The following is a 72089-nucleotide window of genomic DNA, read 5'->3' as shown; positions in this document are numbered from 1 at the left end:
GAACTCCATACTTTTAGTGTGTTCGAAATGCACCATTCAAAGGCACATCACAAAATTTCAACAATTTCTGACTTAATTTGGTATATTTCGTGCATTTACTTTTTTTTTGAGCTGGTTGACCCTGAAATTGAAAAGCACTACAAATGAACTCTGAAAATGTTGAAAGTTGGCATGCTATCATCATTTCACCCACATAGCATGTGTTAAAAAGTTGAGAGGGCTACGACAAAAACTGGATGCACTTCGTGTACAAAACGGACAATCTCTCTCGAAGTATCAGCGTTTCGAACGAGAACTCATCTCTTACAAAGGGATTTCATTTTTTTGAACTTATTTGAACTCCATACTTTTTGTGTGTTCAAAATGCACCATTCAAAGGCACATCACAAAATTTCAACAATTTCTGACTTAATTTGGTATATTTCGTGCATTTACTTTTTTTTTGAGCTAGTTGACCCTGAAATTGAAAAGCACTACAAATGAACTCTGAAAATGTTGAAAGTTGGCATGCTATCATCATTTCACCCACATAGCATGTGTTAAAAAGTTGAGAGGGCTACGACAAAAACTGGATGCACTTCGTGTACAAAACGGACAATCTCTCTCGAAGTATCAGCGTTTCGAACGAGAACTCATCTCTTACAAAGGGATTTCATTTTTTTGAACTTATTTGAACTCCATACTTTTTGTGTGTTCAAAATGCACCATTCAAAGGCACATCACAAAATTTCAACAATTTCTGACTTAATTTGGTATATTTCGTGCATTTACTTATTTTTTTGAGCTCCTTGACCCTGAAATTGAAAAGCACTACAAATGAACTCTGAAAATGTTGAAAGTTGGCATGCTATCATCATTTCACCCACATAGCATGTGTTAAAAAGTTGAGAGGGCTACGACAAAAACTGGATGCACTTCGTGTACAAAACGGACAATCTCTCTCGAAGTATCAGCGTTTCGAACGAGAACTCATCTCTTACAAAGGGATTTCATTTTTTGAACTTATTTGAACTCCATACTTTTTGTGTGTTCAAAATGCACCATTCAAAGGCACATCACAAAATTTCAACAATTTTTGACTTAATTTGGTATATTTCGTGCATTTACTTTTTTTTGTGAGCTAGTTGACCCTGAAATTGAAAAGCACTACAAATGAACTCTGAAAATGTTGAAAGTTCGCATGCTATCATCATTTCACCCACATAGCATGTGTTAAAATTTTGAGAGGGCTACGACAAAAACTGGATGCACTTCGTGTACAAAACGGACAATCTCTCTCGAAGTATCAACGTTTCGAACGAGAACTCATCTCTTACAAAGGGATTTCATTTTTTTGAACTTATTTGAACTCCATACTTTTTGTGTGTTCAAAATGCACCATTCAAAGGCACATCACAAAATTTCAACAATTTCTGACTTAATTTGGTATATTTCGTGCATTTACTTTTTTTTTTGAGCTAGATGACCCTGAAATTGAAAAGCACTACAAATGAACTCTGAAAATGTTGAAAGTTGGCATGCTATCATCATTTCACCCACATAGCATGTGTTGAAAAGTTGAGAGGGCTACGACAAAAACTGGATGCACTTGGTGTACAAAACGGACAATCTCTCTCGAAGTATCAGCGTTTCGAACGAGAACTCATCTCTTACAAAGGGATTTCATTTTTTTGAACTTATTTGAACTCCATACTTTTAGTGTGTTCGAAATGCACCATTCAAAGGCACATCACAAAATTTCAACAATTTCTGACTTAATTTGGTATATTTCGTGCATTTACTTTTTTTTTTGTGCTCCTTGACCCTGAAATTGAAAAGCACTACAAATGAACTCTGAAAATGTTGAAAGTTGGCATGCTATCATCATTTCACCCACATAGCATGTGTTAAAAAGTTGAGAGGGCTACGACAAAAACTGGATGCACTTCGTGTACAAAACGGACAATCTCTCTCGAAGTATCAGCGTTTCGAACGAGAACTCATCTCTTACAAAGGGATTTCATTTTTTTGAACTTATTTGAACTCCATACTTTTTGTGTGTTCAAAATGCACCATTCAAAGGCACATCACAAAATTTCAACAATTTCTTGACTTAATTTGGTATATTTCGTGCATTTACTTTTTTTTTGAGCTGGTTGACCCTGAAATTGAAAAGCACTACAAATGAACTCTGAAAATGTTGAAAGTTGGCATGCTATCATCATTTCACCCACATAGCATTTGTTAAAAAGTTGAGAGGGCTACGACAAAAACTGGATGCACTTCGTGTACAAAACGGACAATCTCTCTCGAAGTATCAGCGTTTCGAACGAGAACTCATCTCTTACAAAGGGATTTCATTTTTTTGAACTTATTTGAACTCCATACTTTTTGTGTGTTCAAAATGCACCATTCAAAGGCACATCACAAAATTTCAACAATTTTTGACTTAATTTGGTATATTTCGTGCATTTACTTTTTTTTGAGCTGGTTGACCCTGAAATTGAAAACCACTACAAATGAACTCTGAAAATGTTGAAAGTTGGCATGCTATCATCATTTCACCCACATAGCATGTGTTAAAAAGTTGAGAGGGCTACGACAAAAACTGGATGCACTTCGTGTACAAAACGGACAATCTCTCTCGAACTATCAGCGTTTCGAACGAGAACTCATGTCTTACAAAGGGAGTTCATTTTTTTGAACTTATTTGAACTCCATACTTTTTGTGTGTTCAAAATGCACCATTCAAAGGCACATCACAAAATTTCAACAATTTCTGACTTAATTTGGTATATTTCGTGCATTTACTTTTTTTTTGAGCTAGTTGACCCTGAAATTGAAAAGCACTACAAATGAACTCTGAAAATGTTGAAAGTTGGCATGCTATCATAATTTCACCTACATAGCATGTGTTAAAAAGTTGAGAGGGCTACGACAAAAACTAGATGCACTTCGTGTACAAAACGGACAATCTCTCTCGAACAATCAGCGTTTCGAACGAGAACTCATCTCTTACAAAGGGATTTCATTTTTTTGAACTTATTTGAACTCCATACTTTTAGTGTGTTCGAAATGCACCATTCAAAGGCACATCACAAAATTTCAACAATTTCTGACTTAATTTGGTATATTTCGTGCATTTACTTTCTTTTTGAGCTCCTTGACCCTGAAATTGAAAAGCACTACAAATGAACTCTGAAAATGTTGAAAGTTGGCATGCTATCATCATTTCACCCACATAGCATGTGTTAAAAAGTTGAGAGGGCTACAACAAAAACTGGATGCACTTCGTGTACAAAACGGACAATCTCTCTCGAAGTATCAGCGTTTCGAACGAGAACTCATCTCTTACAAAGGGATTTCATTTTTTGAACTTATTTGAACTCCATACTTTTTGTGTGTTCAAAATGCACCATTCAAAGGCACATCACAAAATTTCAACAATTTTTGACTTAATTTGGTATATTTCGTGCATTTACTTATTTTTGAGCTGGTTGACCCTGAAATTGAAAACCACTACAAATGAACTCTGAAAATGTTGAAAGTTGGCATGCTATCATCATTTCACCCACATAGCATGTGTTGAAAAGTTGAGAGGGCTACGACAAAAACTGGATGCACTTGGTGTACAAAACGGACAATCTCTCTCGAAGTATCAGCGTTTCGAACGAGAACTCATCTCTTACAAAGGGATTTCATTTTTTTGAACTTATTTGAACTCCATACTTTTAGTGTGTTCGAAATGCACCATTCAAAGGCACATCACAAAATTTCAACAATTTCTGACTTAATTTGGTATATTTCGTGCATTTACTTATTTTTTGAGCTAGTTGACCCTGAAATTGAAAAGCACTACAAATGAACTCTGAAAATGTTGAAACTTGGCATGCTATCATCATTTCACCCACATAGCATGTGTTAAAAAGTTGAGAGGGCTACGACAAAAACTGGATGCACTTCGTGTACAAAACGGACAATCTCTCTCGAAGTATCAGCGTTTCGAACGAGAACTCATCTCTTACAAAGGGATTTCATTTTTTTGAACTTATTTGAACTCCATACTTTTAGTGTGTTCGAAATGCACTATTCAAAGGCACATCACAAAATTTCAACAATTTCTTACTTAATTTGGTATATTTCGTGCGTTTACTTATTTTTTTGAGCTAGTTGACCCTGAAATTGAAAAGCACTACAAATGAACTCTGAAAATGTTGAAAGTTGGCATGCTATCATCAATTGACCCACATAGCAATTGTTAAAAAGTTGAGAGGGCTACGACAAAAAATGGATGCTCTTCGTGTACAAAACGGACAATCTCTCTCGAAGTATCAGCGTTTCGATCGAGAACTCATCTCTTACAAAGGGATTTCATTTTTTTGAACTTATTTGAACTCCATACTTTTTGTGTGTTCAAAATGCACCATTCAAAGGCACATCACAAAATTTCAACAATTTCTGACTTAATTGGGTATATTTCGTGCATTTACTTTTTTTTTGAGCTAGTTGACCCTGAAATTGAAAAGCACTACAAATGAACTCTGAAAATGTTGAAAGTTGGCATGCTATCATAATTTCACCTACATAGCATGTGTTAAAAAGTTGAGAGGGCTACGACAAAAACTAGATGCACTTCGTGTACAAAACGGACAATCTCTCTCGAACAATGAGTGTTTCGAACGAGAACTCATCTCTTACAAAGGGATTTCATTTTTTTGAACTTTTTTGAACTCCATACTTTTAGTGTGTTCGAAATGCACCATTCAAAGGCACATCACAAAATTTCAACCATTTCTGACTTAATTTGGTATATTTCATGCATTTACTTTCTTTTTGTGCTCCTTGACCCTGAAATTGAAAAGCACTACAAATGAACTCTGAAAATGTTGAAAGTTGGCATGCTATCATCATTTCACCCACATAGCATGTGTTAAAAAGTTGAGAGGGCTACAACAAAAACTGGATGCACTTCGTGTACAAAACGGACAATCTCTCTCGAAGTATCAGCGTTTCGAACGAGAACTCATCTCTTACAAAGGGATTTCATTTTTTGAACTTATTTGAACTCCATACTTTTTGTGTGTTCAAAATGCACCATTCAAAGGCACATCACAAAATTTCAACAATTTTTGACTTAATTTGGTATATTTCGTGCATTTACTTATTTTTGAGCTGGTTGACCCTGAAATTGAAAACCACTACAAATGAACTCTGAAAATGTTGAAAGTTGGCATGCTATCATCATTTCACCCACATAGCATGTGTTGAAAAGTTGAGATGGCTACGACAAAAACTGGATGCACTTGGTGTACAAAACGGACAATCTCTCTCGAAGTATCAGCGTTTCGAACGAGAACTCATCTCTTACAAAGGGATTTCATTTTTTTGAACTTATTTGAACTCCATACTTTTAGTGTGTTCGAAATGCACCTTTCAAAGGCACATCACGAAATTTCAACAATTTCTGACTTAATTTGGTATATTTCGTGCATTTACTTATTTTTTGAGCTAGTTGACCCTGAAATTGAAAAGCACTACAAATGAACTCTGAAAATGTTGAAACTTGGCATGCTATCATCATTTCACCCACATAGCATGTGTTAAAAAGTTGAGAGGGCTACGACAAAAACTGGATGCACTTCGTGTACAAAACGGACAATCTCTCTCGAAGTATCAGCGTTTCGAACGAGAACTCATCTCTTACAAAGGGATTTCATTTTTTTGAACTTATTTGAACTCCATACTTTTAGTGTGTTCGAAATGCACTATTCAAAGGCACATCACAAAATTTCAACAATTTCTTACTTAATTTGGTATATTTCGTGCGTTTACTTATTTTTTTGAGCTAGTTGACCCTGAAATTGAAAAGCACTACAAATGAACTATGAAAATGTTGAAAGTTGGCATGCTATCATCATTTGACCCACATAGCAATTGTTAAAAAGTTGAGAGGGCTACGACAAAAAATGGATGCTCTTCCTGTACAAAACGGACAATCTCTCTCGAAGTATCAGCGTTTCGATCGAGAACTCATCTCTTACAAAGGGATTTCATTTTTTTGAACTTATTTGAACTCCATACTTTTTGTGTGTTCAAAATGCACCATTCAAAGGCACATCACAAAATTTCAACAATTTCTGACTTAATTTGGTATATTTCGTGCATTTACTTTTTTTTTGAGCTGGTTGACCCTGAAATTGAAAAGCACTACAAATGAACTCTGAAAATGTTGAAAGTTGGCATGCTATCATCATTTCACCCACATAGCATGTGTTAAAAAGTTGAGAGGGCTACGACAAAAACTGGATGCACTTCGTGTACAAAACGGACAATCTCTCTCGAAGTATCAGCGTTTCGAACGAGAACTCATCTCTTACAAAGGGATTTCATTTTTTTGAACTTATTTGAACTCCATACTTTTAGTGTGTTCGAAATGCACCTTTCAAAGGCACATCACAAAATTTCAACAATTTCTGACTTAATTTGGTATATTTCGTGCATTTACTTATTTTTTTGAGCTAGTTGACCCTGAAATTGAAAAGCACTACAAATGAACTCTGAAAATGTTGAAAGTTGGCATGCTATCATCATTTGACCCACATAGCATTTGTTAAAAAGTTGAGAGGGCTACGACAAAAACTGGATGCTCTTCGTGTACAAAACGGACAATCTCTCTCGAAGTATTAGCGTTTCAAACGACAACTCATCTCTTACAAAGGGATTTCATTTTTTTGAACTTATTTGAACTCCATACTTTTTGTGTGTTCAAAATGCACCATTCAAAGGCACATCACAAAATTTCAACAATTTCTGACATAATTTGGTATATTTCGTGCATTTACTTTTTTTTTGAGCTAGCTGACCCTGAAATTGAAAAGCACTACAAATGAACTCTGATAATGTTGAAAGTTGGCATGCTATCATCATTTGACCCACATAGCATGTGTTGAAAAGTTGAGAGGGCTACGACAAAAACTAGATGCACTTCGTGTACAAAACGGACAATCTCTCTCGAAGTATCAGCGTTTCGAACGAGAACTCATCTCTTACAAAGGGATTTCATTTTTTTCAACTTATTTGAACTCCATACTTTTTGTGTGTTCAAAATGCACCATTCAAAGGCACATCACAAAATTTCAACAATTTCTGACTTAATTTGGTATATTTCGTGCATTTACTTTTTTTTTGATCTAGTTGACCATGAAATTGAAAAGCACTACAAATGAACTCTGAAAATGTTGAAAGTTGGCATGCTATCATCATTTCACCCACATAGCATGTGTTAAAAAGTTGAGAGGGCTGCGACAAAAACTGGATGCACTTCGTGTACAAAACGGACAATCTCTCTCGAAGTATGAGCGTTTCGAACGAGAACTCATCTCTTACAAAGGTTTATTAAAATTCTTTTTGCATATTTGAGAATTTGACAAAACTATGAAAGTGAAAAGTGTTTGAAATTTGGTACATTCCATACATGCATTACATAAAAGTTTTAATACATTATTACATTATTGCACCAATATTCCTATCTATTATTTCTGTTTTCTTCTAGGTCGTAGCCATGGAGAATCTTCATCATTCAGTAGGATGCTTGGGTCAGTTTTCACTTTGAAGGGCGGAATTTCATGAAACTTATTATAATCTTCTGACATGTCTGTCTTGTCATCTACTCCCACGATGTTTCTTTTCCCTGAAAGAACTATGTGGCGTTTTGGCTCATCGGACAATATCTTCTTTTGCTGATTTCTTTTTCTCGTTTTTGTAGACATGTCGTTCACATAGAAAACCTGAGCGACATCATTGGCTAGGACAAATGGTTCGTCCAGGTACGCAAGATTGTTGAGATCCACTGTTGTCATGCCGTACATTTGGTCTACAACTACCCCGCCTCCTGTCAGCTTCACCCATTTGCACCGAAACAAAGGGATCTTAAAAGTAGGTCCATAGTCAAGTTCCCATATCTCCTCTATGTACCCGTAATATGTGTCCATATAGTGCCCATTCTCGTCTGTTGCATCAAAGCGGACACCACTATTTTGGTTGGTGCTCTTTTTATCTTGGGCAACCGTGTAAAATGTATTCCCATTTATCTCATACCCTTGGAAAGTACATATAGTCGAAGATGGTGGCCTGGCCAAACAGTAAAGCTGATCTCCAACGGTGTCATCATTCATGAGATGTGTCTGCAACCAACTGCCGAAAGTCTTCTCGTGTTCCTCTTTAATCCAAGAGTCAACCTTCCCCGGGTTTTCGGAGCGTAGAATATTCTTGTGTCTCACGATATACGGAGCTACCATGGTGGAATTGTGTAGAACTGTGTAGTGTGCTTGAGAGAAAGAATGCCCGTCCATCCATACTTTTGCTTTCCTTCCTAGTGTGCCTTTTCCTGTCAGCCTACCCTCATACCGAGATTCAAGAACACCAATCGGCTTAAGGTCAGGAAGAAAGTCCACACAAAACTCAATGACCTCCTCTGTTCCATAGCCCTTGGAGATGCTTCCTTCTGGCCTAGCACGGTTACGAACATATTTCTTTAAGACTCCGATGAACTTCTCGAAGGGGAACATATTGTGTAGAAACACAGGACCAAGAATTCTAATCTCTTCGACTAGGTGAACTAGGAGGTGTGTCATTATATTGAAGGAGGATGGCGGGAACAACAACTCAAAGCTGACCAGACATTGGACCACATCAATCTGTAACCCTGATAGACTTTCTCGATTGATTACCTTTTGAGAAATTGCATTGAGGAATGCACATACCTTCACAATTGCCAGGCAAACATTTTCCGGTAGAATTCCCCTCAATGCGACCGGAAGCAATTGCGTCATAAGCACGTGGCAGTCATGAGACTTTAGGTTTTGGAATTTTTTGTCTTTCATATTTATGATTCCCTTTATATTCGACGAGAAGCCAGTCGGGACCTTGATAGTGAAAAGGACTTCAAAGAAGATTTCCTTCTCTTCCTTAGTAAGAGCTTAGTTGGCACGCCCTTGAAACTGCCCTGGATGCATGCCATCTCTTCCTTTATGACGTTCCTGGTCCTCCCGTGCTTCCGGTGTATCTTTTGACTTCCCATACAAGCCCAGGAAGCCTAGAATATTCACGCAGAGATTCTTCTTCAGGTGCATCACGTCGATTGCCGAGCGGACCTCATGGACTTCCTAGTAGGGTAGCTCCCAAAATATAGATTTCTTCTTCCACATGGGTACGTGCTTATCAGGGCCGTTAGGAACAGGTTGGCTGCCAGGACCCTTTCCAAAGATTACTTTTAAATCTTTGACCATATCAAATACTTCAACACCAGTACGGATGACAGGCTTCCCCCGGGGTTCTGCCTTGCCATTGAAATGCTTGCCTTTTTTCTTTAAGGGATGCTTGGGCTGAAGAAAATGACGATTGTACGGTTACACATTCTTCTTACATTTGTCCAGATATATACTTTCTGTCTGATCCAAAAAGTGCGTGCATGCATTGTATCCCTTGTTTGACTGTCCTGAAATGTTACTCAGAGCAGGCCAATCATTGATGGTTAGCAAAAGCAACGCTTGAAGGTCAAATTCCTCTTGTTTGTGCTCGTCCCACACACGTACACCTGGTTCAGCCCACAGCTGTAAAAGTTCATCAACTAATGGCCTTAGGTACACATCAATATCGTTGCCGGGTTGCTTTGGACCTTGGATAAGCACTGGCATCATAATGAACTTCCGCTTCATGCACAACCAAGGAGGAAGGTTCTAGATACATAGAGTAACGAGCCAGGTGCTGTGACTGCAACTCTGCTCCCCAAAATGATTCATGCCATCTGTACTCAGACCTAACCATAAGTTCCTTCCGCCAGCTGCAAATCTCGGGAACTCTCTCTCGACTTTTCTCCACTGCCGACCATCAGCGGTGTGCCCCAACTTATCGTCTTTCATATGATCTTCCATGTGCCATCGCAACAACTTCGCATGATCTTTATTTCTGAACAGACGTTTCAACCGCGGTATTATAGGAGCATACCACATCACCTTGGCAGGAACCCTCTTCCTGGGTGGCTCGCCCTCAATATCACCAGGGTCATCTTTTCTCATCTTATACCGCAATGCAGTGCATACCGGGCCTTTATCCATAATCTCGTACTTCTCACCGCGGTAGAGGATGCAGTCATTAGGGCATGCATGTATCTTCTACACGTCTAATCCTAGAGGGCAGACAAGCTTCTTTGCTTCGTACGTGCTGGCGGGCAATTCGTTCTTTCATGGAAGCATCTTCTTCATCAGTACCAGCAAATTTTCGAATGACGAGTCAGTCACACCGGTCTCTGCCTTCCACTTCAGCAATTCCAGTGTGCTACCCAGCTTCTTCTGGCCATCTTCACAAGTTGGGTACAACAATTTGTTGTGGTCTTGTAACATCTGCTCGAACTGCAACCTCTCCTTTTCTGTGTCGCAACCTCGCCGTGCATCAGAAATGACCCGGCCAAGATCATCAGCGGGCTCATCTAGTTCCCGTTCTTCATCCTAGTCTTCTTCTTCATTGTCTTCCATTGCGGTATCAGCATACTCAGGGAACATAGATCGGTAGTTGTCATCATCGTTCTCTTCTTCTTCATCGTCGTCTTCCATCATAACCCCTCTTTCTCCGTGCTTGGTCCAAACATTATAGCCCGACATAAAACCGGACCGAAGCAGGTGGCTCTGAATGACTCTTGAGGAAGTGTAATCCTTCTCATTCCGACATTCCACACACGGACAAAACATAAAGCCACCACCATGCTTGTTCGCATCGGCTGCATCTCGAAAAGAATGCACGCCTTCTTTGTAAGCGGTTGTGCGTCGATCACCGTACATCCATGGATGGCTCATCTGCGTTATACGACAGTATATCAAATACAATCACGATCCTAAAAATAAGTACCGCACGGTCTAAACGAGGAAATATAGTTGCTAACCTTTTACAATAAGTAGAAATAAAGAGGAAGTGGTTTAAGCGTGGCTCAGGCATCTCATATCGTAGTTGTGTTCGGTGAACTGAAGAGGCATCGCTCTAACACACATTTCAACAAACACCTCTAGTGCATGAAAAAAGAATGGAGAGCTAGCACACACCCACACTCTTCCATCCAAGAAAAATGCAAGGAAGAGGGGAGAGGGGGGCTGTGCTATATATAGGCAGAGGACTTTAATCCCGGTTTGAGACACAAACCGGGACTAAAAGTGGTGCACATGCGGGCTGCACACCGCGTAGCCCTTTAGTCCCAGTTTGGGACACAAACCGGAACTAAAGGCTCCTTACGGGCCGGGACCAAAGCCTCGTGGGAGGCAATGCGATTTGGGGCGACGTGGCCGGGCCTTTAGTCCCGGCACAGAGGCATGCCGGGACTAAAGGTCAAGGCCAAATGCCCGTTTTCCACTGGTGACGATGTACCCAGATTTGGGGCTATCCGTGGAGATACAACCCTAATCCTGCCAGAATTTATAATGCACCAATGAGGGTACAATGAGCTCCTGGATTTGTTCTACGGAGGAGGAGGAAGGAGCAGCTCGCTCGCGTCTACCTCTCCTATATGAGTGTGTGTGTGTGACGGGTTGGCCGACCCTCTGCATGCACGGGGGTCGGGGGTTTTATAGACGAACCCACGGACCTACAATTAGCATAAAAGTACATGAGTGGGACCCGACTGGCAGCCTCGCCGGTTGGCGAGGGGGTCCACAGTGGTCGTGTCTTGTCGCTGGAGGGGCCCGCCGTTTGCGAGGTCCCATCTGGCGATGGGGCCCGCCGGCTAGCCAATGAGGCTGTCGTGTAGAGCCGACGTGAGACTGAAAGTGCGTTATATCGACTAGAGGGGGTGAATAGGAGATTTTTAGAATTTCATCACTGAGGAAATTCCTCACTGATGACTAACTTACAGCAGAAACAGTAAAGGATCAGAAGTGCAAAGTTTCACAACAACAGTTTTTCAGAGTGAGGAATGTGAAAACAGATTGCACAGTGAGCAGGCACGTAGAAAACAGATGAGGATTAACTAGCGTGAAAAATTTGGGGTTGAGGGATTTCAGAGAAAGTATTCAGCAAATTCTTCATACATTAGCAGTGAAAGTCATCAACACATAATCTGAGGAAAGTAAGGAGTTGAGGAATTAGAACCCGTTTCACACCGAAGACAGTAGTTGATGACCCAGTTCCGACTGTTGTGACAGTCGTACATCTGGTTTGGAGCAGCTTGTTATTGAAACCCAAGGACACACAGTCCCCGGACACACAGTCCCGGGACACACAGTCCCTACCGTGTTCTCCTTGGGCTAAGAACACACAGTCCTCGCCCAACACTCGTGGTAAGTCTTCAGGGTAGACTTCCAAACCCTCACAAACTTGGTCACCCGGCGATCCACAATTGACTGCTGGAAAGCTCTAGACCATGACGCCTAACCGACTGGTGGATGCACAGTCCTCAAAGGTAAAAGGCTTCAGTCCCACACAGGAACAACTTCTTCAGTGATTCTCAATCACTAGGTTTTGTTTGTGGTTTCGGTGTTTGGGGTATTTCCTCACTGATGAATTACTCTCGAAGACTCTGAGGAATTGGGTTGCTCTTATGACAAGTGTCAGTTTCTAACGGAGCAGCCAACCTGCTAATGGTTGTGGGGGCGGCTATTTATAGCCTGGGAGCATCCCGACATGATTTGACACTAATGCCCTTAAATAATAGGACCGTTGGTGTGGATAAGACCAATGTCTTGGCGTGGCTATCGAAACGGTCGGAACCCTCAACTATGAGAGTCCTCATGTCACTCGTATTCCTTACTTGAGGCTTTTGGTAGGATTAGGCTTGGGTTGAGCAACATGAGGAAATTTCGACCCCCTTTAACAATACGGTGTTCCTATTACTCAAATGCGAAGAAAATAAACCAGAAAGAGTAAATCTTCATGCTTCAAAGTCTTCAAAGTGATTTTCTTCAGGACACACCGAGTTCCTCAATTTCAGTATCTTCATGAGGAATATCAATTTCATCGCAGATTCCTCGCGATTCATTTCTTCAGCTTCAGACCAATTTTTTCAACCGAAGATATATATTTTTAGGGGTCGATATTCATCAAATTTCTCAAACTCCTTAATGACTTATAGATCCTGTGTACACTCATAAACACATTAGATACTTAACCTATAAGTCTTCAAACCACCAAAATCACTAAGGGGCACTAGATGCACTTACAATCTCCCCCTTTTTGGTGGTTGATGACAATTAGGTTAAGTCTTCAACAGGGATCAAAAATATGAAGTGTAAATACTCATTTGAGGAATTTGAAATCAAGATTCAGAGAGACTCCCCCTGAAGATGTGCATATCTTGAGGATTTTGCTTTTCACAGCAAATGCACATTGATGATTTATATCATGGAGATCTCCCCTTGAGTCTTGTAAATCATGCATACATGTAACATATCGTATGAAGAAAATGAAAATGCATGATGACAAATGGTATCTGACGAATTCTAGCATGCATGCATTAAAACTTGAGGAATAAGCATGCCAAGAAAAATGTTCAAAAGCGGCACAGTACCATCGGGCTTAAGTTACAACTCATTACATAAAAACTTCAGAAGAGCCAAGAGTTTTTAACTTAAATATAGTTCATAAGCCCCAAAAATATCCCGTTTCAAGACTAACTCTCAAGTTTCTCCCCCTTTGTCATCAAGTGACAAAAAGGGACAAACTGAGGACTAACGCCCGTGAAGACTTCACTTCTTGGCGCTGAGGAAGAGCCGTGACGCTTCTTGGGAGTAGTCTTCTTCCTTGGACCGATAGCAGTGTCGAGCTGTTCTTCATCAGTTTCAGCAGTGCGGAATGAAGAAAATGAGCTGTCTTCAAGGTCTGGAACTGGAATGGGCCTGAACTTCTTCTTGGGAGGCCACGACCAGTCAAAGTCTCGCTCAAAGTCCATTTCTTCAAGCTCTGTCTGAGTCTTCAGATGTGCAAGTGTAGCCCAGGTGCGGTCAAAAACCTCATGCAGATAGTGATGGTTGAGCTTCACAGAGTTCTGTGTTTTAGTGAGGGTTTTCACAATGGCGCCAAAATGGCGTTTGACCCACTTGTGATTGCGATCCACCTTCTGGTGAAGACTCAGGAGGATCTCTCTTGTATTCATCACTCGAGGAGGAACGGGGCTTGCGGGACGAGTCTCAGTATCATCCCTTGAAAAATAAGATTCTGGCTCTCTGAACTGGCCATCAAGGTGCCTACTGCCTTCTTCAATCACTGATTTGCCTTTTCCTTCAATGGGCTCGAAAGTCTTCTTGTTGACCCGGATAGGAGGCATATAACCAACATGGTTTTGGCACTCAACATGAATGTTGATGCTTGTCCTTGTCCTGATGAATCTCATGATCCATGGGGCATATATCTTGTGATCAAATGGACACATAGCTTTGTTGGCCAAAGTCCTCAAGAAGAAATCATGGATGTTGATAGGAATACCATGGATGATGTTGAAGAGGATATTCTTCATGAGGCCTACGACATCTTCTTCATCATCATGGCCTTTGATCGGCGCGAGCACATTGCAGAGGATTCTGTAGACACACCTTGGTGTATATTTGAGCTCGTGGACGAGGAATGTTTTTCGTGGTGATTTTGCTTCAGCCAAAGGCTTCATGAGGACTTCCATCATCCCATTGGGCAGCTCATGTTCACCATAAAGCTTCACAGCCTCCTCCGAGGGAATTGGTACAGGCAATTCACGGAGGAGCTCAGTAGCAGGAGCCTTGTAGTGAGTGTTTTGTGTCATCCAGTCAAACACCCAAGTGTTAATGTCTTCAAGGTTGCCAGAGATGTGAAGAGTGGCATAGAACTGAAGAATGAGCTCACCGTTCCAGTCAGAGATGTCGGAGCACATTGGCAGCAAACCAGCGTCATGAAGTACATTGAGGACTGGCTCTAGACACGGTATAGCTTCAAGTTCAACGTGAGGAATATGCCTGTGCTGGAATATCTTGTTTCTTCCACACAGCATAGAGGCATAGTAATTCAGCTGTGTCCTAGTCCAAAACTTTAGATGCCTCATTTGAGGCTTGTCATAGGGGTTCTCTCCAATGAAGTACATGCGTTCTTCAACGAAATTCTCCTTTTGAAAGTGCGGTCACTTGTAGAATGGCTGACGCTGAACTGGCTGAAGATTTTGCTGAGGAATAGGAGGGAGACAACAATTGCAGTCTCGGGGTTGAGCATGACGAAAGCATTGTCTTGATCAGGTGCATTTTCCTCAGCATTTTCCTCAGGGTGAGGAATTTCATCAGCTGGGGCTTCAGGCCGAGGAGATGGCTCTAGCTGGGCGTCAGGCTGAGGGGCTTGCTCTGGCTGTGCATCAGGCTAAGGAATAGGTTCATCTTGCTCGGGTGGAGGAGTTGGATCAGCCTGTTCCTCATCTTGAAGATTTTGCTCAGAGCTTTGAATTTCATCAGCTTGAGGATTTTCAGTTTCTTCTTCCTCAACTGGCTTGCTGGCAGAGGCATTTTCATCAGCTGGTGCACCTGATCCTTAAGCAGTGTCTTTTTGAGGAATGAAGGGTTGAGGACTGTCGTCAATATAAATTTCTTCGTCAGTGTGTTCCTCAGAGGCGACATCCTTCATTTCCTCATCTGCCCCTTTCGCTTGATCATCAAGGATGACCATTTCATAAGACGGAGCGACATTTAGGGGCACAGGGTCCAGAGGAGCAGTCTTTTCAAGCGCTTTGAGGCGCTTCGCCTCTGTTTCTTCTTCTCCTCAGGAGGCCTTTCTATTTTTGGCTTCCTTCTCAGCAGCCCTGGTTTTCTTCACGTCTGATGCAGACGGAGTCATCTTCTTCACCTTTGAAGCTTTTGGTGAAGGGGTTCTCTCGACAGATTCTTCAGCTGGCTTTGAGGAACCAGCTGGAGCGGAGTCATCAGCTTGCTTTGATGAAGGAGCTGGGTCAGGGGCAGTCTCATCAGCTGCAACAGGTTTATCTTCTGGAGCTTCCATGATGATTTCTTCAATAGCCGGTACATCTACACAACTTTCTTGGTGTATTTCCTCAGCTTGAGGAGTTTCCTCAGTTTGAGGAGATTCATCTGCTGGCTCTTCAATCAAGGGATGGGGAGTTGGTGCTGGAGGTGCAGCCTTCTTGTTGTAGTCATCAACAACTTTAGTGGCCAGCTTCATGAAATTGCTCTTTAGACTCTTACGATCTGACAGCTTGGAGTACTTATCAGTCAAGTTCTTCAGCTAAGCCTGTGTTGACACCAGTGCATCAGGCGTCAAGCTAAGGAGATTCTGCTTGAGGAATTTCTCCTTTTTAAGCTTTGCAACCTTGGCCTGCTTGGCCTGCTGTTCTTTCCACTTGGCTTCATTGATGAAAGTGGCCACCATGTGGCTGATGCCAGGGGGAAGTTTCAAATCATCAAGCGGAGTGTTTGGGTCCTCATACCAGATGTTGATGTAGTCTAGGAGGACCTTGGGGTCCATGGATAGAGGAATGGCGCTGCCTGATGCTTGAGCTACTCTTTCCTGCTTGTTTCTGATTATGGCTTGCAGGGTTTGATCATCATATTCATCACTACCCTCTGATGTAGACGGTACGGTGATCATTTTGCTGGGGCTTGGCAGAGTTGCTCTTTCAGTAGACACCTGAGTCTTCACCGGAGGTGGTGAAGACTTTGTCTCCGAGCTGGTTGCAGCCGGGAGTGAGGAGCTGGAGGTGGCGGTCATTGGCTTCATGACTTGCTTCTGTACTGGTGTCTCTTGAGGCTTTGGTGGTGGTGCTAAGGATTTTGGAGCTGAGGGTTTTGGCACTGAGGGTTTTGTAACTGATGCCTAAGCAGACTTCTCTTGAGGCTTTGGAGCCCTTGGCTTTCACGGCACAGACTATGGTTGAGGAATTGTTGAACGAGAGGTCTGAGCGGCAGAGGAAGCAGTTGCAGCTGAGGATTCATTGAATTTCCTCACTTCAGCTTCTGATTGCTTCTTGAGCTTAGCCAGATGCTTTTCCTTCTCATCTGGATAGTCATCAAGGGTCTTGAGGCTTGAGGGATGCGCTACTTGATGAGCCTCAAGTGGGGCCCGTTTGCCAGGAGGCTTCAGAGCGAATTTCTTCGCATACTTGGCAGTTACAAACATGTATTCCTTCCATTCCTTAGCCCATCGGCGTTCTATCTTCTGCAGCCGAATCTTTCTCTTGGCCATTGTCTCATTTTCATCAGGTGTGCAATAGTCTAAGTAAATATCCTCAGGGATATCCACAGCTGTGTTCTGTTCAAGTTTCTTTCCTCCCTTCTGCTTTCTGTCATCCTCCATTTTCTTCAGCTGGGGATTTTGTTGATGAGATTGAACTCTTGAGGATTCTGATGAGACTTGAAGATTTTCTTCAAGAAACGCTGCAAATGAGTTAATGTGATGAGAACCGAGAGATTCATCAGCTGACATGTGTGTACGTGTGAACAGAGTATAGTTGCGGGGAATTTGGAGAGGTCATATGCGTTCTCAGATTTGAAGAAAATGAAAAAGTTTGACAGGTGAGGAATTTAACCAGTGGTTGAGGAATTTGCTTAAGCATACTGTTCTTGGGTTCCAGAGTTGTACAATTCCGAAAATTCACACAATTGAGGAATCTCGTGGAAATCTTAGATGCTTAGTGAAGTTCATCAATGGTGTGGTGATAGGCAGTGTTTGAGGAATCAAGTGCATATCGACTCTTGAGGAAAAACATATTTCACATAGGAGATGTAGAATAGTAGATCTAACTTGTAGTACAAATAGGATTTTATTTACCGTGGAAGGTGCGCACGAAGAACACAGAAAAGGTGTGTAGAGAAGCTCTTCGGTCGAGTGTCCAATGCGCCGTAACCCGACGACAGAGGACGTCTACGATGGCGGCGGACGAAGATGGTCCGACTCCGGCGTGGTTCCGGCGACGGAGAAGTCGAGGCAGTGAAGCTCTTCCTCACCGGCGATGAGACTTCTAGCAGTGGCGCTAGGGTTGGGTGCTTTTTGCTGTAGCAAGAGAGCGATGGGGCGAAGAAGAGTTTGCCGAGGGGGACAAGGACATATTTTTTGCCAGACAGTTACTGTTGGCGCAAAGATTTCGGACCAAACACTCCCTGCCTCTACGTCTCTGCAGGACACGTGTAGTCCGCGAGCAAGGCGGTGGAGATAGTGGAGATCGTGGTTATCGGAACGTGGGAAGTGGGGTTCGGTTACTGTGCATTAAAGAAACAATTTTTTGAGATTTTAAGATTTTCGTTACAAAATCATCAGCTGACAAGAACGCAGTGAGAATTTTGATCAAAGTTTCAAGTAGAACGCATATGAAGAATCGAATAGGCTGGATGAGAATAGCATAGAGGGAAAGTAGTGTCCGATCAGATTCACTTAGAAGAAATATCAACTTGAAGAAATAGCTATAAGTGAATGATGTTGAGGACTTGAAATCATAGTCTATCTAGTCAAACGAAAGTCATCAAGTGTTTTTGAAGATTTTGTGATAAATCGTCACAATGAAGAACAACTGTTTTGAGAAAAAACACATTTTGAGGAACTGGAAGATTTGAAGAAAATCAACTTGAGGAATTTCATATTGGGCGGTGGCGTGACCCACCATAGAAGAATGTTGATTACAGACGCCGCGTACAATTGTCGTAGGGCCCTGAGAATCAATTTCTTCGTTGATTTCTTCACATTCGGAGTGATATTCTTCATCAGTTGAAGAAAATCGATTCATCATATGTTGCACATCTAAGTCATCAATATTGCATAAGTGTTTGGATGTGTGCATATTTTTACAAAACATTTGAAGATTCTAAGATATTTAGCTCACACCGCAACTTGCAAAACCTTTTCTCATCCAAGGGCTTAGTGAAGATATCTGCCAGTTGATCATCAGTCTTCACATGGTCGATGAGGATATTGCCCTTGAGGACATGGTCCCGAAGAAAATGATGACGAATCTGGATGTGCTTGGTCTTTGAGTGCCGTACTGGGTTGTATGCAATCTTGATTGCACTCTCATTGTCGCAGTATAGAGGCACATTCTTCATGTTGATGCCGTAGTCCTTAAGGGTTTGCTTCATCCATAGTAATTGAGCACAACATGAACCAGCAGCAATGTACTCAGCTTCGGCAGTGGAGAGTGATACGCAGTTCTGCTTCTTTGAGGACCAGCAAACTAGTGATCTTCCGAGGAAATGGCATGTGCCAGAAGTTGACTTGCGATCCACACGGTCACCAGCATAGTCGGAATCAGAATACCCTACCAGATGAACATTTGAGCCCTTGGGATACCATAATCCTAGTGTTGGTGTGTCACTACACGAATCGGGCATTTTGCCGTCAGGACGCTACAGACGACAAAGAGAGAATTACAGACGGCAAAATTTTTGCTGGCATCCCATGACGGCAAACAATGTCGTCATCCCATGTTCCCGCAAAGGGTGTCTTTGCCGTCAGCGGCCGGGAGAGGAGACGGCAAAAATTTTGCTGTTAGTAAAATTATGTTGCCGTCTTCTGGTCTGGTACACGGCAAATATTTGGTAGGAAGACGGAACAGCCTAGCTAACGGACGACGTTAGTCATTTTGCCGTATGCTTGACGATATCACAGACGGCAAAATAGTCTATTGTTTGTCGTCTTCTTCATATGTACAAGACGGCAAACCACCTCAAAAAAATTCCGTCTGTCCATCGTGTACAAGACGGCAAAACCACATCATATATTTGTCGTCTATTGATGCTGTTCAAGATGGCAAATTAATAGACAATATAACAATATAAATAAACAATATAACAGCAGAAATAGACAATATAACATAAATAGACAATATAACAATATAGTCCATAACACATTCATATATATATATATACATAAAGCACACACCATACCACATCAATATAACAAGTGTCGACAAATAAGATCACAAAGGTTGGCCTCCACGTAAGGCAAAACACATCACTGAATCTAGAAACAACACCACCTAACCTACTACATGGACACTATAGTACATACCCCAAGTCCACAAGCGCACTACATACTGATTCGCGATGCCGTCGATGATGCAGCAACCACAAGAAAAACCAAAAAGGCAAGGGAGGCTGGTGGTCTAGGTTGTTGTCTGCGCGCCGCCTCTATTTGCCACATCTAAATGCCAACAAGTCTAGGTTGTGGTCATGTCATAAGCATCATTACCATTTCCTCCCACCCCCCTCCATCATCAGGCTTATTTACAGCAGCTGCTCGTCCTCCTACTCCATGTCTCCATCCGCATGGACAAGAGCAAGTTAGTTGAATGGCATGCACATGCTAAAACTGCAAGGTATATATATTTATCTACATAAACTGCATGTGAACGCATGTGTTGAATTGATAACTGAAATCCGTATTGTACTGATAGGTTTTTATGCACCAATATGTACATGTAAACACTTCACCTGATATTTCCTTCCAAACATTGTAAGGAAAAGATAGATAGTGGTACTACACATACTGAAGGTAAACCGTATTGACTTGAAAGCAATAAATTGACTGTATATGTTTGCCAACATAAAATTCTACTCCACTTTTCACGCACATTTACATGTTCCGAGATACGGAATGCAACTAGTTTGTAGAAGAAAGAGATTATTTGCTATGAAATGCACACCTTACAATTAAATAAAATCATTGTTGAGCAACACATAAAAATAGAATCTCCTGAGTTGTGACAATCCTAGATTGATATTATAGCTTTTCAACTCATGATAAATAAACATAGCAGATTACAACACTTGGAAAGCATAGAGATTTCTATTTATAAATTGATAGGAGTAGAGAAAAAAACACCTCTGAGTGGTACATTCATTTCTTGTATACTTTTATCTGATGGGTTGTGCAACAAGATGAACCATTTTCTTCGGTCTCCTACAAATAGAGTATGCAACACCTCCTACTAAATGTAATGTAAAAATGAGATGCAATTAAAGAGAAGATACACAAGTAACGTAAGGAATTTAAAAACAAAATTAGCACATGTGTGCGCCCATCAAAAGCACATTCAAATATGTACAGACTGGAATATATAACACAACTCATTCACATTGATTTGTACGGCTTCGGTACAACCGTGTCATTGAATATCAAGGAAATAGTAAAATATTGCATAAAGAGATGATGCACTACATATCATGTTTGTAAACAAGTTCACTCTTCCAGATGCTCAAGTCCTACGCATGAGATAACATGGCAAAGAAGCGACGGGAACATTCATTGCGGACCATGAGAAACAGCAGTATAAAAAAGAGTTCACTTTTTTTGCTTACAGTATAGGATAAATTTAATAGCTTGTTCAACGGCACCAACCTAAAAGTGCTACCAAATCTGTGATGAAATGAATAGTAAAAGGAACGCTTTCTTAGAAAGCAAGTCACCAATTTTTATCTGATGTAAAGATAAAAGCGGAACACTTTCTTAGAAAAATGAACAAACCCGAAAACAAGCTTTGCACAACCAACTCTTGGTGCCCCTGGAGCGTAACAAGTTCTATGGGCCTGTAATGACCATGATTTCCATCATGTTTTTTCTCTTCTGTAGATATGCTCTCCTTTAATAATATGGAAAGAACCAAGTCAGTTTCTCACTAATAATCACAAGCCAAATTGGCTGGGAAACTAATCCTTACTGCTACAGGATCAAAAATAGTACTCCCTTTGTAAAGAAATATAAGGACGTTTAGATCACTAGAGGGAGTAGTTTCTAACATAAATATTAGTGTCAACTGAACTCTCACAAGTAAGACACCTCCTTGGTAAGCTCGATTACCACAAATTTAATATTAATTCTGTATAGGATTACACTAAAGAAAAACATGAAATCATTTATAACTTGACTATTTGTGGGGCCTCATTGGGGTTTTATATTTTGAAGGGACAGACACACAAGATAGTAGTTCCATCGTGATGAGTACTTTTCTACTAAGAACCATCACCATTAATAGCATACCCAAGACTCGACCTGGAGCATTTGGTACATCTCACTCATATCTAGCAAAGACAGCAATAGGTATTATATAACAACCTACAAGCTCAACAATTAAGACATGTTTATATCTTGCAAAAGAAACATGTGATGTTTTATCAATCAAGATAAAATTAAGCGGTCCAAGTAAACATGCTCAAACAATAATTATCTGGAAAAAAATATTTGTCCCTGCTACATGTAAATCCAATACCCATTCAATACTTGGCATCACTAAACGAGAAATCTAAATGACAAAATTAGTAATCTCTGCTCCTACTTGAATGAGCTCAAAAAATATGACACCATGCACTCTTCATCATAAACACTAGAAATCACCATGGCCACCACATAATTTCTCTAGCAATAGGGCTCCATGGTCGTGGACACCCGCAGAGCACGAGCGTTAGCATGAGCGAAGCAGAGTAGAGGGGCAACTGGTTGCTTACCAGCTATGCCGGAGAGGATGAAGAACGACTGGATTCATCGGAGTGGAAGAAGAATCACAAGGTGGCTGTGTCCTGCACCGCCACCTGCGCACATCAGAAAGTGCATCAGGGAGCCAAGCCATGATCGTTTATGCATCAGGGCTACCAAATCGAACAAAACAGGGGAGGGGGAGCAAAACATTGACCTACTGGTAATATAACATATACACCCTCTTTACACTATTAAAAGACGTTTTGCGCATACCTAATAACATATCACACACTTGACTATTTAAGAAAAAAACATGAGCTGCACCTTCAGACCTCGTGCTACCACAAGTGTTGATTTTTGAATTTGTACCTAAGCACAAGTTCAGTTCATATACACAAATATATTATGTATGTTTGTGCATGACCATGCAGCACTGAAGTGAATAATGTGGACTATGACATATACCGATTGACATGGAACAATATACTATGCTGGTAGATTTTCAATCACGTGTCTAGAGGAGAATTCATAGTTGTGTAATTGCACATGGTCGGCAATGCTTTACCTCCACTAATAATGCATATTGCACACTTAACTATTTTTAGCTAAACATGAGGTGCACCTTCACACCTGGTACTACAAGTGTTAGAGTCTGAACTTCTTTTGTACCACAACATAGGATGAGCAGAGAGAGAGATGACAGACCCAAGTTGGTGCTGATTTGATGGACCTGGACGACGGTTGCACCATAGATTTGCTCTCTAAGAAAGCCTTCCTCTTTTCTCTGGTAAAACCCAAGTCACCATAGAAAAATGAACATGCCCAAATCTATCCAACATGCTGTAAAGCAATCTACTCTAAAATCAGAGAGCACGCAACATAAAAAATGATTAAACAAGAAACATTTAGATCTCCATAGGCATGCAGATCGCCCCACCTCCCTTGCCTGTTTCTTGTCTTTCTCGTCCTTTTACACCTTCTACTCCATCCTCATCCCCTTCTACTCATTTTGTCTGGTCACGGAATAGACCAACCTGATGCCCCTAAAAACAAACCATTCAGATCATAAATTGTACGATGGAAAAATGAAATTTTCATCCCAAATCAAGCGACGTAGAAGACCACCGGTGCCGGAGACGAGGCCGTGCCCCAAACCCTAACTGCGGGTGGATTGGGCATGAGCGTTGGAGGCATGGAAGGATGGATCTGCTCAGATGGATCAACACAGCACGACGAGGTGACCTCGGCGGCGTCCTGCGCACTGGCCATGGCCGCCGGAGCTCGCCAGAGGCACGCAGGTGGCGGAGACGAGGTCGCACCCCAAACCCTAACCACGGGGAGTGGATTGGGCACGAGCATTGTAGGAAGGGATGGACGGATATGGGCGGAGGGATCAACGCAGCATGTCTACGTGAGCTCGACAACGTCCCGTGCGCAGGCCATGGCTGCCGGAGCTCACCGATAGAGTCATCATCGGCGGCGGCTAACCCTAGGTCGCGGGAGGGGGTAGAGGAGATGTGGCTGCGGGGAGAGCGTCTTCGACGCAACCAGGTGGAAGTTTTCCTTTTGTTTATTTACTTCCTTTTTTATTCTCTCGGGAGAGTGTGGAGGTTTTCTTTAGTTGTTCACAGGGTCTTTGCCGTGAGCTGGGACGACGTGAGACGGCAAAGAAGATGTCTTTGCCGTGAGGTGCGTGGACGGAAACGGCAAAATTCTTGCCCCGTTTAGTTTCCGTCTATAGCCCATGTTTGCCGTCAACGGCTAGCAAAGCAGACGGCAAACCATTATTTTTGCCATCAGCGTACCTAAATCATCACGGCAAAGAAGTCTTTGCCGTCAAGCCTCTTTCGCCGTCTGTCTTTTGAAATCTTTGTTGAGAGTTTTGTTTTGCCGTCAGTTGGTAGACGGCAAAAAGACCTTTGCCGTCTGAACCGATAAAAGGCTGACGGCAAAGAGGATTCATGTCGGCAAAATAGCTGATTCCTATAGTGTGTGAGCTAAGTATCGAAGAATATACTTCACATCCTTTTGGTGTGATTCCTTCTATTTTGCTTGAAAGCGTGCACACATGCAAACGCTAAGCATTATATCTGGCCTAGATGCACATAGATACAATAAAGAGCCAATCATAGAGCGATATACCTGCTGATCGAAATCTTTACCATTTTCATCAGTGCCGAGGTGGCTGTTGGTAGGCATTGGAGTCTTGGCACCCTTGCATTCATGCATGTCGAATTTCCTCAGAACATCCTTGAGGTATTTCTCCCGTGATATGAAGATTCCATTGCGTTGTTGACGAATTTGAAGACCTAAGAAGAATTTCAGCTCCCCCATCATAGACATCTGATATTCTTCACTCATCATGTAAGCAAATTCATCACTGTATCGTTTGTCAGTACAGCCAAATATGATATCATCGACATACATTTGACATACAAATAGCTCATTATCATAGGATTTAGTGAAAAGAGTTGGATCGAGTGAACCAGGTTTGAAGCCTTTCTTCATGAGGAATTCCTTCAATGTATCATACCATGCCCGAGGGGCTTGCTTGAGACCATAGAGAGCCTTTTTGAGTGTGAAGACTTTGTCTGGATTCTTTGGATCCTCAAAACCTGGGGGCTAAGCAACATATAATTCTTCCTCAAGCTTACCATTGAGGAATGCACTTTTCACATCCATTTGATATAAGATGATGTTATGATGATTATCATAAGCAAGTAGTATTCGAATAGCTTCAAGTCTAGCAACAGGTGCAAAAGTTTCATCGAAATCTATTCCTTCAACCTGGGTGTAGCCTTGGGCTACAAGTCGTGCCTTGTTCCTCACCACTTGACCGTCCTCACCTTGCTTGTTTCGGAAAATCCACTTGGTGCCGATGATGTTGTGTTTGCGAGGATCTGGTCGTTTGACGAGCTCCCATACGTCATTCAGCTTGAATTGAAGAAGTTCGTCTTGCATAGCTTGGATCCACTCCGGTTCCAGAAAAGCCTCAGCAACTTTTGAGGGTTCTGTGATGGATAGAAAAGAAAAATGCCAACAAAAGTTAACTAAGTGTGAAGCTTTTGAGCGAGTGAGAGGACCTGGCGCGTTGATGTCGTTGAGGATTTTTTCTAGTTCTACTTCATTTGCAATCCTCGGATGAGCTGGTTGAGGATTGCGTCTGGGCTGAGGAAGTGGTTCTGGTGCAATTTCCTCAGGAGCATCTTCTTGATTTTCATCAGTGATGGCGATCGTTTCTTCACCAATTTCCTCAGTGGGGACAATGTCTTCAGTAGATTTGAGCTTTATTGCTTCCTCAGGAGACAGCTGATCTGTTTCAGAAGGCAATTGCTCTCTTTGTGAGCCATTAGTTTCATCGAACCGCACATCTACAGTCTCAACAACTTTGTTGTGATAGTTGTTGAAGACTCTGTAGGTGTGCGAGTCTTTTCCATAACTGAGCATAAAACCTTCATGTGCCTTAGGTGCAAATTTTGAGCTATGGTGAGGATCTCTAATCCAACATTTTGCACCGAAGACTTTGAAATAACTTACATTGGGTTTCTTGTTAGTGAGGAGTTCATATGAGGTTTTCTTGAGGAATTTGTGAAGATATACCCTGTTGATGATATGGCATGCAGTGTTGATTGCTTCAGGCCAAAAACGACGAGGAGTCTGATATTCTTCAAGCATAGTTCTTGCCATTTCACCCAGAGTCCTGTTCTTCCTTTCGACGACACCATTCTGGTGAGGAGTATAAGGAGCAGATAATTCGTGAGTAATACCAAGTTCATCAACATAATCGTCAAGACCAGTGTTTTTGAACTCGGTTCCATTATCACTCCTGATATGTTTGATCTTGATGCCAAAGTTCGTCGAGGCCCTTGAAGAAAATCGTTTGATGATTTCCCGCACTTCAGTTTTATACACTATGATATGCACCCATGTATATTTGGAATAATCCTCAACTATGACGAAGCCATATAAAGATGCTGCATTGGTTAGTGTGGCATAATGAGTAGGTCCAAATAGATCCATATGAAGCAATTCGAATGGACGTGTAGTGGTCATGATAGTCTTTGAGGGATGCTTGGATCTTGTCATTTTCCCAGATTCACAAGCACCGCAGAGATGATCCTTGAGGAATTTGACTGATTCGATGCCGATGACATGCTTCTTCTTTGCAAGCGTGTGCAAATTCCTCATGCCTGCATGACCTATTCTTCGGTGCCACAACCATCCTTCTGAGGTTTTTGCTAGCAAGCAAGTGGCTGGTTGAGGACCTGTAGAGAAATCAACAATGTACAAATCCCCTCTTCTTACACCTTCGAAGACTTAGGATATGTCAGATTCCATGATGACTACACATTTATATCTACCAAAGATAACAATCATATCAAGATCACAAAGCATTGAGACTGACATGAGGTTAAAACCAAGGGATTCAACAAGCATTATTTTGTCCATATGCCTATCCTTGGAAATAGCCACTTTCCCAAGTCCCAATACCTTGCTTTTACCTTTGTCAGCATATGTGATTTGCTTCAGAGGTGAGGGAGTTAGTGGCATATTCATCAGTAAGCTTTTATCACCAGTCATGTGATGTGTGCAGCCACTATCAAGAACCCACTCAGTATTCTTGGGTTTGTCATCCTGCAGATGAATTAGTACAACTTACCATCTCATATGCTTCAGATTTGAAGAATATGATATCAATTTCATAAGATAAGAATCACAACAGAATTATACGGACGTGTGAAATATTTCTATTTCATCAACATTAGCTTGCGTCCTATCAAGCATTTCCTCAGGTCTCCAGCAAATTCTTCAAATGATGATTTTCATGTGGAGACCTGACCTGCAGAAGTGATTAGTTCGATTTCGTCACCACCCACATCTGAAGGGGTGGCAAAGCATTCATCATCCTGCAAGCACCATATGAGAAAGGTGGCATTGAAGCTAATGCACTTGTCTTAACAGTAGGTGGGTTAAAGTACTCATATGAATATGCAGAGAACTGGTTTGAGGATTTATGAACATAATGATTTGAAGAGTAACGCTGCATGTTAGACGCATTAGCACGGGTACGTGCATAATTTTGACCGGTTGAGGATTTTGATCCTCTTGAAGACTTTGGTCCTCCTGAGAAATTTGATCTGGGGTTCAGATTCTTCAGTGGTGGTGTCATGAGGACATTCACCTGAAGATTTTCAAGACAACTTTTGGGAACTCAGATTTTCCTCAAGGGAGGGCCATTCCTACTATTAGTTCCAACATATCGAGCAAATACTTCACCAGATTGATTTTTGAACAGTTTATAGTTGGAGTCAAATGACTCATCTGAGGAATAGGATAATTCACATGAAAAGCCAGTTAGATTAGATGGATCAAAAGGAGGCCCAGTAGCAGCAAACCATGAGGTTTTGGGATACTGCTCAGGTTTCCAATAAGATCCATCTTCAGTGAGGATTTGGGTAAGGTTCATTTCATCATTCAACAGATCATCACTTTTATCTAGCAGTTTCTGAAGCTTTTCCACGACAGTTTGTTGTTTAGTGGCAATGATAGCAAGTTTACTGTAACTGGGTTTTTTACAATCATCAGGTTCATAGTCACTTGAATCAGAGGAGGAGGCATTATTTGGTACCTTTGAACCTTTTGCCATGAAGCAATAGGTTGGAGCGAAGTCATCAGCATAGTCATCAGTGTGGATGGAGCAATCATTTTCTTCAAGATTGAAGATTGACTTGCTGACGAAAGTGGTTGTCAGTGCAAGACTAGCCTGTCCGTGTTCTGAGTCTTCATCAAAACCCTCCTCTTCATCACATTCCTGTGATTCTGTCTCGGAGTCCATTTCCTAGCCAATAAGTGCCCGAGCCTTTCTGAAACTAGTCTTCTTGTGCGATGAGGGCTTTGAAGATGAGGATTTTGAAGATTTCTTCTTCTTCTTCGAGTCATCAGAACTGTCATCCTTCTATTTCTTCTTCTTTGATTCCTTTCCCCAACAGGGACAATCAGCAATGTAATGACCTGATTTCTTGCAGTTGTGGCAGGTTCTTTTCTTGTAGTCCTCAGATGAAGATTCTGATTTCCTCATGTCTCTTCTTGAAGATTTACCGAACTGGCCACGTCGTGTAAACCTCTGGAATTTCCTCACGATCACTGCAAGCTCCTGTCTAAATTCTTCAGGGTCACCAATGCTGTCATCTGAATCTTCTTCTTCAGATGAGGAAATTGCTCTAGCCTTCAGTGCACGTGGTCTAGAATAGCTTGGTCCATATAGATCTTTCTTCTCTTCTAGCTGGAATTCATGAGTATTTAGCCTTTCGAGTATATCAACTGGATCAAGCATCTTGTACTCTGGTCTTTCTTGAATCATCAAAACTAAAGTATCAAATGAAGAATCCAAAGATCTCAGTAGTTTCTTCACAACTTCGTGATGAGTAATTTCTCGAGCTTCTATTGCTTGCATTTCATTTGATATGTTAGTGAGGCAATCAAAGGTGTCTTGGTAGCTTTCATTGTCATGTCTCTTGAAGCGATTGAAGAGATTGCGAAGAATATCAACACGAGAGTCACGCTGGGTTGATACTCCTTCATTTACTTTGCACGGTCTCTCCCAGATCAGTGTTGCAGATCCCAAAGCACTTACTCTTCCAAACTGGCCTGGGCTCAGATGGCCATAGATGTTATTCTTCGCTTGAGAATCGAGTTGCTTGAATTTCTTCACATCAGCAGCAGAGACACTAGTAGAGATGATGGGGACGCCATGTTCCACAATATACAAGAGATCATTATCAATAGCTTGTAGATGCATTTGCATCTTGTTCTTCAGAAGGGAAAGTTCTTTCCTTCAAAGGTAGGACATGCTGCAGTCACCTTAAACATGCCTGCAGTCGACATAACTAAAACTCTAGGTGGTTAAACCAAAATCATACAGAACAAGGGAGTACCTTGCTCTGATACCAATTGAAGTGCGTTATATCGACTAGAGGGGGGTGAATAGGAGATTTTTAGAATTTCATCACCGAGGAAATTCCTTTTGAGGAAATTCCTCACCAATGACTAACTTGCAGCGGAAATAGTAAAGGATTAGAAGTGCAAAGTTTCACAACAGCAGTTTTTCAGAGTGAGGAATGTGAAAACAGATTGCATAGTGAGCAGGCAGGCAGAAAACAGATGAGGATTAACTAGCGTGAAGAATTTGGGGTTGAGGGAATTCAGAGAAAGTCTTGAGCAAATTCATCAAACAGTAGAAGTGAAAGTCATCAACACATAATCTGAGGAAAGTAAGGAGTTGAAGAATTAGAGCCCGTTTCACAGCGAAGGCAGTAGTTGATGACCCAGTTCCGACTGCTATGACAGTCGTACATCTGGTTTGGAGCGGCTTGGTATAGAAACCAAAGGACACACAGTCCGTACCGTGTTCTCCTTGGGCTAAGAACACACAGTCCTCGCCCAACACTCGTGGTAAGTCTTCAGGGCAGACTTCCAAACCCTCACAAACTTGGTCACCCGGCGATCCACAATTGACTGCTGGAAAGCTCTAGACCATGACGCCTAACCGTCTGGAGGATGCATAGTCCTCAAAGGTAAAAGGCTTCAGTCCCACATAGGAACAACTTCTTCAGTGATGCTCAATCACTAGGTTTGGTTTGTGGTTTCGGTGTTTGGGGTATTTCTTCACTGATGAATTACTCTCGAAGACTCTGAGGAATTGGGTTGCTCTTATGACAAGTGTTAGTTTCTAACGGAGCAGCCAACGAGCTAATGGTTGTTGGGGGCGGCTATTTGTAGCCTTGGATCATCCCAACATGATTTGACACTAATGCCCTTAAATAATATGACCGTTGGTGTGGATATGACCAATGACTTGGCGTGGCTATCGAAATGGCCGGAACACTCAACTGTGAGAGTCCTCATGTCACTCGTATTCCTCATTTGAGGCTTTTGGTAGGATTAGGCTTGGGTTGAGCATCATGAGGAAAGTCATTCCAGAGTGTAACTTCGACCCCCTTTGACAGTACGGTGTTCCTATTACTCAAATGCAAAGAAAATAAAACAGAAAGAGTAAATCTTCATGCTTCAAAGTCTTCAAAGTGATTTTCTTCAGGACACACCGAATTCCTCAATTTCAGTATCTTCATGAGGAATATCAATTTCATCGCAGATTCCTCGCGATTCATTTCTTCAGCTCCAGACCAATTTCTTCAACCGAAGATATATATTTTTAGGTGTCGATATTCATCAAATATCTCAAACTCCTCAATGACTTATAGATCCTGTGTACACTCATAAACACATTAGATACTTAACATATAAGTCTTCAAACCACCAAAATCACTAAGGGGCACTAGATACACTTACAGGGACACGTGTTGTACGTCCGGCATCGTCTTGAGAGATTCGTCTTGGGTTGCCAGTACAGTCGTCTCCACTATTCCCACGCCAAGTGTGGTAATGGAGTGGGTGTTCGACGGGTTGATACTGTGCATGGTTGACGGATCGGAGCCAGAGTAGGTCAGCGGCATGGCCGCTGACACTATACCTATCGTGCGCTCCAATCATGTACCTTAGCTAATGCGTATTCACCTTTATCCGTAGGGTATCGTCATGTCCTACGGTCTGATGTGACTTGAGCTCCCTAGCCGGCTAGCCGCCTCACTAGCCAGCCTGGGAACGGTCGTCTGGCCTCTAGCCAGCCGGCGCTCCTTAGATGGCCAGAGGGAGGTAGCCGTCTTGACCCTAGCCGGAAAGAGCATCCTAGCCGGCCAGGGAGATTCGCCGTCTCACCCCTAGCCGACAGTCGCTTCCTAGCCGACCAGGGGGATTGGGCCGCATAGAATGAGTTGTGCTTTTCCTTCAAGGTAGAGGGCAAAAGAGTAGGCTCGATGAGCCTACCCCGGGGTTATACCCCCGTCAGTAGTCCCCGAAGCAGGGGAGGCCCACCTCCTCAGAGCAGGAGGCATCGCCGGCTTGAGTTATTTGTTGTTTATCTTCTTGGGTTGTCTGCGGTAGGAGTCACTGGCTCGGAAGCTGGCTGGCTTCCGAAGAACGCCTCGGCTTCACCGCAATTTGCGCTTGCCGCGCCACGTGCAGGCCCATGCCTGACATAATGATGTTTCCTAAGCAAATGACGGGACTAGGCCTGAGCCCTGGGCCCCACCAAGACGCCCCCTCGGCCTCCGCGCGAAGGATCCTTTGCGGATTTACTTTGCGATGGTTAGGCTCCAAGGGGCGTTAATGTGCCCGTAATAATCGGGTGAGGTGGGCGTTGTGCGCACTGGATCCCCTCCCCACGATCCATCATGGGGGTTTAAATAGGGTTCGGGAGCACCGAGGAGGCCATTCGCCCCCTTCTCGCCCCGCACCTGCGCCCCTTCCTTCCCTGAGCCCAGAGAAAGAAGAAGCCTTGCTTCATCTTCGTAGTCGCGCAAGCCATCGCCACCGACCACCTCGATTTTCAACCTTGCCATCGCCGCCCGCCACCATGTCCAGGAGTGCCCCTATGAAGGGGCAGCACAACGGCGCTTGGGTAGGCAGCGAAATTTGCAACGACAACATTGAGGCGCTCCGCCGCCGTTGTATGCTACCTCCTGCAACACTTGTGGCCGCACGGGTGCCCGGACCCGAAGCAGCTCCAACTCTGGCGGAGGGAGAGGTAGTAGTGTTCAAGGAACACTTCTACCCGGGTTTTGGGATCCTAGCAGGAGATTTCTTCGCCCGCTTCCTCAACTTCTTCGGCCTGATACCGCATCATATGGCGCGTAACGCCATTCTCCAGCTCGCCTCCTTCCTTGTCTTATGCGAGGGCTTCCTGGGGATCGAGCTCTGCCTCGACCTCTGGCAGAACCTGTTTTTCTTTAAACAGTAATATGTAAAGATGGACAAGGCTACGGTGGCCAAGCTCAAGGGCCCCGGCCAATGACGTCGTGCGGCGTGGCACTGGTGCATCACCATACGTCGTCCGGCTCCCCCAAATGCCCCATCAAGACTCCATCAAGATGTGGCAGAAGGGGTTCTTCTACGTGAAGAACGTCAATCCCTCCCGCGACTGCATCAACCAGCCCCCCTTTGCCATTCCTCCTCCAACGGCGAAGACGAATTGCAAGGCGACGTACCCAAATCCCATCGCTAAGGTGGCATAGATATGCGCCCACCTCGACAACCTGAAGATTCACGGCCTTCTAGGTCGCGACTTTCTCGGCACCATGATCTCCCGCCGGATCCTGCCTCTACAGAGACGACTGCATCTGATCTGTCAGATGGGCGGCAGTCACGACCCTTGCCGGCTCTCCACCAAGAATTTCCAACCCGGTGCGGTGTCCCGAAACGTGAACTCGATCTCTTCCGCCAACATGCATGATAGCGGAGACTGGGAATGGGGACTGGCATCCTACGACCGAGCCCATCCGGCTCAAGTGGTAAGTACCTCCCCAAATCCCCTTTATTCATCATGAACTTGCTGTTTTGCTTCCTTGAGCCGGATGCCGACTTGTTTATCCAGGTGTATGAGTGCTTGCAAGAGCTTGATCCGCCAGCCGATGACATGGAGGCGTCGGACCCATCAGAGATTGAGGATGAGGCGATGATGGAGCCACGAGCTGCCACCTCCGAAAACTCGGAGGAAATGTTGGTGTCGGAGGGCTCCGAGCCTCGTGGTGAGCATTTAAAGCCTTTGCTTCTTGACTAGACGGACGATGACGAGACACCGCCTACTCTGCATGATGCAGCCTTCGGAGAGGACCCAGAGAGTCTGGAGGAAGTCTCCAGCCATCCCCCGACTGGAGGCCGTCGCACTACTGGTGAGACGGTAGCGCCTAGTGAGGCGGCCCAGAACAAGGGCAAGAGGGCCGCCGCATCCAAGGCGGCTCCTAAGCGTGTCGCAACAAGAGCTCTAGACGGAGGCCGACGCGGTGGCTGTAAGAAGCACCGAGTCGGTGCCGGTAGGAAACAGGTGCCCGTGGTGGCTGGGTAAGCTCTCTTTGTTATCTCCTTTTTGATTTATTGTGCGAGGATAGATTCCTCAAATTGTACTTGGCAGGGACGCGAAACATGTGGAGGAGGAAACCACCTATGCCGCTGAGCGAGCCGCCTGGGCGGCTGCTGATGCTGCCAAGAAGGTGTTGGACGATGAGTCCACCCTTCGCTGGGAAACAACGGCTCGCAAGGTGGCGACGGGCCAATCTAAGCCTAGCCGGGCTAAAAAGCCCCCAAGGAGAAACGGTCGAAGACCAAAGACGACCCCGCCAAGCGAGTGTGCGTGGAGGAGTCAGCTAGAGAGGCGGCTCCGAAGTGCGCCCAGGCGGCCGAGCCGGCCAAATATGCCGAGCCGGTCACCTCCACGCCAGTGGAACTTGAAGCTATCCCCTACACGCGTGAAGCTGATGTAGACGGCGCGCTGGAGATGACCATGGAATCGCCAATGGAGATGCCGTCTGGAACGTCAAGGGAGCCGGCCGCCAACCCACCACCTAGAGATGGCACCATCGTCGTGGTCAACCGCGGCCCGGACGCCCCAGGAGCCGGCCCATGAGGACCTGGCGCGTCGCCAATGCTGAGCGCACAACACTACCCCCAGGCGCTGACCTCATCGGCGTCCCGGAGCTGGTCGCATTGTTCTGCAGCAGCCGTGACAAGGTGAAGCAGGCATCCCTAGTGGAAAGTATGACTTGGAACGCCTTGAAGACCGAACCAGGGTGAGTCCTCTATCTTTTGCATTTTCTCTGCTTTGGTTTGGCTTTTTCTTTCTTGCACCAGCACACCCACTGGGTGTAGCCCCCGAGAATTGGGCCGGCCAAGCATTGGCCGGGTTGAATCTCATTGTGCTATGCTCATATTTGTTTTTTAGTGGGGGCGCACTAGCGCACCCACTAGGTGTAGCCCACGACAATTGGGTCGGCTAAGAGTTAGCCGGGCCGAATCTTACTTCTTGCTTTACTTTCCTTCTTCGTAGGAGCTTCATGATGCCCAAGTGCAGGCGTATAACATACTGCGGGCCCAGATCCAGGCAACTGAAGGCCAAGTCGATGATCTTCAGAGCCGGCTGGGTGTTGCCGTCTCGGAGCGCCTTGCGTGAGGTAGACAAGCACCTTCAGCAGCAGCTGGGTCATCTCCAGACGGAGAAGAAGGATCGCGAGGCGGCCCATCAGGAGTAGGACACCTCCCACGCTGTCGATACGGAGCGCCTTAAGATCAAGGACGCTACCCGAAAGGAGAAGGAGGCCGCCCTGACCCAAATGCAGGCGCAACTGGTGAAGGAGACGGAGGCAGCCCATGCCCTCCGAGGCGAGCTCTCCCGTGTGGCTCAATAGAGCGCGACACGGGAGCGCGAGACCCTGGAGGAGGCCCGCGAGACTGACATCCATTTCAACCGTAAGTTTTTCTTCAGCTTGGCTTGATCTTTATTTTTTGTTGGCCTCCCCCCTTATTCCTCTTTGCACCACTTCCCATACACCACGGATATTTCCTGGGGCATGGGAAGCGGCTGAAACGACTTCGGAGACCAGACGCGAGGAGCGTCGTGCTGCTGGTGATGAGGTGGATGTCGATGCCTGCTGATCTATGGAGGAGATCGCCATCGGCGTCATGGCCAGTCTTCTCGTACTTTCCCGCTCCCTGGAGCGGCTCCAGAGCATGGTCCTGGAGATGGTGAAGGCTCTGTGGCCCGATGCTGTGGAGCCGGCGTCAATGAGCCGGCTGTCTCGCTGGCTTGAATCCGGCAGCGCCTGTCTCGACGCTTGGCGTGCCTGAGCTGCGCGCGCTGGTGCATACCTGGCGCTTTGCTTGGCCAAGTCCTGGTACCGAAACCTGGACTTGAGCAAGCTCGCAACGCAGCGCGCCGGCTCAGAGGGGGAGCTGCAGGCCCCGGAGGATCAGCTGCAAGTGAGGGCTAGCGGCATTGCTTCTTTTGCCTCCTGGGATGAGTTTGGCTTGGAGCATGATGAAGATGGCAACATGGTCCCTAAGGACTTGTTCCATCTTCAGCCTTGCGACGCCGAAGGCAGATCTGCCGATGCGGCCTGCGAGGAGGAAGCTGTCAACTCCAGCAGCGAGGCCTACGCGGACTCGACCGTGAAGGACGGTGCCAAAGGCTCTCGGGGTGGAGACGGCGCATCCGCCTCAGGCGTAGCCGGCGATGGTGAAGCCCCCACTTCAGGAGCCGCAGCCGGGGCCGCAGATGGATCCGCCGCCCCTTAGCTTGTCCTTTTTGTTTTTCGTCTGCATTTTATCATCAGTCCAAAAGTGCCACCCACTAGGGGTGCCTTATTGTAATGAACTTCGGCCGTGGGCCATTGAATGGTTTTGAATGTGATATATGCTATGTTATTATGCATTAAATTCGAAAGCACTATGCTTGTTGAATCGCTTTTTCGTCTTTTGATTCCTGTTTGACTCCTTTTCATCCAACTCCTTTGTTCTATCTAACATCCGCCTCGCCAGCCCGACAGCCGGGAGCCGGTCTGTGACTGGGACGAGGCTTCTGCCTTCGAGAATTTTGGACTTAGATTTTTCAAAGCCATCAAGACTTTTAGAATAGAAAGCGGGCAGCAGAGGCCGGCTAGAAAATAAGATCGGAAGCGATCAAAACCGAATCGAGCTGGTAGCTTTCTTTGTAGTTTAAGCTTTTCAAGGAGCCTTCTTTCCCTGCCACCATATTGTTAGCCGGACAGCCAGGAGCCGAACTATAGCTTGTGCGAGACGGCAAGGGTTCGACCTCGCGTACACAATACGCTCGGCTACAACTAAGGAAACCTTTTGGGCCGGCTGGATCAGGGAACTCGCGAATGAGTGAGAAACTCTTGGCATGAATCTGAAAGAGGTGTGTCTCAAGCATCGACTTGAAACACCCATTTCATTCATTCATTTAAAAATCCCGAAAAGGGAAAAAGATACATACGTACATGCTCTTTCTTTTGCTTTTGCACTCTTAGCAATAGAACGGGCAAATCAATGCATCGTTCCATGGACGTTCCGTCTCCTGGTCGGAGTCGTCTCTCTTACGCTTCCATGGCTTTTGGGCGTCTATGAGATAATATGCTTTGTTATGCAATGCCCAGCTCATGATGAAAGGTCCCTCCCATGGGGAAGAGAGCGTGTGTTGGGCAGCTGTTCGCTGGATTCTTCTGAGCATGAAGTATCCCTCTCTGAAAGAGAGGGCCATGATCTTCTTGCTGTGGTAGTATCTCAGCTTTTGTTGATATATGGCCGTCTTGGTCAAGGCTAGATCCCGTGCCTCCTCGAGCAGATCAACGATGCTTCTCTTGCCTCCTTCACCTCCGTCTCTGTGTATAAGCTGACCCGAGGCAAGTCGAATTCAACATCCGTGGGGATGATTTCCTCGGACTTGTATACCATCAAAAATGGTGTGAACCTGGTTGACCGGTTCGGCGTGGTGTGGAGGCTCCACAACGCAGTCGGCAGCTCTTCAATCCAGCAGCCGGCTGACCTGACAAGTGGCTCCACCAACATTGGCTTAATGCCGGCCAGGATCAGGCCGTTTGCCCTTTCCACCTGGCCATTGGATTGTGGGTGCGCCACCGGGGCCAAGTCGAGCCGGATGCCTTCGTTGGAGCATTTTAGTGCAAGGGCACCCTTGGCGAAGTTGGTATCGTTGTCGGTGATGATGTTGTGGGGGACGTTGTAGCAAACAGTGATGTCCTTGATGAACCTAACGGTCATGGGGCCGTCAAGCTTCTTTATGGGCCTAGCCTCAATCCACTTGGTAAATTTGTCTATAGCCACCAAGAGGTGCGTCATGCCGCCTCGAATGGTCTTGAATGGCCCCACCATATCCAAACCCTAGACGGCAAACCTCCATGACAGGGGGATGGTTTTGAGGGTTGAAACTGACATGTGGCTCTGCACACCGAAGCATTTTCGGCCTTCACACTTGTGGACCATGTCCACAACTTCCTCTAGGGTCATGGACCAGTAGAATCCATGGCAGAACGCCTTGGCCAACAAGGTTCTAGAGGAGACATGATGCCCACACTCACCCTGATGTATGTCTCTGAGGATCTCCTATCCCTTTTCAGACTCGACGCATCGCTGGAATACGCCAGTCACGCTACGCCGAACCAGCTCGCGATTGATGATGGCGTAGGCTGTTGATCGACGCTGAATCTGCCTTGCTTCCACCTCATCATGACGAAGTTCGCCGCGAAGAAGGAAGGCCAAGATGGGTTGAGCCCACGACGGAGCCGACACAGGAGATGGCTCTGTCTCGACTTGAGTGTTAAGGGCTTCTGCAGCTCCCGTGCTTGTTGATGTAGTCGCAGGCTCAAGACTTTCTATCTCTGATGCCGCTCTGGCAGCCGGCACGCCGTCTACCTCCATGATGGCCACCCACTCGGTGTCGCACCGACATGATTTGAGGCTTGGCATAGCCGGAATTGTTGTTTTAGCCGGCGAAGCAGTTGTAGCCGGCACAACAGTTGGAGTCGGCAGAGCCAGTCGTTGGTACTGAAGGATCTGCCGGCACAAAGATCGACGCTGACTCTGGAGACGGTTTGATGGATGGCTTGTGTAATTGCTCGAGGGAGACGACGGCTGGGATTGCCTGCCTTGTAGAGCCGATCATGGCTAAGGTATCGGCCGCCTCGTTGTGTGCCCTGGGGACATGATGAAACTCATAGCCCTCGAAAGGGCCGCTGAGCTGCTGGATGAGGAAGAGATAGCTTGCCGTGTTGGTGTCCCTGGCGTCCCATTCGCCAGAGACTTGCTGCAGCACGAGATCTGAGTCGCCGAAGCAAAGGATCCGCTGGATGCGAATCTCTCTGGCAAGCCGGAGGCCATGAGCGAGTGCTTCGTACTCGACGACGTTGTTGGAGGCGGCGAAGTGTATCTGGAGAGCATAGTTGAGTTGTTCTCCTTTCGGAGACGTCAAGACGATGTCGGCTCCGAGACTAGTTCGCATCTTTGAGCCGTCGAAATGCATCCGCCAATGAGTGGAGTCTGGAGGCGATGGCGTGAATTGGGTTTCGGCCCAATCGACAAGGAAGTCGGCCACCACCTGGGACTTGATGGCAGCGCGCGGCTCGTAGCGGATGTCGTGGTCGGCCACGGAGATGGACCACTTGGCAATCCGGCCCGTGGCATCACGGTTGCCCATGATTTCCGAAAGTGGAGCAGTGCTCACCACACTGATGGCATGCTCTTGGAAGTATTGCTTCAACTTTTTTGCGGCAAGGTAAACACCATAACCGTACCATAGAAGTGCTCACCACACTGATGGCATGCTCTTTTGATTGTGGGGGTAGTTTTGCTTGGAGGCGGACAAGACCTCGTTGAGGTAATAGATGGGGCATTGCACTAACAGTACCTTGCTCTCCTTGCGCTCTACTACCAGAACCACACTAACCACGCGAGTGCTCGCTACGATGTATATGAGAATGGGTTCCTTTTCAGCCAGCTCTACCAAGATCGGCAAGCTTGAGATGACGTGCTTGAGGTCGCGGAAGGCTTTGTCCGCCTGGTCGTTCCACTCGAACTTGGTCGTTTTCGTCATTAGTTGATAGAGTGGAAGCGCCTTCTCGCACAACCGGCTGACAAACCGGCTAAAGGACGCCAGGCAGCCGGCGAACTTCTAGACGTCAAGGATTCGAGCCGGCTTCACCATTCGCTCAATGGTTCTGATCTTCCTAGGGTTCGCTTCGATGCCACGAGCGGACACGAATAACCCCAAGAGCTAGCCGCCTAGAACCCCGAAGACACATTTCTCCGGGTTGAGCCGGATCTTTTACTCGCCTAGACTGGCGAATGTCTCTCACAAGTCTTCAAGGAGATCGAAATGCTGCTTGATCTTGACGATGATGTCATCCACATAGACGTGGATGTTCATGCCGATCTACGGCACGAGGCATTGCTGCATGCAGCGCGAAAACGTGGCACCAGCGTTCTTCAGACCGAACGTCATGGTGGAATAGCAGTATGCCCCGAAGGGCGTGATTTAGGAGGTCTTCAGTCGATATGCCAGATCCAGCTTGATCGGATGGTAGCCGGAATAGGCGTCTAGAAAGAAGAGCGGTTCGCAGCCGGCTGTGGAGTCGATCACTTGATCTATCCTGGGCAAGGCAAAAGGGTCTTTCGGGCATGCCTTATTCGGGCTCGTGTAGTCGACACACATTCGCCATGTGTTATTCTTCTTCAGCGCCAGGACTGGATTGGCCAACCAGTCCGAGTGGAAAACCTCCATTATGAAGCCGGCTGCGAGCAGCTGGGCGATTTCTTCTCCAATTGTGCACCGCTTCCCCTCGGCGAAGCGGCGCAAGGGTTGTTTCACCGGCTTGGCATCCGGCCACACAAGAAGCTTGTGCTCGGCGTACTTCCTTAGAACCCCTGGCATGTCTTTTGGAGACCATGCAAAGATGTCCCGATTCTCACGAAGGAAGTCGACAAGCTCGCCTTCCTATTTGGTGTTGAGGTTAGCACCGATAGTGAAGCACTGCTTGGGGTTCACAGGGTCGAGTGGCACTTGCTTGGTCTCCTTGGCCGGCTTGAATGATCCCTCGCCGGCCAACTGGGATGGTGGAGTAGGGATCGCCGACTGCTCGGTATCCTGAGCCACGAGTTGGTCGATCTGCCTTTTCTTTTCAGCAAACACCATGGCGTCGTCCAGACGGCTACTGTCTTGTGCGCACTCGAGTGACTTCTTGTAGTCGCCAGCAATGGTGATGATGCCCTTTGGACCCGGCATCTTCATCTTGAGGTAGGCATAGTGGGTGATGGCCATGGATTTATCCAAAGCCGGCCTGCCCAACAACCCGTGGTATGGGCTGTTGAGATCCAGCACCTCAAACCATATCGGCTCTTGGCGGAAGTGCTCCTTGTTACGGAAAAGGACATCCAGCTGGATTTTGCCGATCGGCGAGCAGGACTGTCCCCACACGATGTCGTCGAAGACAGTGCTGGTCGGTTGGAGGTCCTTCTCCTTTAGCCCAAGCTTGAGGAAAGTGTCGCGGTAGAGGATGTTTATGCTGTTGTCGCCATCGACCAGCACCCGGAAGAACCGGCAGGAGAGACTCTTGGAGGCGAAAGTGGGGTCGAGGACGAGCGCGTATGAGGCATGGTTTGGCATGACCGTAAGATGGTCAGCCCAGCTCCATGTGATTGGCTTTTCAGACCAATGTTGTTGTCGCTGGCTGTGCTTGTTATCACCTTCGCTGGTGAAGACGACGTAAGCTCCGTCTTGAATGGGGTAATCGTCGTGGAGACGATCGTCGTTGTGAGGCAGCGGTGGTGGAGCCGGAGCCGGCACAGGAGCCGGATCACGAGGCGCAGCAGCTGCCCCCGAGGGAGCCGGCAGACCCTCTCCTCGCGACAGTCGTTGTGCAAAGCTACAGTGTCGGAGGGTATGAGTGACCGGCTTCACCCCAGTATGCATCTTGCATGGCGCATCGAGCATTCGCTCGATGGTGAGCTTGGGCTGCCAGTTGTTTTTGCCGGTCCGCTGCCGCTGAGAGTCGGCTTGAGTGGCCGGCGTGTCTTCCTCCATGCTAGCCACCTGCTGACTTGCGGAGCGCGAATCAAGTTGATCCGCATTGCTCTTGTTGTTCTGGCCGCCTCGGTTGCCGACAGCCGACTTGGAGTAGTGGGCGTCGGGACAATTTTGTCCAAGGCGGTGATGCTGACCCGCATTGCGGAGTCGGCTGTGGCGTACTTGTCCGCCTTGGCCATGAGCACCGCCACAGAGGTGGGCTCGGAGCACATGAGCTTGTGCTTGAGTAGAGTGTCGTCTCGGCAACCGTCAATAAAATATTGAATGGCATGTACCTCATGAATTCCCTCATAGGAATTGCGCAGACCTGTCGAACACGTGAGTAGTCGCGAAGGGGTTCGTCCATCCTCTGGATGGACATGGCTAGCTCGCGAGGCCGGCTAGGGCGCTTGTAGGTGCCACTGAAATTGCAAACGAACGCCTCCTCGAAATCAACCTAGGAGTTGATGTTGCCAACTGGAAGGCAGTTGAGCCATGTTCTAGTCGAGCCGGCCAACATGAGTGGCACGTAGCGGACGGCTACGCGCTTGTTACCCCTAGCGATGTCGACTGCGGTGGTGTAGTCGATCAGCCAATCTTCTGGCTTGGCTGTGCCATTGTATTTGGGGTTGTCGTGGGAGAGAGTGAAGCCTCTGGGAAACGGCTCCCCTTGGATCCGAGGGCCGATGTACGCCGGACCGATGGGGCCATCCTCCTCAAGGAGAGCCGAATGTGCTAGGAGGTTGAGGCATCTACGAGCATCGTTGTCGCTGTGCGGGATGCGAGGTCCGATTCGGGCCGTGAGCAGAAGGGTGTCCTCGGAGCTTGTGGCGTTGGCCCCCTCCCGATACTTCGGAGGAGGAACCTCACGCACCAAATCCCCCTCGTCGCCATCATCTCTACGACGCCGGCTTAAAGACGACTCGCTCTGGCACAAAGAACGCTTGTCTTGATTGCCCTCGCCCTTCCAGCCGGAATTGTGATGCGAGGAAGATCCCCTCGGCATGATGACGTCCGCTAGGCTTGCGACGTGCTCCGGGATCGGCTCCCGGTGACTCCGATTGTGCGTGACCAGGGTCAAGAAGTGACTGCTGGGCATTTACGGCATCAAGGAGATCCTTGACCCGCTTCTCCTGAAGGGCGCGCTCCTCGCCATCCAAACTTGGCATTTCTGCCATTGGCGCCTGAGCTACCCGCAAGTTGGCCGCACGGGTATCGTAGATGGGCTGCTTGCCACCTAGGATATCGGCAATGACCCGGCCGCGACCATGGACCGCGCCGAGCCGGCTAGGGCCACCAGCAGCCGGAGTGAGGTCGTAAACGGAGTTATACAAGCGTTGCTCAACCTCCATCCGGTGTTTGGCCGCGACGATGACAATGCCCTCCTCCAGGATCTGCCTGCAAGCCTCCTCTAGCGAGGCCCACGCTTTGGTGGGGCTTGCGGAGGTGGAAATGGGTGTCTTCAAGCCGGCAAGGGCAGCATGAAGCGTGTCAGCTGATCCCGTAGCAGGATCAGCCGCATCTGCTGATACCTTGCCGTGAGTCTTGCTGGTGTCGGCGCCAATGAACATCACCTCCTTGAGGTTGGAGACGACGACGATGTGATGCGGGGCAAGACACCCCACAGATGATGGTGGACTGTTGAAGATGAGCACCTTGCTGGGAAACTCATCAAGCGCAGGAGTCTCCCCGAGGGAGAGCCTACTGAAGCTGGCGCATAACGCGTCGATGTCGATGTCCTCGCCAAGGTAGCGAGGTCCATCGTCGAGGCGCAGGTCACTGAAGAGAACGTCGAGGTTCGCAACAGCGGCGATGACGATGCTGGGTAGTGAGTCATTGTTAGACTCCCCATCAGAATCCATGAGACGGAATGGGACGTCGATCAACATCGCAGAAAGCTCCTCAAGGGCAGGCTCCACGGGCATGCTGATCGATCTGTACGCGAAGCATTTGGCGGTGTGGGCGAAGGGCCCCGCCCAACTCGTAAATCCGGCCGATGCCGCGGACGGACCCACGTTGGGCGCCAAATGTCGGTGTTTACTCACAACATATGCCATGGGTAGGCTAAAGATGGTGGGAACCGAAAGGACACCGACGGGCACTGGGGACGGGGTTGGTACAAGCATGGAACGTACGATGTACCCAGGTTCGGGGCTCTCCGTGGAGATAACACCCCTAATCCTACCGGAATGTATAATGCACCAATGAGGATACAATGAGCTCCTGGAGCTGTTCTACGGAGGAGGAGGAAGGAGCAGCCGGCTCGCATCTACCTCTCTTGTATGAGTGTGTGTGTGAAGGATTGGCCGACCCTCTACATGGAGGGGGTCGGGGGGTTTTATAGACGAACCCATCAACCTACATTAAGGACAAAAGTACATGAGTGGGACCCGACTGGCACCCTCGCCGGCTGGCCAGGGGGTCCACAGTGGTCTTCTCATATCGCTGGAGGGGCCCGCCGGCTCTGAGGTCCCATCTGGCTATGGGGCCCGCCGGCTAGCCAATGAGGCTCTCGCGAAGAGCCGACACATGACACGTGTTGTACGTAAGGTGTCGTCTTGTGAGATTCGTCATGGGTTGCCAGTACGGAGGTCTCCAGTGTTCCGACGCTGAGTGTCGTAATGGAGTGGGTGTTCGACGGGTTGATATTATGCATGGTTGACGGATCGGAGCCGGAGTAGGTCAGCGACATGGCCACTGACACTATACCTATCGTGCGCTCCAATCCTGTACCTTGGCTCACGCGTATTCACCTTTAACCGTAGGGTATCGTCATGACCTATGGTCTGATGTGACTTGAGCTCCCTATCTGGCTGGATGCCTCACTAGCCTGCCTGGGAATGACCATCTCGCCTCTAAACGACCGGCGCGGCTTAGACGGCCAGAGGGAGGTAGCCGTCTTGCCCCTAGACGACAAGAGCTTCCTAGCCGTCCAGGAAGATTCGGCCGTCTCGCCCCTATCCGATAGGAGCTTCCTAGCCGGCCATGGGGATTGGGCCGCATAGAATGAGTCGTGCTTTTCCTTCAAGGTAGAAGGCAAAGGAGTAGGATCGATGAGCCTACCCCAGGGTTATCCCCATGTCAGTGTCATACTTACATCTCCCACTGGCGACAACATCTGATATGTGCTTCAGATTATCTACAATGATTCCAATAATGTGGCTAAATACAAGGCTTTTTTGCATGCACTGCGGATGGCAACTTCGACGGCCGTACAATAGCTTGAGGTACGGGGAGACTCTAACCTTGCTATCTCCCAAATCAAAGGCAAATTTGACGCCAAAAATCCTAAATCGATGGCTTATAGGAACGGTGTCCTCAAAATATCAGCACAGTTTGAAGGACTTGAATTCAACCATGTCTCTAGAGACATCAATCAAGTTGTCGATGTTCTTGCTCGTATGGGCGCCAACCGTGACCCGGTCCCTAAAAATACCTTTCTGGAACGGCCCTTCAAGCCTTCCGTGGTATGGCATGACGAATACAATGACACCAGAGTCAATGGAAAGGAACATGTCACCCTTCCTATAATCAAGCGAGATGAACAAATCATTGGTGGCTCAGCACTTGAAGAAACGCTTTCGGCTCACGAAATCATGGCAGTAATTGCGCCTAGGACTGAGCCTTTTCTCTACTATCTTCCCCACCAAGAGCTCCCCGATGACCAAACTGAGGCAAGACGAATAATTCAGCGATCCAAGGTCTACAAGGTTCATGAGGGGGAGCTATATAAGAAAAGAAACACCGGAGTCCTCGAGTGGTGCATATCCAATGAAGAGGGTAAACAACTCTTGGCTGACATGCGCGTAGGGATGGGCGGTCATGATGTAGCAGCTCGGGCCCTGGTAAGCAATGCTTCCCGAGCTGGCTTCTTTTGTCCTGTGGTACGCAAAAATGCTCACACACTCGTCCAACATTGTGTTGGTTGTCAGCTCTTTGCAAATCAAATGCACGTGCTCGCAACAACTCTGTGGATGATAACAATCACTTGTCCTGTTGCGGTCTGGGGGCTGGACATGGTCACCACTTAAAGGGGTCCAAGAAAAAGAAATATTTACTAGCTATGGTCGATAAATTCACTAAGTGGATTGAACCCAAACCGGTAACTGCTGCCAAGTCCGAACCGGTTATTGATTTTATATCTGGCGTGGTTCACCATTATGTTGTCCCCCGTAGTATAATAATGGACAATGGATCCCATTTCACAAATGAGGAAGTGAAGAACTAGTGCGCTAATTTGGGCATCAAGCTTGATTACGCCTCTGTGTATCACACACAAACCAATGGACATGTTGAACGAGCCAACAAACATATTATGAGCAAAATCAAAATGCGCCTAGTCTGATGTTTGAAGGAATCTGATTGTCATTGGGTAGAGGAGCTTGAATCCGAACTATGGGGCTTGCGCACTACCTCGAAGCGATCAATGGGATATACGCCATTTTTGATGGTATACGGGGTAGAAGCAGTCCTCCCTTGTGATATCATCCATGATGCTCCTAGAATGCAGATGTACGAGGGAATGGAGGTCGAGCTAGATCGGTAGGATGACTTGGACACACTAGAAGAAGACCGGGATATAGCTATGGCGCTTCCACCTTTAATCAACAACATGCTCGTTACTAGTAGAGTAGGGAAGTTCAGGCAAAAGCATATAATGTAGGCGAGCTTGTGCTATGCCTCCTAGAGAAGATGAAGAATAAACTTTCACTTAAATGGGAGGGTCTTTTCATAATTGATGAAGTACTTTTAGGAGGATAGTATCGTCTCCACAACCCGTTAGATAATCGCCTTGAACCAAATCCATGGAACCCAGCTCATCTTCGGCGCTTCTACAACTAGACTATTGATTATCATATTCGGGGTATGTTCGTCTAGACCGAACTATTTTCACGAAAATGTATTTTCTGGTAACACTTGGGTGCCTCTTAGTAAAAGCTTATCAACGTACACTTGTGCATCTATTATTTGCCTATATGATGTATGTTTTCTTCCTATATTGTTTTAAACGCAGCACCTCTGCAATTGTTACGACAAGGTCATACGGATATGTACCTCAGACGGGTGAAGCCGAAAGCTAGGCCTCTTAAGGAAATATTTTATCACGCACAAAGGAAGTAAAAATAAGTAGGTGATCATTACCAAAACTAGGCGTTATTTTCTCCAAAGTAGCCATAATCCGCATATTGTGGATGTTCGGTTATTATGTCTATGTTAGCATTGAAACCCGGAGAAAGGAATACATATAGGAACTATTTTCTTTGGAAGATGTTTATAAAAGAAAATTAATATTACTCCACGATGAGAATCTGTCTATTAGCACCATATCATCTCATTGCCTAGTTTTCCGAATTGTCTCCCTGTTATCAAGGTTACATAGTACGAAACACTCCCCGACTATTGTCAAGGGAGGTACAAGCCGATGGCTGGTTAAGACATCATTTACCAATCGAATGGAGGAATACGTGATCTAAAGTACATATTTACATAAAATCCCATATCTGGCCGCTGATCAAGGTATCTTTTATCACGTCCGGGCGACAGTCTTCTTCCGAGAGACATGCTGCATGAATCACTTGAATCTACGCCAAGTAAGAGGCACCTCCATACCATCTGGCCCTACCGTCCCAACTTGAGTCAATTGCTCTACGTCAAGTTTGGTGAACCTGGTCTTCACCATTGCACATGCTGCTCGTGCACCATCTTGGCACGCTGACATTTTCCATAATTGAAACTGGCATCGAGCCCATTTAAAATTGTCTTCCAGTCCAACCGTCCCTTTTCGGGGCTTCTCGGCAGGCCATAGTGCCTTGATCATGCTCCTCATCACCTTTCGCCCTCACTCATGCATGGTGGATAATTCTTTTAGAAGGTTACCCCCAAACGAGTTGGCTTCCTCTTCACGACGCCCAACTAGGATAGCTACAAAGAGACATGGTATGTTTGTTAGTTTGGGATAATATATATTCAAAACTACAAGTTTTGAGTTTTACTTACCGAACATGCCACCCTTCAATCTCTCGTTCCCTTCGATGGTGTGCGTGAGTTGAGTCTTTAAACTCTCAATTTTACTGGCCTGTTGTTGGTTTTCCGCCTCGAGTTTTTTTATTTTCATGAATACTGCAGAATAATAACAAACAACTGGCCTCGTGCTGTGATGCGGCATATCTTTTTGTAACTGAGTTATGGACTCGGCTGCTATAAAGTAAACTTTCATTAGGAAAGGGCACATAGTGCAACTATGAAATTTGGAAGTAACTCCTAACTGTGTGTTTGTCCTATAAATTTCTTCACTTCCTCCAATTCGGCCTTCGCAACCTCTAGCTGTGTTCGGTGGATCTCAAGGTATTGAGACAACCTTTTTTTATCTCTTGCAGCATGTAAAACATTACAACATGGTTATTTAGACCCCTAACTCGGTCGTCCCGACCAACATAAGGCTCGGGGGCTACTAGGTTCGGATTTGTGTTCGGTTGTTAAAATCAAACACATACATTAAGACTGGTTTACATACAATTGGCAACTCCCTTAAGACTTGCTCGAGTAGCTCCTAGGTGTGCATCCATCGAATTAAGAGCATTAAGCTCATGTTCGGAAAATTCAGGGTGGTGTAGTGACTATTTTTGGGAATGATGATTCATCACCCTTTCAACGTCGGAATTAGTAACCGAAACCTCCTCGGGATCCTCTAGTTGTTCGTTCGCAATAGGAACCTCCGCATTACCTCCCGTTGTTGGGGGATGCGTAAGCCTAGGGTCACTACCCTGAACCCTCTCAAAGTCATAAGATGGAGGTGGTTGTGTTCGGTTCTTATAGAATTCGGCAACAACTGTGAATACCCACAAGTGGTCGTAAACAATACCTAAATTATGAGTGTAAATTCATTTCCTCTTGGTAGGGGGTGCGTTCGAAGTAGTCATTACGGATGCTCCCCATTTATAGGCCCTGCCATTGTTGGGTACGGGTTCGGTTGGCGTCGTACTAGCAGGTGTTCGGCGTGTGGAGTAACGACCTTTTGTAGAGGGAATCGACGCACTGGGGGACGGGCGCCCTTTTCAGGAATGGGCCTTCTTTTTACCATCAGTTCAGGAAGGGGGTATCCCAGGGTGATTGGCAATAAGAGCAACCTCGGAGCCGTTAATGCTTGCCTGGAAGACACCACATCCTCAAATATGATCGACATATCGGGATCGTCGTGAAATCCTGGATCGTCGTCACGGGCATAATTATCTGGTTGTGGAGGAGGTTAGTTAACTTTCTCTATCCAGTGCTTCGTGTCCTATTCAAAGAATTTCACGGGTTCAGTTAGCCAAAATTACTATAAAAGAAAATATGAATTATGAAAATAATATTACACTCACCCATTCAATTGGATTATGATTCGAGTAGCCTTCCTTGGTGCTCATACAGATGAAATCTTCCTTTTCTCCTTTGAAAAGATCGACCAATATAGCAGCCATAGCTCCCTGGTTGACGGGACCTTTCTGTTTGTACCATGTTACATCACTTTGTCCATTGTAATGATACAGAGGATGGCATCATTGTTGAAGAGGCTAGACATATTGGTCTATGACCATGGCGATCACATCGATGATGGTCAGCTTGAAGTGTGCCAACAGGCTCACCTTGGCAACCAGTTGTCTCACTTCTGAATTGTCCTCCTGGAAATGACACTTCGGGCTCCAATTGAACTGTTTCTTTATGGGAGTGGTTTGGAATTCGGGCAAACCCCTCTGAATAGGATCAAATAAAGGAACATCTTGAATATAGAACCATTCGGTGGTCCAATCTTCGAAGGATTTCTTTGGGGTCCCTACTAGGTACCACGTCCCAACTATGTACTATACTTAGACTCTGCCTACTTCACATACTGTCCCTCTTTGAGTATGGGAGACGAGGAAGAAAAACTTCCTCCATAGATTGAAATGGGCTTCACAACCCAGAAGCATCTCGCAAAGGGCGACAAATACCGAGATGTGAAGAATGGATCCAGAGGTGAGGTGGTGGAGTTGGATCCGATAAAATTCGAATAATCCCCTTAAGAAAGATTGGATGGGGAAGCCCAAGCCTCATAATAGCAAGGGAACAAAACATATTGTCTCTTCCTTGAAGGCAGTAGGGAATTTCTCTACAAAACCTTCGCCACTTGCAGAAGTTAAGCCACAATGGGAAGGCACAAGATCTAAGGAAGGGAGGTACCATTGCACCTCTAGTTCACGCAAACGAACATGGGAGACAGACCATCTAGCTGACTGACCTCGCAGAGGGTCGTAAGGGCGCGAAGAGGAGCTTGGATCACTTCCATGTCTTTAGGCTTTCAGGTGTTCTCCTCGACGGTTGAGGAAATAGGGTGTGTTGCTGGAAGCGCGCTCAACTTATGTAATAAGTGGTTTTCCCCATTACGCGCGAAGGGATTTTTTGAAAATATCATTGGAACCGCCTATCTCTTATTGGTGTGCGAGAATCAAGGGCTCTGATTAGCCCTGTAGAAGAGAAAGTAATTATGTCGGCCATGCCACGGTTTGATAATAAGGAGGGCGGCGTAAGCGAGACTGGAGTCAGATGAACATAGGGGATAAGGGGAACTCGCCCTGCAAGCTGAAGACTTTGGACGCGTGAAGATGTTAGATCAAGACTACGACATTGAGGCCAGTTCAGGGGCTACTGAGGGATCCAGGAATAAGGGATCTTCGAGGCATTTACTTACTTGCATGGGCCGGACTCTTGGGTCGTCCCATAGTTATCACTGGAATTCGGAATACAAGATGAAGTTGTATCCAAGACGGACTCTTCCGAAGACTTGGTGTGTGCTTCACGGAAAGATGATAATCGGCATGTTTTGTCCTTGGTGTAGGTGGCATTGTGTAACCCTAGCACCCCTAGTGAATATATAAACCTAAGGGATTTAGGTCATAGGACAGGTGAAGACCATTACTCCTAGGGTTTTACACAACAACATACGATCTTGAGGTAGATCAACTGTGTATTCGATATTCCTTCATCAATATAAACAATAGTAAGATGTAGGGTTCTACCTCTATCAAGAGGGCCCGAGCCTTGGTAAACATTGTCACCGTTGTCTCCTATTACCAATCGATACAAGTCCACAGTTCGGGACCCCCTACTCGAGGTCTGCCGATTTTGACACCGACAATGTGTGCATCATAGACTTAAGCCTCCGCAACCTTGAGTGATACTTTCTCCATCACGAGGAATAAAATTGTATATATAATTCCGGTCACGATGAAACAAATGCATAGGATAAAATTCGGATGGATTTCTAGCTTAAATTTATTCCAGTCGCATGTTCCAGCATCATCCAATAGCCTATACCAAATTAGTGCCTTTCCCTCGAAAGATAAAGGGAATAAATTATTTGTAAATCCATCTTAGTATAAACCTGCAAGATTAAATAATCCACAAATTCCATATATATATATATATATATATATATATATATATATATATATATCAAGCGCAAATCAGGATGAATTATTCCATCTCCTGCATAAGGATTAGCTAGCAGTTTCTCTAACATCCTCAAGGAAATTTATAATGATTATTTTTAGTATGTTCGGTCGATTGAGGAGCGGCTTTTTCCACTTCTAGTTGAGGTGAAGATACCCCAAACAGGCCCCTCAAAGGATTATCCTCCATAGTAACAAATAACAATTTCAGCACATCGTAAAAAGATTTCCTTACCAAATTCCACTTACCAAAGGTGCTTTAGTCCCCAAAAACAACACCTGAAAAGAGTCTTTATGACCCACAACTGTAGGAGAACAATCCTGTCGAATTTCGGGCTCTGCAAAACCCTAAGATTTCGAACACTTGGCGTGTACGAGGGTCTCTCTCCCTGCTTCCCATCAACTAGCATGCTACTAGATGGAAATGGTGACGAACTCACTCGAAGGTGAGGTGAACTCAGAACATAGTAGTTTACCCAGGTTCGGGATGCTTCGAAGCGTAAAACCCTAGTCCTGCCTTTGGTGGATTTCCTCTCATGAAAGTTGATGAACGAGATAGTACAATGTTCTTGAGCCTCCGGAGGCCGAGTGGCTTGGTGTGATGCTCTAAGGTTATGATGATCCGATCCCACTCTCAGGTATCCTATCCTCTCTATTTATAGTGGAGTCTAGGGTCCTCGTCCCTTATCGTAGGCGGGAAGGGATCCCACAATGGCAAGTTTTGGTGGGAGACAGGGGAACATGCTTCCCCTATCAAAAGTGGCCTTTGCCTGCAAAGTCACTGCTAGTGCCGCAGAGGTGAGCATACGGATGACGTCCGTCCTGCCGGCGGGCGACCGTGGTCTTGTTGCACCGGAAGGGAAACCTTTAGGAGATGCCTTTGTAGTCCTGATTCGCTCACACCTTCTTTGCACTAAAGGGGGAACTGTCCTGTCCCACCATCTTCTGATCGCCTGCCCTTCCATGGCGTCATCCTTGACTCCTCAGGCTCGATATTGCCTTGAAATATCCGTCGCTCCGGAGGGGTCCTGAGGAGGGCCCCTGCGGGTCTTGATGTCGCTCTTCCTCGCGAGGCTTGGTCCATTGCGAGGGCCTTGTTCAGGGTGGTGTTGTTCCTTGTCGGCCTTGTGTTGACGAAGTGGGACAGCCTTGGGCCGCAAACAGGCACGTCTGGGTACCCCCGTTCCCTTAATGCCGACAGTAGCTCCCAGGCCCAAGGCGCACCTCAGTTGGCTTCTTGGTGATGCCTCGAAGACAGCCTGAAACATCATGTGCCCCATTTGCCTACGGTTCAGGCGACCCACGTGTCTCAATGCTACACAGCGACGCTCTCGCTGCTCGAGGTGCCCCGGTGGTGCTAGGCCACGACGATGGGATTCCCAAGAGTCACAGAGGCCATGATGTTGTTCATTAAATGCGACCGCACCCAACAGCCTTAGCAGATGTGACCGACCGATGGGCAAGTGAGGTGACGTGGGCGGCAACGCTTCCATCAGCCCACTTCGCGGCCCTCATGAGTCATGCGATGCCCATGCTCCCGCGATGGTTGGTGGCTAGGGCTCGCCTATAAATACGCCGAGCTCCCTTGTGGGAAGGTACGGCAACCTCAAGCACCTTCTCTGCTTCGCCCATCCACCGTGAGGACACTTCTTCCCTTCTTCGCTCTTCGTCTTCATGGCATCCCCCGGAGATGGCTCTGGCCAGGGAAAGCATGTGGCGCATCCTGTGCCTTCGTCCGCCGCCGGGGGCAGTGGCGGAGGGCCTTGAGGGCCTTCGCGCTTCCGCTCCCACTAGGTAATGGCTGATTAGTAGTCCTTCATTGTGTTTCCCTTGTTTCTTGCTCCGTCTATTGTCCTTGGGTTGATCTTCCTTCTTCTTCAGCACGCCCTCCTCCTAGAAGTCGAAGCTCGACGAGCTCGAAGAGGAGGTGGAAGAGCTTCAGGCCCGGCCTGAGAGCGTCCAGGCCGCCCTCGACATTGCTTGCCAAGGCGAGGCGAAGGCCAAGGAGGAGATAGCATTGTTGCAGCAGCGTGTCCGGGATGCGGCGGACGTCGTGTAGGCTGCGCACAAGGTGTCGTACGCCAGGCTGATGGCGTCCCGGCGCACCCTGCAGTTTGCCGGCATCGCCGATCGGGCAGCCACCTTGACGCGTCGGTTTGCGGGGAGGGCCGGGGGCTACCTCGTATTCTTCTAAGAGGTCGTGGAGGTGCTGAAGGCCGGCGTCCACCGCGTGGAGGAGGACAGCGCGTACAGCGTGCATGAGCTTTTGAGCCTCGCCTTGACGCTCTTCTTCTCCAACTTGCAATGCCTTGCCCCGCGTCGTCGAGCCGGCGCCCGTTGATCCCCCCCCCCCCCGTCTTCTCCGAGAGGAGGTCCGCCCCCACGTGGACGCCATGGTTGGGCGGTATGTCAAGGTTCCCGCTTCAAGTGAGGAGGGTGGTCCCAACGTCGGGCCAGACAGCGCCATGGGTGACGCCGCCAGCCCCTCCCGTTAGTGCCCCAAGTTCCCGTTTGCGTTCTCGTGTAATGGTGAATCAAGAACTCTCCCCTATTGGGCATTAAGCTTTTGCTTCTATTACCTTTGTTGCTTTCCTCTTTTTTTTGCTCTTGAAGCGATGGTTTGCGTGCTGGTGGTCGTCGTTGCGGGTGCTGCAAAGCTTAAGCCCCATCGCCGCGGCTGCCGTAGCATAGGGGTGACGGGGGAGGCATGACCTTCCGGGAGTTCTGCCCTCCTAAGGCACCCCTCGTGCCACCACATGCTTAGGTGTTGGACTCGGTCCTTGGAGTCGCCGAATCCTTAGGCCCTGCACCCTTCGTTAGTGCGCATATTTCCATTCGCTGTTAGTTTATGTAAAGTGGGAGGGTCTAGGTCAAGTCTTGTGAGGCGCTTAGCTTGTGGATTTGCGTCGGTCCCTCGCGTAGTTCCTCCGGTGCAGCTCCTGTTTCGCAAGTGGGACAAGGTGATGACACTTTCGACACCCTATGTGTGCAGGTCCCGGTCCCGCACATTTCCTCGCCGCCGAGATGCCCAACCCTTTACCAAGGTTGTCCCTCACGGGGAAAGCCCAGGCACCCTAGGGGTGCCGAGTGGCTTTGGGACCAGTAAGGCTCCCGAGCCGCGCTGCTCAGGAGCCCCCCCTTGACATACGAGCCGCTCTGCATCGTCAGGCCCAGTCTTAACAATCGGTAAGGCTCCTGAGGCGCGCCCAGGAACCCCCTTTCTGGCGCCCGAGCGATTCCGCACCTTGTACATTTGGTCATTGCCTCGGGGAAGCCCTGAGGCCTCCCGAGACTCTTCGTGGTGTATCAAGTTTTGGTCCGGACCCCCGAACGGGGGTTGACCACTAAAAATGTTGCCCCTGAGATGGTCAGTCCTTGCATTCATGCTCATTGACTCCATGGGGTGGCGCGGAGTAGTTGTCTCCAAATACGTCCTCCGGACGGGAGGTTTCATAACCAGTGAAATAAGAAACGCTAGAGAAAGTTTTCCCCCTTTTTTATTTTTTAAACATCGGGCATTAAGACTGAAAAAACCAACTTAAGAAACCAACCAGTTCAAATTCAGCAGAAAATAGTTTGAATCCAAGAAAAAGCAAGCAAGTGCCGCGCCCGGCATTTAAATCTGGCATAGTCATTGGCGGACAATATGAGTTTACGTGCCAACTGTGAGCATGGTTATTGGTAGGCCATGCTGATTGCCTTCGTCTTTGTACCCAACACGGAGCTAAGGTCTTCCAGCAGGCGTGGGGTGGACCCCTTCCGCATCCTTGGGTGGCCCTAGGTGTATACAACCTCGACTCGTTATTACGTGAGAGTGTCACGGTGGGGGTGTATATGGGAGGTCGCGAGGACGCTTTGGCCTCGCGAGTGTCTCTACCCCCGAGGTATTAGGGCCTGAGCTTCAAGAGTCATTGGGCGACTGGGTTGTACCCAGCGCGGAGCTATGGTCTTCCACTAGGCGTGGGGTGGATCCCTTTCGCGTCCTCGGGGGGGGGGGGCGTGGGCGTATACATCCTCGGCTCGTTATTACGTGAGAGTGTCACGGGATGAAGTAGGTTCTGGAAGGATTGAAGGATGATGCAGAGGTGCGACGGGTCCACGTGGGTCCTGCGTGCTTGCGCTCCTTCCCAGGAGGCCTATTAAGTTCTTTTTTATGACTCTACGTGGACAGGTCTCAGTCCTGCACATATCCTTGCCGTCGTGAGGTGCCTCACGAGGCAAGGCCCCGACACCCCCTGATACCGACCTAGCCTGGACGGCACCAGGGTGGTCAACTGGCTTTGTGACAGGTTAGGCTCCTGAGGCGCGATGCTCAAGAGCCCCGTTTAACGTTTGAGCGGCTCTACGTCATTAAGACCCAATCCCGCACATTTCCAAGCACCGTTGCGTGTGACCGATTGACCGGATGTAACTAACGGGTCAAGCCCTACCACCCCTTATAACGAACGAATGTCCTTGGACGATATCAAGGATGGTAGGTGGCCTTGTGACCGGTAAGGCCCGTGAGGCGCGATGATCAGGAGCCCCTCTTTGATCCTCAAGCAACTCTACGTCGCCACGACCCGGTCCTGCACATTTCCCAACCACCGTTGCGTGTGACCGGTTGAATGGATGTAACTACGGGGTGAGGCCCTACTGCCCTTGATAACGATGAATGTCCGTGGACAATATCAAGGATGACAGGTTGCCTTGTGACCGGAAAGGCCCCTGGAACACCATGCTCTGGACCCCCTTGGACGCTCAAGCAACTCTGATTTTATGTTGTCGACCGTGATCCTGAGGGGCCGTGGGGCTCCCCAATTCCTGTGTTGGGGGCAGTGTGTTGTGGCCGGTTCCCCCGAACGGGGAGGGCGAGTCGCCGAGTGACGCAAGAAAAACAGCGTGTCAGGTTGCCAAGTGGATGTAACAGAAATATTAAAGGAACCGACTTGCAGAAGTACGCCCCAGGTAGTTGGAGTTTCTGCGGTCAACGGGCACTCCTTAAGGCAGTAAATCCAAAAAATTACCTCGCCGAATAGTTGAAGCCCCCTTGCACCTCAGGAACGCCTCGCGAGGCCTGGCCCCCGACACCAATGCCTGCATCTTGGTCATCGCGGATGATCCGTGACGTTAGCGTCTCGTCACGGTGTTTGACTCCTCCTCCTGACACCTGTTAGTTTGGCCTCGAGTAGTCCTTCTGTGTGGAAGGTGGCTGATGCCATGCCCTGCGGCTTGAGGGCGCCCCCCTATCCAGGCCACCTTTTTGGGCCCGGCTCAAGGAGGAGCCCCCAAACGTCCTTCACTCCTGAGGTGGATAGGCGCCCCGGGGGGATGCTTGAAGTTCTTCCTTGTCGGGAGGGTCAGGCGGTGTCGCTTACTCTGGCACGTACGGCTCCATGTAGGCGCTCGCCCGTCCCCCGCGGCCGGTCATCAGTCCAACGGTGGCAGTCCCTCTTGGTGGTGGAAGGAGATCCCCCTTGCCGTGTTGTTCGGAGATCGTCTTACAGTAGGCCTCCGCGCGGAGGTGCTTGTTCCTGTTGCCGCTATGGGCTGGTCCTGGCGCCGTCCGATGTTGATTCTCTCCTTGGTGTCCCGTCATGTTTCTGTTGTCGTAGTTCGTCTGTGCCATCGCCTTCGCCCTCTGATGGCTGCATCGGAAAGAGCGTTCCTGTCTAGCCACCCAGGACTGTCGAGGGGCGACCTAGTCTCTATGATGCGTGCCAGCATGCATATCGGTCGTCCCGCCGTTCTCCTCGTGTCCCTGGAGGTTGTCGGCATGGTGCACTTTAGGGCCTGTCGCTGTGACCTGGAGAAGGTGAAGCGCAGCGCAGAACACGTCTCTCTCGGTCCCGCTCAGAGCTCGGGGGCCGGCACGCGGTGCGAACCCCCAATGCCCGGCGCATGTGGTTCTGAGGATGCACCAGGCTGGATGGCGATTAGCTCCATGATGTGGACCGCCCAGGCGTCGAAACCCCCTGGTGTCGGTCGTTGGCAGAGCATCTCTCTTGCCAGCCGCAACGCAACGCATCGTGCGTGCTGAGGTACCCCAAGTTGATGCGGCGCACTACGGGTGCCCGGGCCGCCGCCCAGCCCCCATGCGCCTGGGTGGCACGGGTGACCGTCACGGTGGAGACGATGTTGACGGCCTGGTATGAGCCGCCTGGTCCCGCGATGCCGGTATGCGAGCCTCCAGCCGCTGTGATGTGGCGGTCGGAGATCAACTCGAGGAGGCTCGGAGAACCCGGTTGGTCACCGGCCATCGGTGCAGCGGTCTAGGAAGGAGGAAGCTGGAAGAAAGCCTTCACACGCCCCCTACGTGGCGCACCAAATGTCGGATTCCGGGCTCCGCTAAACCCTAAGGATTCGAACACTGGGGCGTCTACGAGGGTCTCTCCCTGCTTCGTCTCACCTAGCACGCTACTCGATGGAAATAGTGATGAACTCACTCGAAGGTGAGGTGAACTCATAACACAGTAGATTACCCAGGTTCGGGCCACTGCGAAGCATAAAACCCTACTCCTCCCTTTGGTGGATTGCCTCTCTTGGAGGTTGATGAATGAGATAGTACAGTGTTCTTGAGCCTCCGGAGGACGAGTGGCTGGGTGTGATGCTCTAGGGTTACGATGATCCAATCCCGCTCTCAGGTATCCTACCCTCTACTAGGGAACATGCTTCCCCTGTCAAAACTGGTCTTCGCCTACAAAGCCGCTGCCAGCGCCGCAGAGGTGAGCACAGGGATGACGTTCATCCTCCCGGCGGGCGATGGTGGTCTTGTTGCATCGGAAGGGAAACCTTTAGGAGATGCCTTTGTAGTCCTGATTCGCTCCGACCTTCTTTGCACTAAAGGGGGAACTGTCATGTCCTGCCGTATTCTGATCGCCTGCCCTTCCATGGCGTCATCCTTGACTCTTGAGGCTTGATTTTGGCTTGAAATATCCGCCTCTCCACAGTGGTCCTGAGGAGGGCCCCTGCGGGTCTTGATGTCACTCTACCTCGCGAGGCTTGGCCCCTCGCGAGGGCCTTCTTCAGGCCAGTGTTGTCCCTTGTTGGCCTTGTGTTGACGAAGTGGGCAAGCCCTGAGCCGCAGGCAGGCAAGTCTAGGTACCCCCGTTCCTAGAACGCCAACAAATGCTAGTCATTTTCATAAGTAGGAGTGTCGAACCCAACATGGAGTAGAAGGAAATGATAAGTGGTTTTCACCAAGGTATTCTCTACAAGTGATGTAAGTAATAGTGATAGATAGTTTTGTAGCGAGATAATTCATAACAAGTGAAAAGTAACAATAGTAGCAAGGGTACAACAAGGTGGCCCAATCCTTTTTGTTGCACAGGACAAGCCGAAAAGTTCTCTTATATAAAGCAAAGCTTTCTCGAGGACACATGGGAATTGTTGACTAATCATGTTCATCATGTTTAGTTGATTTGTCTTTGTTACTTTGACAATTTGATATGTTGATGGACCCGTGCTTAGGTGTTGTTCTTACGTTAACCATTAACCCACTTATGATTACCCCCTATTGTAAGGATCTCCAAACAATGAAATGGGAATTAAGATAAAACTATCCATAGCATGAAACTTACGGATCCAAATCTGCTCCTTATAGAATAAGCACCAACTAGGGTTTAATCTTCTGTCACTATAGCAATGCATCATCTACTTATTACTCCACAATGCCTTCCATTGGGCCCAAGTATGGTGAAGTGCCATGTAGTCGATGTTCACATGAACCCACTAAAGGAAGCAAAAAATGAATATATATGCGGGGAGCACGATGTCACACCCCATGTTTTGTGTTACTTTGCTAAGTTCACATAGCTCAAAAAATAGGACCAATTAAAAAACTTGAGTGCTTGTGATGCTTGACTTGATTGTTGTTTTCTTGTTTGACTGTGCTTTAAGTCACAAAAATTCTTCTACTCTCTAGACTCATCTACTTGATCCAAATCTTTGTCTGATGATCATGACATGTGTATAGGACATAAAACTATTTTTACATACTATTATCTTCACCAAAAAGCATTTATTCAATTTAGCTTTTCAAAACCCCCTGGATTGAGGTTTCTACTACAATCCTCAAATTAAGGGAAATGTTTTGCCCAAAATATTTTAATTAGATCATGTTATTAAAAATACTTCCCAAAATAACAAAGTATTATTTTAAAAGTTATCTTTCTATCTTATTTAAGTACCTCTTTCTGAGTACAGAAATTGTCCTTTATAAGCGAAAATTGTTTTTATGCTTCCAAAATATATGAGAAAACTTGTGGAAACTCGGTGGACATATATTTTCCATATATAAGAGTTTAAACACATGGTCATGTTAAAAATATTGGAAAAAACCCTTCAAAACCTTTTCTGTGTATATCAAGTATTTGAAATATTTATGTAAAAAATATTGTCAAATAATTCCAATAAACTTCTAGGAGATCACACATGATATATGTGATGATCTTGCCAAGTTTCATGTCAATACAAATTGTTTTGGTCCATAAAAATATTCCAAAACCCTCTTTGTCCAATACCAAATTTGAGCAGCTTTACATTCGCAAGTGTCTCTATTTATTCTCAAATTTTGTGGACTTTTTCTGACCCCCTAATAATGCATCTCCACCAAGTGGTGCATCAAGGAGAAAAAATCCACTTGTCCAAATCCCCTCAAAACCACTTCTGGTAATTTCTAGAACTTGTCAACTAGATGACATCCCGCGCGTTGCTCTGGAAAGTTGTAAGAGTAAATTTTATTGAAATAAACTATGACAAAGGTTGTATTTTGGTAGACTTCAGAAGGCTCGAGGTATGGAAAAGGATGGTACATCATGAAGATACATCTCCTTAACCTATATAGGTGAAAAGATGTGTCGAGTGTCAGATGTCCATTGTTATAAATTAACCAAATAAGTGTATACATGAACATAACTTCTCTTTTTTGCAGGAAATAAACATTAATAGCCTGATTTAATGGTCTAAAGGATTACATATGACCTACATTAACCATCAAGGAAAAACACATAATGGTTAGTGACAGATGAAAATATGTTTAAACAACACAATAGGTATGATCAATTGTAGGCTGCATACAAAAACAAAAGAAATTGGAGGTCACAAAAGTGATATATTGCAGACATTAAAATTAACTGTGAATTTCATTTCTTATAGAAATGAACCAAATTTTTGCCACTAAGAGGTTACCTTAGCCTCTTCTTCTCCTTTAATGATGATCAGGGAGATGCCAAATGCAGTAAGTTCAGCAACATCTCTTCACGACTTTTAAATTCTTGTTGTAGAAAAAAAATCTTAAAATGAGCCAAAATTAATTATGAAGGTAACTTATAGATAAATGTCGCCATTAACAATGCAATTCGCTAAGAAAATCTGAAGGTTCCCAAGATTTATGATAGTGTCAAACATGAAGTTACATCCTCAATTTACACCTTTAGCTACAATACATCATTGAAAGATAAATTTCCATCACGAACATATGATTTGTAGGTCAAAAAAGTTGCAACCATTTGGAGACAAAGATATAACTGATTTAGTGATGACTGGTGAAAGAGTCATGTATCTTGATCTATAATCTTGATGATCGTGATGGTCAGTCGTTGAGATGGTTACACTGAAAAATCTTTGTCACTATAATATAATGCAGTATGGTAAAAATGTACGTCTATACATGAACCTTCAGTTACGAATTTAGAATTGTAACACAAAACAAAAACCAATGCTATATCAAAGTGGACCATTTAAATCACAGTAAGAAAACCTTACCTGCAATATTTTACTTTTTGTAATCAAATCAAATCTTTAGTCTAACAATCACAAAGATGAATCTACAACATCAACAAAACTAATTCATAATTGTATACTTAAATAATTTCTAAATATGATACAATACTAAACATGTGAATTGGTATGAACGATGCGGAAGGTGGAATCGAGTACGCGAGATTTAGATTATCCATACCATAATAAGTTCGCACCAACGGGTCTTGGTCGTCCAAGAACCTCATGATATTCGGTCTTTAGGAGTCGGCTGTTCTTGGGGTCGTGTCATGGGCTGTGGAATCCACATGAACAAAACCGCCTGACCTTACCCGAAGATAGTTAGGAGATTAAATGGCTTTACCGGGACTCTTTTGTGGCTGCATACTGGATCTTCGATGTGTGACGATCTGGCATCCTTCAATGGAGATCACGGATAGGAGTGAGATGAAGGGACGGAACAAAAAGGGAGGGAGATCAAGGCTGGAGCAAGACATGGCCAATGGAGATGTAGCTGCATACAAGGGGCTACCGGAGGAACTCGGACTGGAAATCATGCTAGAGGAGACCCCTGATGCAGATTTGGGTTCCCAGCCGTAACATCCTTTTTTCGTGAAGGAATCCCTGTTGCACACCCTTAGACTACCCACAATGGGAGTAACATAGATAGCAACATAGATGCCACCTAAGCAAGAAATATGATGTGGCAACTAATTAATGAGAAGAGAGAGAAATTGAGTAACTTATCATGTTACTCATAGTAGGAGTAACGTAGCGGATACCAAGGCAAGATGAGTCTATAGGTTAATAAATGAAAGGCTCAATGTTGTTATCTCGATGTATTATCTATTGTGAGTGTAGTAACATAGACTAGTAAAATATGTATGTTACGACTCTATGTTACTCCCCGTTGTGAGTGGTCTTATATACAGGGGAAATGTTTGATGTTCGGATCTGTTAACAAATAAGGCCTGTATCATTTGTGGGAAAACAGGCAACGTCCACTAGTGGGGACAGGGCCTATAGCCCTGGCCCGTAAGGGGCTTTAGTCCCGGTTCACCAACCGGGACTAAAGGGGCGGGACTAAAGGCCTAACCTTTAGTCCCGGCCCTGTTCCAAGCCGGGACCAAAGGTGCTCCACGTGGGCGCCTCGGAGTGCCCTCAGGGGCAGGCCCTTTAGTCCCGGGTCTTAACACGGACCGGGACTAAAGAGTTTCTGCAGATTTTGTTTATTTTTGGGTTTTAGGGTTTTAGGGTTTAGGTGTTTGGGAGATTAACATGATGCCTCGTTTGTGTTCGGGAATTAGTTTTCACATAATTCTAAATAGAAATAATTATGCATATATATATATAAGATTAACTTATCTTACAAGCGAGCATATATATACAATTATATGGAGATCTGAATTATCGGGACTAGAGCCCGTCTATTCGATTACATGGACCAACATCAGTAATGGCCCCTAGCTACACTAAATCGTTCTTTGTCATCTATAGCTTCTGTCCTCAGAAAGGTCGCAAGCTCATCTGCAACAGCAATCGCGCGTTGCTTTGGTAGGGACTTCTCCCTCATTGCCGTGTACTATATAAGAAGAGGAGATGAATATGAATATCAATCATGATAACAAAGAATGACGGGTAAAAATAGAGGTGTGAATGTTCATTGCTTACATCGTATCTGTGATCCTTGTACTCAGAGGTAAACGTGCGAATGGTCTCGCAAACATAGTATCCCCATAGATGCGTCCCCAGTGGCTACTGGTTGCACTTTACGAGAATAGAATATATATAATCAAAATAATAATCTAGCATCATAAATGTATTGAAAATAGAAGTATATCATACTACTACTTACCTGAGCCGCTCTAAAGGTCAGCTTCTCAGGCTCGATACCGGGAGTCACGCACTTGAACCGCTTCCAAACCCTGCCCGATATGGAAAATGGTTTGCTAAGTTTTTCATTAATTGATATATCAGAAAATCATCGAAAGAGACCGATAGAGCGCAAGAATGATTGAAATTACCCTTGGAGCATGTCCTGCAGGCTTTGGAACTGTTCCAAGGGTCTCGATAATGGGTCGAAGGCATCAACTCTTCCCTTATCAATTTGAATGTCCAACAGAATCCAATGGAAGCTGCATATATATATATATATATATATATATATATATATATGTGTGTGTGTGTGTGTGTGTGTGTGTGTGTGTGTGTGTGTGTGTGTGTGTGTGTGTGTGTGTGTGTGTGTGTGTCAGTAACTTATCAATTACACTTATAAGTGAATGGACACAACAGAGTAAAGACCCTCACCTGAAGTTGTATGGAAACAGTATGTGGTCAAAGAAATTTTGATCTGTTAGAAACCATAGAAGGTTTTCCTCCGTCTCCTTGGGTTTATCAGTTAGCGTCGCTATATGTATTTTATCTCGGTCAATAAACCCAATATTTAGGATGTTCCTATTTTTACATTCCAGAATCTTCATTCTGCATAATAGAGTACAAGTTATATGTAGACAATGACTTGAAATAACTAAACAAGTTATATGTAGACAACGAATTGAAAAACTTACACACAATAGCAACTCATAAGCGATTTGTCGAGGGTGTCGGCATTGTACATCTGGAAGAGTTCATCAAAGTCGATATGGATTTCTTCGGGGCGGCCGTAGTACTCCCGTGGGACACTCACCACGATCATCGTTCTCCCATTCTTTGATTCACTTAAGTACCATGTATGCAAGTAACGCATATTTGTTGGGAGATCATCTTGGCTGACCAAAGGTGCTCCCATGACAAACTGTGGCTTAGGGGCTACCACAGCCTTGGGTAACATGTCGTCTTGGGAAGCCAGAACGTCTTCAACCGGGATACCCCATTCATCCGCCCACTTCTTTGCTAATTCCAAATCTTGCCCCTGCACCAGAGGGGGGACATTCTCGGGTAACACCCTGAGGGGTGGGATCGACTGTTTGGCCTGTTTTCCAAGCTGAGGGACGTCTGATCTTTTTTTGATTGTAGTTGAACTTTATTTGCTCCCACTTGCACTTGCACGTGATCTGCTCTTTTCACTTCCTCCTGCAATGTGCGTGTATGGTCATCAGGCTTATGGTGTAAGTCATACTGTGATGGAAGGTTTGTGAAGTATTTTGCATATGCTATTTGCTTCTAGGTGTATTCCGGGCGGGGCTCGGGTTCCTTCTTTTTCATCTGCGCATCATGATGTTCCTTTGCTATCCTGGCGTTTTCCTCGGCGGTACGATCATAAGGTCTCATAGAAAGATTAGCATGAGGTACCTTTGGGAGGGGCGACAGTTTGCACTTTAGGGAGCTCCGTCGCTTAGAAATCATCGACGGAGCGTTCTTGGTGGCACGCTTCCGCTTAGTATCCGGAGCGAGAACTATATACAAAAGAATAGGAAAAAGGGCTCGAATAGAAAAATAGAATCAAACTCAAGTTGGCGGCGGAGACGGACGACCCAAGTCCAGCGGCGGTGATCGAGATGGACTCGTGTTGTGCTGGCCGTCATCATGTGGAGGGCTTGGAGGTGATGGAGGTGTAGGTGACCTGCGATGACTCGGAGGCGGTGTTGTCCTTGGGGCCGAGCCTGGAAGCTTGATGTAGTTCTTGTCCCATAGGATGACTCCACCCAGTACTTCGCCGAGTGTCCTCTCATCTTCGGGTCCAGCTATGTCGAGCTCCATATCATGAAACCCCGCCATGATTTCATCCACCCCGACTTTAGCAAAGCCAGCTGGAATCTCACGGCCATGCCAGCGTGCATCAGGGCCAGAAGGTAAAGCTTGTCCGACGGCCACCTTCATAGATATGTTCTTGAATTTCTGATGGAGTTCACATGATGTTGACTCCTTCATTCCATCCACGGGGTTGCCGGGACCGCCCTCTATCATTCTTCGTGCATCATCGGGCGGGGCCTCAGATTCAGCCACGCTGCTTTTCCGCTTCGATGGGGCGCCGGCAATATTGAGTGCAGGATCTTCCTGGCGCGCTACTCCTCTAAGCTCATCAATATGCTTCTGTTGCTCGTTAATATTGGCAAGCAACTGGTTGAACTTGTCATTCTCCTCATCCTACTGTCGCTTCTTTTCTCTCGCTCGGCTTCTGTAAGTGTCTTGGTCTCTGGCAAACCCAAGCCACCACGGGTAAGAAGGGCCGAAGCCTCGCGTTCGTCCTCCATGTTCGTCATAGCCGAGGACCAGTGTGAGCAAATCTTTCTCTCTATCTGTAGTGAACTGTCTTTTTCCCTCCTTAATTTATTTCACTATCTTTTTCCAATTCTCCCTGGGTATCCTAAGACCGTCACTGCAGATGAGGTCCCCTGTTTCTTCGTCGTACGAACCACCATGCGCAAGGAACCAATTTCTTGCTCTCAATTCCCACTCATCACGGAGTTGTTCAGGTATGATACCTTTAGCTAGCAGATCTTGCTCTTTCTTATCCCACTTTGGGATGGCAGTCTCATAGCCCCCTGGCCCCAGCTTGTGGTGATATTTCTTCTTGTCGGCATTTTTCTTGTTCTTTTCTGATAATGCCTGGGCATCTTCTGACTCCTTGTGCTCTTGAAATGCCTTCCAGTGATTCGCCTGCTTGGCTAGATACCCCTCGAATACTAGCACTTTCTTTGTCTTCAGATAGTTTTTCCATAGCTTCTTCTTCCAGCTACGGAACAGTTCGGCCATCTTCTTTAGAGTCCACTGCTTGACATTGGCCCTCAGTTTTTTTGCGGCGTCTTCATTCTCACATTCTGGCAGGTTGAAATGTGACATGAGATCATTCCAAAGATTATCTTTGTACCTTTCGGCGACATAGTCACTATCGGCTGCCCCTTTGCGCTTGTTCCACTCCCGAACGCTGATCGGGACGTGATCCTCTAACGAGAACTCTGCATTGCTTCTTGAGTGTGTCCGTAGCATTCTTAGGAAGCTTGGGTTCGCCCGTAGGCAATATCACCTCAAAGGTGTAATGTGTCCGTGCATCCAACTTTCTAGTCGGGCCTCATTTCGTAGCTTTGCTCGATGTGGAGGCCCAAGAGGGAGAAACATTCGTGAAATGCATGTATATGTATACAATATAGAGCTATCTCCAATATTTTTCACATATTACAAGTGATTGTCGACCTTCATATGTATACCTTGCCGGACTTTATTATTTATCCACCGGCTTCTCCACCGGCTTGTCCATCAGTGGAGCTATCACCTTCTCCGTCATTGGACCTATCTCCTACCCCATCGACTTCATCTTCGTGTCGGTCGACCTCCATTCCATATCCGGAGGGGTTTAGATATGACGACGGAGATTCAGCTGGTTTAACGTCGGGGCCGTCTTTGATTATATCTTCAAGAAGTTCTTCCTCTTCGAGGTACCTGATATGTGGATCCGTAGTTCTGCAAAAAACGGATATTTGATTAACTAATAAACTAACAAACTACATAAGAGGGTTGGAAACTTCGAAGTGTCATTTTATATAGGAGGACCTTTAGTCCAGGGTCTTGGCTAGAACCTAAACTCTAAAATATGTCTAACGGATTCTCTTAACCTTTAAGGATTTCACAAAATGGCGACATTCTAGATGTGTAGAAAATGATCCTATTTTTCCTGATGTCATCTACCCTTCTATATGTCACATTGTCTAGTGTCAAAGGACTTTGTTGAATTTTGTACCAAAAAAGAATTATTCTATCAGGAACTCCGTTCCAAAACAACTTTAGTCCCGGGTCGTGGCTCCACCCGGGACTCCTAGATTTCTGCATAGTATTCAAAGTAGGAGTACTTTTCCAATTTGAGCATTCAATAAGCAAAACCGAATCGTAAAATAAAGTAGTATTCAAATTAGCATGCGTTCAATTATAAGCAAAACTACATCATCTCTTTTGTCCGTACATTGTCGAATATTATCACTAATACTCCTCGAATACTATCATACATATAGCATCACTGATACAGCTAGAACCGTAGCGCCCGACGGGTATCGTCCCGGGCGGTGGACACCCAAAGAGAAGAAACCATCACAGGATCATAGCTCCAGTGAGATCCCTGAAGAACCTGCCAGGTATGCTCGAACCTGCCCTCCAACGCAACCATGTAGCGACGGACGTGCTCATCCTCCTCGCTGACAGGGTGACGTACCACCTCCATGGTGTCCGGAAGCCTCGGCACCGTCACTGGCCCACGCGACCGCCACCAAACAAGGATCGGGTCAACAACGGGCTGGCTCCTCACCAACCTACGCCCCCCGGAAGGTAGCACCTCCCAATACCAGCCGGGCGGAGCCCAGTCTCGGACATGGCCCCTCTAATCAAGCAGGTGTCCTCCGCCGAGTCGACGACGAGGATGCGGGAGAGGCATCGTAAAATGAACTAAAAAAATAAACTAGTTCTATTAATTTTTTTGCTAAAAATAAACTAATTGTATATATAGTAAAATAAACTATTAACACTTAAGCCTATACAATAGCAAAATTAAGCAATAATCTAAGAAACACTAACTAAGCATCTATATACGTAGAAATGTCTTCTTCTTCTTCTTCTTCTTCTTCTTCTTCTTCTTTCTTATTTTCTTCTCCGCTTCTTCTTCAACTTCTCTTCTTCTACTTCTCTTCTTCTACTTCTCCTCTTCTTCTATTTTTCCTCTTCTTCTCCTCTCCTCCTCTTCTTATTCTCTTTTTTCTTCTTTTCTTCTCCTCCTTTTCTTATTTTCCTTTTTCCTAATCTTATTTTCTTATTTTATTCATATTTCTTCTTCTTGTAACCCTAACCTAATTCTAAATATTACTAACCCTAATAATCTAGCACAAACCTAACAACAATAGGAATTAAATGACAAAAAAATCTCTTCTTCTTTTCTTCTCCTTTTTCCTCCTTTCTTCTCCTTTTTCCTCCTTTCTTCTCCTTTTTCTTCTTTTCTTCTCCTTTTTCTTCTTTTCTTCTCCTTTTTCTTCTTTTCTTCTCCTTTTTCTTCTTTTCTTCCCTTTTTCTAATTTTCTTCTCCTTTTTCTTCTTTTCTTCTCCTTTTTCTTCTTTTCTTCCCTTTTTTCTTTTCTTCTCCTTTTTCTTCTTTTCTTCTCCTTTTTCTTCTTTTCTTCCCTTTTTCTTCTTTTCTTCTCCTTTTTCTTATTTTCTTCTCCTTTTTCTTCTTTTCTTCTCCTTTTTCTTCTTTTCTTCTCTTTTTCTTCTTTTCTTCTACCGGCCGGAGTGTTGGGGAGGAGGGGGCGGGGGGCTTACCGGCTAGAGTGGGAGGGGAGGGCGTCGACGACGGCGAGGAGGACGGTAGGCGACGGCGAGGATGACGGTGACGGTGAGGAGGACGACGGCGACGGTGAGGAGGACGGCAGGCGGCGGCGAGGAGGACGGTGGGCAGCCTGGCGGCGTCGCGCGAGTTCGTCCGGTGTCGCGTCGTGCAGGAGAATCCGAGGAAGAAGAGAGAACGAAATGGCGATTTGGGTTGTAAATTTCTAACTCCCGCTTATATGGGTGGATCTTTAGTCCCGGTTCGGGGCTCGAACCGGGACTGTAGACACCCTTTAGTCCCGGGTGGAGCCACGACCCGGGACTAAAGGCCCTTTTTCGGCAGACCAAAAGGCACGAAGCAGGGGCCTTTAGTCCCGGGTCGGGGCTCGAGCTGGGACTAAAGACACCCTTTAGTCCCGGGTGGAGCCACGACCCGGGACTAAAGGCCCATGCTCGACAGGCGGCAGACGAGGGGCTTTGGTCCCGGGTCGTGGCTCCACCCGGGACTAAAGCCCCTCTGTTGGCTGCACGATAAGTTTAGTCCCACCTCGCCCAGCGAGGGGGACTAACACTAGTTTATAAGCCCCGTCGCAGCATCTCCATCGAGCTCCTCTCTAAAGCAGGCTTACGGGCCTAAACTGCTGTAAATTTAAAAATTGAAACTATATTTGAAATTATGGAGAAAATTAAACCTGAATTCAAAGTGAGGTCACTTTGAATTTAGGTTTAATTTTCTCTATAATTTCTCATATAGTTTCAATTTTTTTCTATTTTCCAAATTAACTATTTTGTTATTTTCAATTAAAAACTACGTTTATTAAAATTCTTTTTGCATATTTGAGAATTTGACAAAACTATGATAAAGAAAAGTGTTTGAAATTGAATAAATAATTCAAAACTATTTTCTATTTTCAAAATTAATTATTTTGACTATCCTAACTATTAACTATTTTGTTATTTTCAATTAAAAACTATGCTTATTAAAATTCTTTTTGCATATTTGAGAATTTGACAAAACTATGATAAAGAAAAGTGTTTGAAATTGAATAAATAATTCAAAACTATTTTCTATTTTCAAAATTAATTATTTTGACTATCCAAACTAGTAACTATTTTGTTATTTTCAATTAAAAACTATGTTTATTAAAGTTCTTTTTGCATATTTGAGAATTTGACAAAACTATGATAATGAAAAGTGTTTAAAATTGAATAAATAATTCAAAACTATTTTCTATTTTCAAAATTAATTATTTTGACTATCCAAACTGTTAACTATTTTGTTATTTTCAATTAAAAACTATGTTTATTAAAATTCTTTTTGCATATTTGAGAATTTGACAAAACTATGATAATGAAAATTGTTTAAAATTGAATAAATAATTCAAAACTATTTTCTATTTTCAAAATTAATTATTTTGACCATCCAAACTGTTAAATATTTTGTTATTTTCAATTAAAAACTATGTTTATTAAAATTATTTTTGCATATTTGAGAATTTGACAAAACTATGATAATGAACTCCATTCTTTTTGTGTGTTCAAAATGCACCATTCAAAGGCACATCACAAAATTTCAACAATTTCTGACATCATTTGGTATTCTTCGTGCATTTACTTATTTTTTTGATCTAGTTGACCCTGAAATTGAAAAGCACTACAAATGAACTCTGAAAATGTTGAAAGCTGGCATGCTATCAGCATTTCACCCACATAGAATGAGTTAAAAAGTTGAGAGGGCTACGACAAAAACTGGATGAACTTCGTGTACAAAACGGACAATCTCTCTCGAAGTATCAAGGTTTCGAACGAGACCTCATCTCTTACAAAGGGATTTCATTTTTTTGAACTTATTTGAACTCCATACTTTTTGTGTGTTCAAAATGCACCATTCAAAGGCACATCACAAAATTTCAACAATTTCTGACTTAATTTGGTATATTTCGTGCATTTACTTTTTTTTGAGCTAGCTCACCCTGAAATTGAAAAGCACTACAAATGAACTGTGGAAATGTTGAAAGTTGGCATGCCATCATCATTTCACCCACATAGGATGTGTTAAAAAGTTGAGAGGGCTACGACAAAAACTGGATGCACTTCGTGTACAGAACGGACAAGATCTCTCGAAGTATCAGGGTTTCGAACGAGAACTCATCTCTTACAAAGGGATTTCATTTTTTTGAACTTATTTGAACTCCATACTTTTTGTGTGTTCAAAATGCACCATTCAAAGGCACATCACAAAATTTCAACAATTTCTGACTTAATTTGCTATATTTCATGCATTTACTTTTTTTTGAGCTAGTTCACCCTGAAATTGAAAAGCACTACAAATGAACTGTGAAAATGTTGAAAGTTGGCATGCTATCATCATTTCACCCACATAGCATGTGTTAAAAAGTTGAGAGGGCTGCGACAAAAACTGGATGCACTTCGTGTACAAAACGGACAATCTCTCTCGAAGTATGAGCGTTTCGAACGAGAACTCATCTCTTACAAAGGTTTATTAAAATTCTTTTTGCATATTTGAGAATTTGACAAAACTATGAAAGTGAAAAGTGTTTGAAATTTGGTACATTCCATACATGCATTACATAAAAGGTTTAATACATTATTACATTATTGCACTAATATTTCTATCTATTATTTCTGTTTTCTTCTGGGTCGTAGCCATGGAGAATCTTCATCATTCAGTAGGATGCTTGGGTCAGTTTTCACTTTGAAGGGCGGAATTTCATGAAACTTATTATAATCTTCTAACATGTCTGTCTTGTCATCTACTCCCACGATGTTTCTTTTCCTTGAAAGAACTATGTGGCGTTTTGGCTCATCAGACGATATCTTCTTTTGCTGATTTCTTTTTCATTTTTGTAGACATGTCCTTCACATAGAAAACCTGAGCGGCATCATTTGCTAGGACAAATGGTTCATCCATGTACGCAAGATTGTTGAGATCCACTTTTGTCATGCCGTACTTTTGGTCTACAACTACCCCGCCTCCTGTCAGCTGCACCCATTTGCACCGAAACAAAGGGATCTTAAAAGTAGGTCCATAGTCAAGTTCCCATATCTCCTCTATGTACCGGTAATATGTTTCCAAACAGTGCCCATTCTCGTCTGTTGCATCAAAGCGGACACCACTATTTTGGTTGGTGCTCTTTTTATCTTGCGCAGCCGTGTAAAATGTATTCCCATTTATCTCATACCCTTGGAAAGTACATATAGTCGAAGATGGTGGCCTGGCCAAACAGTACAGCTGATCTCCACCGGTTTCGTCATTCATGAGATGTGCCTGTAACCAACTGCCGAAAGTCTTCTCGTTTTCCCCTTTAATCCAAGAGTCAGCCTTCCCCGGGTTTTCGGAGCATAGAATATTCTTGTGTCTCACGATATACGGAGCCACCACGGTGGAATTGTGTAGAACTGTGTAGTGTGCTTGAGAAAAAGAATGCCCGTCAATACATACTTTTGCTTTCCTTCCTAGTGTGCCTTTTCCTGTCAGCCTACCCTCATACCGAGATTCAGGAACACCAATCGGCTTAAGGTCAGGAAGAAAGTCCACACAAAACTCAATGACCTCCTCTGTTCCATAGCCCTTGGAGATGCTTCCTTCTGGCCTAGCACGGTTACGAACATATTTCTTTAAGACTCCCATGAACCTCTCGAAGGGGAACATATTGTGTAGAAACACAGGACCGAGAATTCTAATCTCTTCGACAAGGTGAACTAGGAGGTGTGTTATTATATTGAAGAAGGATGGTGGGAACAACAACTCAAAGCTGACCAGAGATTGGACCACATCAATCTGTAACCCTGATAGACATTCTTGATCGATTACCTTCTGAGAAATTGCATTGAGGAATGCACAAACCTTCACAATTGCCAGGCGAACATTTTTCGGTAGAATTCCCCTCAATGCAACCGGAAGCAATTGCGTCATAAGCACGTGGCAGTCATGAGACTTTAGGTTTTGGAATTTTTTGTCTTTCATATTTACGATTCCCTTTATATTCGACGAGATGCCAGTCGGGACCTTGATACTGAAAAGGACTTCAAAGAAGATTTCCTTCTCTTCCTTAGTAAGAGCGTAGCTGGCACGCCCTTGAAACTGCCCTCGATGCATGCCATCTCTTCCTTTATGACGTTCCTCGTCCTCCCGTGCTTCCGGTGTATCTTTTAACTTCCCATACAAGCCCAGAAAGCCTAGAATATTCACGTAGAGATTCTTCGTCAGGTGCATCACGTCGATTGCCGAGCGGACCTCATGGACTTCCCAGTAGGGTAGCTCCCAAAATATAGATTTCTTCTTCCACATGGGTACGCGCTTATCAGGGCCGTTAGGAACAGGTTGGCTGCGAGGACCCTTTCCAAAGATTACTTTTAAATCTTTGACCATATCAAATACTTCAGCACCAGTACGGATGACAGGCTTCCCTCGGGGTTCTGCCTTGCCATTCAAATGCTTGCCTTTTTTCTTTAAGGGATTCTTGGGCGGAAGAAAACGACGATTGTACAGGTACACATTCTTCCTACATTTGTCCAGATATATACTTTCTGTCTGATCCAAACAGTGTGTGCATGCATTGTATCCCTTGTTTGACTGTCCTGAAATGTTACTAAGAGTAGGCCAATCATTGATGGTTACCAAAAGCAACGCTCGAAGGTCAAATTCCTCTTGTTTGTGCTCGTCCCACACACGTACACCTAGTTCTGCCCACAGCTGTAAAAGTTCATCAACTAATGGCCTTAGGTACACATCAATATCGTTGCCGGGCTGCTTTGGACCTTGGATAAGCACTGGCATC

General features: G+C 45.8%; 1 protein-coding gene and 1 long non-coding RNA gene across 2 annotated transcripts; both read right to left on the bottom strand.

Moving 5' to 3' along the window:
- Positions 1-20871: 20871 nt before the first annotated feature.
- LOC123404616 lies at positions 20872-21542 on the bottom strand. Its single transcript, XR_006611864.1, has 3 exons — positions 21433-21542; positions 21267-21324; positions 20872-20896 (listed from the first exon to the last, which is right to left on the bottom strand). It is a non-coding gene; the product is annotated as an uncharacterized LOC123404616 (long non-coding RNA).
- Positions 21543-23484: 1942 nt separating this feature from the next.
- LOC123402978 lies at positions 23485-23739 on the bottom strand. Its single transcript, XM_045096952.1, has one exon. It carries the CDS (start codon positions 23737-23739, stop codon positions 23485-23487), a length of 255 nt encoding a protein of 84 aa, XP_044952887.1.
- Between the last annotated feature and the right edge of the window lie 48350 nt (positions 23740-72089).

Source organism: Hordeum vulgare, chromosome 6H (genome assembly GCF_904849725.1).
Source record: "Hordeum vulgare subsp. vulgare chromosome 6H, MorexV3_pseudomolecules_assembly, whole genome shotgun sequence".
In the NCBI taxonomy this organism is placed as follows: domain Eukaryota; kingdom Viridiplantae; phylum Streptophyta; class Magnoliopsida; order Poales; family Poaceae; genus Hordeum; species Hordeum vulgare.
The sequence above is the reverse complement of the archived record's forward strand: the minus strand, read 5'-3'. Positions and strand labels throughout refer to the sequence as shown.

What these genes read in the sequence shown, in the direction of transcription:
- LOC123402978 (XM_045096952.1), bottom strand. Translation starts at nt 23,739, where the DNA reads ATGCTCGTGCCCAATCCACTCCCCGTGGTTAGGGTTTGGGGTGCGACC.